At 45.4% G+C, this 71,460-nt stretch overlaps 1 protein-coding gene and 2 long non-coding RNA genes across 12 annotated transcripts; 2 read left to right on the forward strand and 1 right to left on the reverse strand.

Moving 5' to 3' along the window:
* Positions 1-7,300: 7,300 nt before the first annotated feature.
* Positions 7,301-18,531, reverse strand: LOC102556079 (uncharacterized). Of its 4 annotated transcripts, none has more exons than XR_005495619.2 (5): positions 16,343-18,531; positions 14,987-15,165; positions 13,238-13,358; positions 12,105-12,185; positions 7,301-9,852 (listed from the first exon to the last, which is right to left on the reverse strand). It is a non-coding gene; the product is annotated as an uncharacterized LOC102556079 (long non-coding RNA). The 4 variants fall into 4 exon arrangements; XR_005495621.2 differs by lacking the exon at positions 16,343-18,531 and adding an exon at positions 15,657-15,801 and having other exon boundaries at positions 9,061-9,852; positions 12,105-12,167; XR_361181.5 differs by lacking the exon at positions 16,343-18,531 and adding an exon at positions 15,657-15,800 and having other exon boundaries at positions 9,066-9,852.
* On the forward strand, positions 15,865-16,562 carry LOC134482617 (uncharacterized). Its single transcript, XR_010059003.1, has 2 exons — positions 15,865-16,017; positions 16,174-16,562. It is a non-coding gene; the product is annotated as an uncharacterized LOC134482617 (long non-coding RNA).
* An 8,993-nt stretch (positions 18,532-27,524) lies between the features above and the next one.
* Positions 27,525-53,167, forward strand: Msrb2 (methionine sulfoxide reductase B2). 7 transcript variants are annotated; one of them, NM_001031660.1, is made up of 5 exons: positions 27,527-27,638; positions 33,893-33,993; positions 39,214-39,290; positions 51,056-51,203; positions 52,465-53,167. In NM_001031660.1, the coding sequence occupies exons 1-5, from the start codon at positions 27,545-27,547 to the stop codon at positions 52,567-52,569; spliced, it is 525 nt and encodes a 174-aa protein (NP_001026830.1). In that variant the 5' UTR covers positions 27,527-27,544; the 3' UTR covers positions 52,570-53,167. The 7 variants fall into 7 exon arrangements, with proteins under 7 accessions (XP_063132732.1, XP_038951892.1, NP_001026830.1 ...); XM_063276662.1 differs by lacking the exons at positions 51,056-51,203; positions 52,465-53,167 and adding an exon at positions 46,568-50,041 and having other exon boundaries at positions 27,525-27,638; XM_039095964.2 differs by lacking the exons at positions 51,056-51,203; positions 52,465-53,167 and adding an exon at positions 43,643-44,547 and having other exon boundaries at positions 27,525-27,638.
* The last annotated feature ends 18,293 nt before the right edge of the window (positions 53,168-71,460 follow it).

Raw genomic sequence — 71,460 nt, forward strand, 5'->3', positions numbered from 1 at the left:
TATAGAACACACTCTGTGTTCTAGAAAAACTGAAAAGCCGGGGTGTTGAGACCCCTGTATAATCAACACAGGCTCTCTGGCAAGTTCCCAAAACTCTGAGAAAACTGCAGGTTCCCAGAATCCAGGGGTCTCAGAGAAACCCCCAAAGGGAGACAAAGAACACAGAGTCCAGGAGTCCCCCAGCTCCGCCCAGCAGGGAGTCAATGGACTTAAACCCGTTGGCCAGCGATTTCATCAGGAAGCTTCTCCTTCCCTTCCTGTCATGTCACCTCATTGAGAACCGTTCTCTGATCCCAAAAGCCCAGCAGGGAATGTCCTGTTCTCTCGTGATAGAAAACAATGGTTCCTGTTGAGCGGTAGGATTTCAAAATGGCTTAAATTATTGTCTTCTTTTTGTGCTCTTCTGTATGTTCTTACAGCAAAGAATGGCTATCTTTGGTGGAAAACTGAGTATTTTCTGAGTCCTTTTGTTACTTCTTTTGGAAATAAACTTTCATGAGAATATTTATATTGTTTACACATGTGATAAGTGTATTGTTATCACCTTGAATGAATGAGTAAATATCTGTGAGCTGCAGAACAGTCTACAGCACTTACCTAGAATGCAAAGGGCCCTGGGTTTGATTCCCAGCACTGCCAGTTTGTTGTTGTTGAGACAGTGTCTTTCACTAAACATTGCTGGCCATAGAGCTCCAGTTGTCTACCTGTCTCTGCCTGCCTAGGCCCTAGTCTGGGGTTAAGGACTGAAATGCATGGCTGCATTTCGATGTGTGGAGAAGCTGGGGATACGAAGGATCTGAACCCAGGTCCTTGCGCTTGCAAGGAAAGCAGTTTATTGACTGAGCCACTTCCCCAGGCCTGACGATCTTTTAATGTAAGGTTTCAATACTGGGACTTCCCTGCTTTAATTTCATAGTATAGGAAATAAACATTCATCAGGTGGTAGGTAAAAATCTTCACTTCATAGGCAAACGGCCGGAACCGGCATGAGGACCTCTGTTTGCATCCCTACAACTCCTGTAAAAGTTGGGTGTGACAGAGTATCTGCCTGAATACTAGGGCAGGGAGACAAAAGTCCCTGGAACTTTCTTGGTGAGCTGGGCAAGCAATCTATGTGCTCTACGTTCTGTGAGAGACCCTGTCTTAAAATACAAGGTGGAGAGTGATGGACAAAAATGCTGATGCAGATCTCAGCGCACACATCCCACCCACCCTCCCATCCACATGCATACGCACACACTTGTGAGACACACTTTGCTGTCACGTAGAAAACATAGCCCTTGTCTCAAAGAGTAGAGATAGTTCATTTTGGAGACAAATATGAGTAGCCATGGCCTGGGAGCATACATTTAGTTTACCTTAGATTCCATGTTGCAACGGCAAATTCATGAAGGTTTTTATAGTAGCACAACAAAGAAAGTCATAACTCAAGACATTTTTTATGAGTTAGGTGCTTACAGTTAAGTGGGGAGCTTCTGCTATAGGCTTCAAATGGTGTCCGCTGAGACTCATGGCTTCTGAGTGGGTGGAAGCCAGAGACCTGATCATATTTAAAAAATGATTTACCTAATAGTTACAGGATGTTTTCAGAACAGGCAAAAATCGACTGTTTAGGGCACCAAAGTAGTCCAAGATAATTTCCCTCAGGACCCACAATACTCCAATCACCGAAGCCCTTTCTAATCAGTTATGCATCTTTGTAGAAAAGTCAATGTGGGTGTGGCTTTTTTTCTGAGAAATTTGGTACACACACACACACACACACACACACACACACACACACACACACAGAATATACGGGGGTCCTAATGTCAAAACATTTAATCACTACATGTATGGATGACAAAGAGGTATTTGGAAACAGACTCAAACTCGGGCTCCCACTCTATCACTGAACAGACATGACTTTCAGTAAAGCTCTGTAGTTGCAAGACCTGGCCTTAGAAGGCAGCCTTGCTGCTTGCCAAGGGTCTTTGGGTGAGTCACTTCACCTCTGCGCATAGATAATTTCGGTTCCCCGTGCCACTTGAACGGTAGAGCTTACAGCTCTACCCAAAATACAGGAAGAGCCTGCAACCCAGTACCCATTTTTGGTTGGGCTGACATATTTTTAAACGGAAACACAAAAGCCAAAACCACCTTCAACTTACTTCCTTTTCTACTGTCTCAAAGATTTAAATCATAAAACTTAGCAGTAATAAAGTCTGATTCCGAAGCCACTGGACGCCATTTTTACCAGGCCCACCTTCCCTTGCCACACGGCCTGCTGACGTCCAAACGAGTCCTTGTTTGCCAAGAGGATGTTTATGGTCAAGGCAAGTTGTGACTTTAAAGCGACAACAAAGAAAGTGTACGTTTGCAGGCTGGTACACAGGCTGGGAAAGCCCTTGAGAGATTCAGACAGCTCATGCCATACTTCAGACTTCATAGACCTGGGAGACATCCAGCTTTCTCCCCCAGAGAAGGCAGGCGCAGCCTGGTCCCTTCCCCTGCCACACCATCTGGTCCACAGAAACACCAGACTTCCGTGTCTCTCGGCCCTATAAAAAGCAACATTCCTTTTCCTGTCTTCTCTCCACCAGTCCCTCCCACCCGCCCCTGCCTCTCCTCTCTCCTTGCCTTTGGTCTCTCTTATCCCTTCTCCCGTGCCAATCATTTCCTTTCTACTCCACACTCCTCCTCCACTTCTCCTCTGTGCACCTGCAGTGCTACTCTTTGTCCAGCCGTGAAAACATCCCTGAAGGGCTTCTAGAACATTCGTGTGTCTGGAGGAGTTAAGAGTCCTCCAGCACTGGGGTTGGCAATTCTGCCCCCTTAGCTTCCAGGACAGATGAGGGATTTATTCCGAGGCTTTGTGCTCCCTCTAGTGGCTTCTCGTCGTGCCAACTCCCGCAGACAATGGCCGCTTTGTCCAGGAGAGAAGCCGATTTAGATGACAACCTGGCTTAAACCACAGAAACCTTCCATTTCTCCTTCTTCAGTATTTAGTAGAAGGATGGCCGTGAGAAGGAAGTCCTTATGCACAGAGCCACCGCCGTTTCACGGCGAGGTTCACCTGGCCCATGAAGATTCCCGGACACAAAACCAGGGCAACAAAATCAGGATGCAACAGGATGGAGGGGCAGTGGCACAAAGGTTGGGGGTGGGGAGGCAAAGCACAGAAGAGGAGTAGTGAGGATTGACTGAGCTCAGGCCAGAACACTTGTGAGACGATTTCTCTACTCTGAGCCTGACAGTACTCCCTCTCGGGGGCGGGGATGGGGGTTGGGGAGGTGGGGGTGGCCAGACTGTTAAGCTGTCTCAGGAGGTCCCAGAGTGACTAGAGGCAGATGCTGGATCCTATGATTGCTGGACAGCTCTCCGTCTCCCCTCTCCTTCCTCTATCCCTTCCTCTCCTCTCCTTCCCCTCCTCGTTCTCTCCTTCTGAGCGTCTCTCCCTCTTTTGCTGATCTTCTTTGACAGGATCTCACTCTACAGTCCAGGCTGGCCTCAAACTCACAATCCTGCCACCACCTTTGATTAGGGAGATTGCAAGCCTGTGCCACAGAGCCCTGCCTGCCTCATTCTCTCCAAATGGCAGGTTGTTCCAGCAGAAACAGGGTGCAAACACGTGCTTTAACTCATGACTTCAAACATCAGGTTGCCATGACCTAGAACTCTGCAACATCATAACATCACAAACATCAGTGCTGGGGAAAGGCAGTATGTCCTGGTATCGGTAATGTATGCATCCCTGTAAGGGCAGGTTTTACAGATGTGAGCATATCCACGAGCTAGTAGAACATCCTCAGTAATATCTGTCTGCTTGTGAGAGACTGGGAAGATACCTCCTGGGCTTCAGGCTTGAGTTCAGGGTAAGGCAGGAATGGTATTTCCACAAATACAGGCTTGAGTTTCCTGATGAACGGTGCAAGTCAGAATAGCGGGTCATAACTATGTGACCGCTTTGTTTTTGACAGGTTCGTGCAGGCAGGAGGTATGCCTTGGTCTTCTTTGATCCATACTGATTCTTAAATTGCTCTAATCGATTTAACCCGAGGACCTTAGGTTTCCCAGAGACAGCAGAAACACTAAGGGGAACTTTGGCATGTCCCTAGAAAGGGTACTTTTTCCATGTTTGTCTAGAAAGAAATAGAGCCATTGTGAAATGTAGGATGATGTCATACAGGTGAAGGCAGGTACAAGATAGAAGGAGGCCTGTCATTGGATGAGAAGGAAGAATGGGCAGGAGAAAAGTTTGAGGAAAGAGGAGGAGACTGGAACAGGAGGAGAAAGAAGCCACCGGGAGAACATGGAGGTGGATGTTAAGATTCCTCTCTGCACAGTTACAGGTTGTTAAGAATATTCTTAAGGGATGGATGTGTACAGGGTTTTGTATGTCTAGATGAGCAAATTACATCTTATCAATTGGATCAGAGGTTATTGTGTTGTGTGTTCTTTCGTGTGGCGATTTAAGTTGAAGAGAGTTTGTGGGGGTGGAGACACTGGGCCACCGTGGAATTGGGATGTCTATTTCTGGCATGGTGGCCACCTGCCTTGGGAACTAGATGGGTGGAGAGATTGCTGCCAGGCTCAGAGAGAGAGACCATCAGTAGTGTGATATGAGATGGAGCTTTGCTGACTGAGATGAAGACATCTACCAGATATCTTGGGGCACTGCGGTGCCTGACCTAGCGGGAATAAAAGACAGCATTTTATTTTTTATAATTTTTCCAGCAACAGTGAAGAAGTCAGTGGAGACTGCTCCAGGCATGGGGTAGGGCCCAGGTCAAAAGGTGAGGGGCTGCAAATTTCCTCTTGGAAAATGTGTCACTTATTAACAGAAGAAAGTACAATAACGGAAAGAAGCCTTTCTCGTTGCAGGCTGGGTAAAGGAAAGGTAGTCATTGAGGCTAAAGCCCAGAAAGACCAATCAAGGGTGCTAACACCAACATTTAGCTTTTAATTGCTCATCTGGCTTCAAAACTCCTGTCATAATTTCATAGGGACCACGGTGAAACACAGACAGGAGCATGATTGAGAACAGGGGGCGGGCTGGGGGGTTGTCCAGAGTCTGTCAGAGCACATGGAGCAGGCCAAAGCTCTGAGCTCTGAGATGCTAGTGTCTGGAGCATCAGACCTGCAGTTAAGAAGCAAGGTAGCTTGCCCGCTTGCTTGTCTCTGATGTGCCCTCCTGTCATGGCGGCAATCTAGGAACTGAGGGGAGAACCCAGGCTGGGCGACTCTCTGGAAAATTGGCCACCAACTGCCCAATCTATTGGTACCATGATAAAATTGTAACTCATCAGATAATCGCTGAGACCACTCACTAAGGCCAACAGGGTGTGTTTTCCCTGGAACTGCAAGCCACCGAGAGAGGATAGGGATGCTCCCAAGGATGTACTTGTGTGTCAGAACACTGCTTAGTGAGTGCAAGGCCGCAGCCCATGCACCATACACATCCCAGAAACCACAGCCACGTGACTGGTCTCCAGCACTGCTAGCAAACAAAAAGTTAAAGGATCTTAAAACTTGTAAACATTTAAAATTTACCAATATGCTAGGTATTTGCCAAACACATATTGTATAGAAGATGGTATGTGTCACAGTAAATGCACTCCTTGTATGCAGACATTACATAATTCTTGTCTAACATGAATGAGAAAATTTGCTGCAAATTTCTCTTGCGTTTATTACTATGTTTTAGAGAGCTTTCTGTATCAGGACATATGTATCTGCCACCATTTTCAACTCTGCAGAAGATACCATGGTGCCATTTTTATTAATTTCTCTTTTTAAAGAGTTTTTAGCATATATTAACTATATATTGAATATTGAGTTTCATTGCAGCATTTTATGTGTGGTTACAATGTAAATTGATTACATTCACCCCCATTACACCTTCTTTTCCCAACTAGACCCCTTCTACTATCATGGTGTGTGTGTGTCTTTGAGAGAGAGAGAGAGAACTGAGTTTCAATAGGGTTGTTTACAGGAACATGGGGAAAGGGCTATTTATAGAAGTATGGGCTCCTTATGCCACAAAAGAAATGTTTCTTCTTTGTCTAGAAACCATCAGCTGCCTGCCAGACTGTCAGGGAAGGGTGGGGCCTTGTGAGCGTCTTCTCCCTCCATTGCAGGGTGGTGATGAGTCCAATCTTGTGCAGGTCTTATACACGGAAGAACAGCGGCTGCAAGCTGAGGGACAAAGTGGCCTCATCACGCCCAGAAGACAGTGCCCCAAGATACCCCATTCCTTCTTCAGGTCCGTACATTTTTATGCCCACCTCTTCCAGGCTGTTTCTCCAGCCCTGGACAGGGTCATGTGGGCATCCCGTTTGGGGCTGAGTGCTTACCAGTGGCTTGTTCTTAGAACCTTGACAAGCTATGACTGACCCTCCCCTTTCCCACCCATGCACATGTAACCTGTTGCCAAGACATTGATGCAAAAGCATAATTAGACATAATGTTAATTGCTATAAAATGTAAGTATATATAAAAATTATAAATATAAGGCCATTCCTATTTATAGATGTAGATATGTTTTTAACTAAATGCTATATGCTAATCCCTCAGAATAGAGCTGTTCTAATATTGTAGGTGCCCATTTTTTAAGGTGAGTACCAGCCATATCAAAGAACACTCAGCTACTTTTCCTTCTTACTCTATAAACTGAATGTAGTCAAAGTCAGCAGAATCTCTACACTGTCTGAGACGAAGCACATACCATGCATATTAATTATCCTAATCTAATTAGAGAAAAGCAGATTGTTTAATGACCATTTTCCAGGTTTCATGCAGCTGTTAGGTCTAATGTGTATTAGACATTTGATTTTTTTGTTTCAGTAAATCATTTATTTACTTCCTGTGTTCAATTTCCCTTGAATTGTTCTTCCTTTTCCTTTGATGTGAGATATTAAATGTATCTACACATACAGTTACTTGTTTACACACATGCATATATTAAGAGTGTGTGTGTGTGTGTGTGTGTATGTGGTCAACGTTTCACCCAGCAATTGTAAGCTTGCACTAACTTAACCTCAATATCCAATGCACGATGTTAAAATTTGTTCAGTTCTTTCCTAATACGACGACTATCTTCTAGACACCTCCCCGCAGAAGCAGTTGAGTTTCACTGGCCACGAGAACTATCTGGATTCTGGTGATAACTGGGTCATGTTCTCATCAAATAGGTGTGTGGTGAGACCCAAGATTCTGTACTGAACACAGTCCCTGGAGGCCCAGACTCTGCCCTGTGAGCCACTGACCTAGGATCTGTAAACGTCTTCCACTTAGACCAGGCTGGCTCTGTCTTCCCCAGTGTCTGTGTGCCCGGTGTTGCTGGGGCTGCTGAGTCCTGCAAAACTCTGTAGCCAGCCTTCTAGTAGAAGAACTGTGTGGGCTGAAAGTGTCTCTTAGTCTCTTCCTTGATAGCCAATACGATGTCCATTTTAGCCAATGTGGGGGAGAGATTATTAGCAGAAATGAGGTAAATACTAATGGTAAAATGGAGCACCTTCCCACAGCAGTTACTACCATACGATGGGTTCAGCCCCAGGAAAGGACATTCAGCTATCATTTCCTCCCACTCCGTAAACTGAATATATTCAAAGCCAGCAGATCTGTAAGATATTCCAGACAAAGCACCAGTAGCAGAGAGTTAAGATCTAAATGCAACAATTCAAAAGCCAGGAGAGAGACCAAGAAGCACATGATAGCTTTATTATTCTAAATTGCCCATTTTAGCACAGATTCTAAAATTGAAACAGAGCAAATTCTGCCTCTGCCTGTATCAAAATGGTCCTCGATGCCCTCCAGCCCTCCAGATCTACAGATTGAAGATTCAAATGAGCTAATGGGTCGTTCCAAGCATGTGCTCAGGTGAGCCTTTGTGTGTCCTTCCTTTCAGGGAAATGCCCTCTGCCCACGGCCTACAGTTAAAGGATTTTGTGGGTTGATTCTCTTCGGCATAGAGCTCAGTATTAATCCAGGCTAGCTGGGTCAGCGACTCTTTCCTACTGCCATCGTAAAAGATGTTAATGACAAGCGAGGAGTCATCCTGTGACTCTCCGTGATTTCTGCCTTCCTTTTTTATTTCTTGTAAGTGGCAGGATGAACATAGTCAAATTCTGGTGCCCGTTAAAAACTCCAACAAAATATTTTATAGTCAAATACTTCATGTTTTTTTTTAAAATTTACATTCATTTTAAACTTGTTTATTTATTTTTAATTTCTTCTGTATTAAATATTTTATCAGCTCTGTTGCCAAGAACCTGGCTCTAATTTGCTTCTTAAAACCCCAAATTTGGGGACGAAAGTCAGCCTCCTCAGATGACAATCTTTCTCAAATAAATTTGTCATCAGTGTACTAAGGATCTTCAATTCCTGGGGAGTTTAAGGACATTACTTGCTCTGTAACTGCAGCCTTGCAAGCACTGTGAGGCCAAAGGGATATTCCTCCTTTCCGAGGGATTTCTCAGTCCGAAGCCACCATTTCTGGTCACCTTCAGTCTTCTGCAAAATGCTTGGGGGAGGGGCATAGTTTCCAGGTGTGGGGTGGAGTGTGTTTTGATTTTTTTTTTTATTGTTTCTCTTCTCTTCTTTCTCATCCTAGCATACTGGATTTAGTTAGAAAGTTGAAGCAACAGACTGTGCCCCAACTTATGAGTAGGGGAAAGACAGAGAAACACACGCACACACACACAGGGCGGGGTAAGGGGGAGGATACCTAAGTGGTTGTATTAAGGAAGTATTTACTTAATACCAATGCTCTGACTTGGATATACTTTGTCCTCCAATGGTTGTAGACTGTATAGTGGTGGGGACCTTTAAGAAAGATGGAGTATTGGAGAGGTGACTAGGACATTGGGACGCTGTCCTCGGAAGGGATTAGGTAGTTACCATAAGGCCCTGACTAGGAAATCTTTAGGAAATGAACCTGAATGTTGTTTCATTTTTCCTGGAACACGTTTCATGTTTCAAAATTCTTAGAATATGGACCGAAATAAAACCTAGATGGCCATTTCCTTCTTAACGAAGCTTTCAGAAAGATCATTTCCCAGGAAGTTTACGGGAAGATGAAAAAGAGCCACCGCTCCCATTCTGTGTGCCATACCAGACGAGCCCTGGTTGTCCTGTGAGCTCTGTGATCCTCTCCCATTGTGTGGGAGCCACAGTATCTCTCAGCTTTACAAAGGAAAGCGCCACGGACACTCACTCCGTGTTACAATACAGGAAGCTAGCACCTCCTCGACCACGGAGAAGCTTCATCTGTCTTGACTTGTCAGGGCTTTGTGTGCTGGGATTGATGGAGAATTCCTCAGGGGCGAGCTAATGAATATGCATGTATAATGGAGGCACTTCATTAATGGCTTATGTAGGGGTGAATTGCTCTGCTAATTTAGTTTGCTCAATGACACAGGTCTAGTAGGGAAAGGAAACCACAGAATTCCCCCCTGCAAGAGGTGACCTAACCAAGTCTGGTCAGTGTTGCATAATGCCATTGTATCAACTACCAAATAGAAGTACACCGTGCCCAACATGGCGGTACATGGCGGTACATGCCTGTAATCCCAGCTACTTGGAAGACCGAGGCAGATGGAGCAGCCTGGGCAACACGGTGAAGCTCCGTCTTAAAACATCAAAATAAAATACACTGGAAAAATCAAAGCCTTATTAATCACAAGCTCCTTTCTTTGTAGCCACTGAGAAACGAGCCAATTAACGTTGCTGATATCGTCGATCCACCTTCACGTTCTTCAGATGCAGACTTCTTATTCTTGAACATAAAGGGCACTGAAAGGGGCCAGGGAGATGGCTTACCTGGTAAAAACGCCATCTCTCAAGCGCGACAGCTAAGTTCAATCCCAGGACCTACATGGTGGGAGGAGAGAACCAACCCTCGACAGTGGTTCTTGAAGTCCACACACAAACTGTCTCATTCATGTAAGCATCCTCACATACACACATGTGCACATAAATAAAACCTTCAGTTCCATGAGTCCATACCATAATTTTAGCTAACCCAAGTGCTAGCCTTTTAGATTGATCAAACACCAGTTCCCGTGGCAAGTGTGTGTGTGTGTGTGTGTGACTATTTTGGGAAATAATTATCAGATATCCATCTGAATGACCAACATTTTTGTCATTATTTAATGTGACATCTGCATAAAATAGATTAGAATGTAGGTCTGAGCATGTTTCATGCCTTTCTGTCTTGGTTTGGTTTGTTGTGCTCTTGAGGAGAGAAGCCAGGGCCCCAAGGTCAGTAGACAAATGCTCTTTTTTTTTCTTTTTGGAGCTGGGGACCGAACCCAGGGCCTTGCGCTTGCTAGGCAAGCGCTCTACCACTGAGCTAAATCCCCAACCCCTGACAAATGCTCTTTTGCTGACCTATGACCCAACCTTTTTCCTTTGCTCTTTAGTGAGAGCCTTGCTATGCAGCCCGGGGACATCTTGAACTCATTTTCTCCTTGCTCGACTCTCTGAACACAGCATTAAGTGGCAAGTCACCGTGCATGGCTTCTTGCTTTATTCTTTACCATAGCAGATCCAAATAGAATGGTTGTGTTCTATCAAGGCCACACTGAACTTGCAGGTTAGAAAGTTCTGGTCCACAGAAGCAGCTCCCAGCACATTTCCACACAGATATGAGTTTCTCCAATAAACTGAACATTTTTAATCATGCCTCTTTAACCTAATTTCCAATATAAACAGTTTTCATATTGTGAGGACTCATTTTGGCTGTCATCTTGGTTAGATCTGAAATCAACCAAGGGACTTGTCCAGGTAGATCTATCTACTTGGTGTTTTCTGGAAAGATTAACTGAAGAAGGAAGGTTTTTCCCAGAGTTGGCAGCGTCTTCCAATGGCAGTTTAGAAATAAAGAAGTGTGTGGGAAAAGCTGCTTTTGCCTATACACCTTTGCTCACTGCTCTGGAGCGCACCCAGCAGACGTTACTGTGCACCCAGGCTGACAGTGGAACTCAGCTTCCAACGTGCACTGAAAGACCAGCTCTAACAAATCAAATCCCCTTTTAACATGTACTCATTCTATAGGTTCTGTTCCTCCATGGAACCCTGACTAATATCCACACCTCTGGGATTTTGTGAGGTTTTCCTTACTGTCTGTAATACTCTCCCACACCTTCAACTTAACTTTTTTCAGGACCTTTCTTGAGTCTCACTTCCCTTTCAAACCACAGTTAAAATACAGGATTAGATGCTATATTAATCAAAGTTATAATAGGAGTTATATTCATAACCAAATGGGAACCTCAGCATGACATCGACAGGTTTCAACCCCTGCTGCGTTCAGAGCCTCAGTAAGATCTGAGATGTACAGGCGTCAGGAGAGGGCCCAGAATTCCAGGGGCATCGGATGGCTGTTCTTATTCATTGCTTTCTCTATGGCTGCCATGGCTGCGTGCACTTCACTGCTCGCTTTGCTACTCTGGCTTTCCATGCTTTCTCACAGCTACACAGTGGATCGAGACCTGTGTCTCCCACTCCCTCATCTGGATGGAGCCATTCGATTTATCCAACTTAGAGTTTTCTTCATGCAGAGCTACGTTTTGACTGCCTAAGTTTGTTAGACACATCATGGAGACAGAAGTCACTTTTGTTTTATGACCTGTCACGATTAATATTAATATTTATTAAGACCTTGGAGACTTGAAAGTTATAGTGCTGGGGTTTACAGAGCCACATTAATCCATATTTTCTTTTCTTTTTAAAATTTGTGATGATGATGATTGTGATGGTGGAGAGAGAGAGAGAGAGAGAGAGAGAGAGAGAGAGAGAGAGAATATGGTATTGGGGGAAGGGGGATTGTGCCATGGTGCACGAGTAGAGATCAGAGGATAACCCTGTGAAACCTTTTTTTTCTGCCCTTGCATGAAGCTCCAGGGATTGAACTCAGGTCATCAGGTTTCTGTGAAAAGCCCTTTATATGCTGAGCCACCTCACTGGCCCTAACAGAAAGCATAAAGTTCTGTAAAGTTATAAATAATAAATAAATAGCAAACATTTGTATGTAGGTGAAGATTACTTATTAACAATTGCAAAAAAAAAAACAAAAAACAAAAAACCAGGGAATATGCCACATTGATAACTGCGGGACTCACAGGAACTCAGCTGGCAGAGAAATGGTGCGTGAGATTCTTCTTTTCGGTTTGCAAGTCAGGAATCTGTAAGCGGAGGCAGATCTAGGTAAGGAAAAGAAGCTAAACTGTAACCAAGGCAGCCTGCCTCAGCCGGCTTGACCAGCTGTTGAGAACGACAACAGCGAAATAGATTCTTTTAAACAAAATACATGCATCCATTATAATGTAAAATATTTTTAATTAAAACAGGCTTTAAAGCAATACCCTGCACACTAACAAGAGGAATGTATAGATGTAATTGAGACAAAATATCTAAGCTCCGTTCTAGATAATCTCTAGTTCTCTCCTGCCCTCCCACAGTCCTCTGTCACTCAGCGAGCTTATTACACAGGCCATCTCTTCAGAAGCAAGGAAAGTAGACGTGGGTCTTTTCCTTCAATTATTACTTATTTATTTAGTGCATGTGACTTATTTATAACTATAGACTTTATATGTTCAATTAGGGCCAGTGAGTGAGATAGCTCAGGACCCCTCTCTCTCTCTCTCTTCTCTCTCTCTCTCTCTCTCTCTCTCTCACACACACACACACACACACACACACACACACACACACCTGCATCCCTTGCACCCCCACACATGTGCACACATGTGCACACATGTGGCACAGCATGGAGCTCATGGGGAGGAGGTCAGCAGATGATTTTCAGGGGTCTGCCCTCTCCTGTTATTTTACTGTAGGCGTCCTGGGATTGCAGATTCACGTTGCTCTATCTGGGGTTTCCATGAGTTCCTAAGGTTGAATTGGGATTATCAGGCTTGCACAGTTAAGTGTCTTGAGCCAATGAGTCATCTCTACAGCCTGAGGCAGGATTCTCTTCTGCTTATCGAGTAAAGCCTTATGAACGGGCACTCTGGGATGAGGGCATAGCTCTTTGTGTAGTAACAAGGTTGTGAGGCAATAAAAGGGCTGTGTTGGCCTTTATAACCTTCCTTTGACTAACAAGGAGGGTTGGATTTGATGGCTGGTGGAGTCCTTTCTTCTTGCCATTCACAGTGCTTGCACAGACTTGGGGTGAGGGGAAGTCCTGTCACTATCTGATCCATTCTTGACTGGGGAAGTCACTGAGTTCTTAAAAGGCTGTCCTTCCACTTACCTGAGGAAAGACGGGCTGGCTGCTGCCCGTCTTGGTGGTGGTGTGGAGAGTAGACTTTCATCATACTCAAAGTTCATGGACTGCAGCCATCCCGCTGTGTGTTTGAGGTAAGGGTCTTCTCCTGAATTAGAAAAGGAAGCCAAAGCTTTGAGAAAGTTAGAGAGCTTGAGTCAGACTTCCTTGGCCTCATCTGGGAAAGAGACAGGCTTCGGAGAACCTTTGGAATAATTAGAAACAAAGCACTCTGGGACAAAAGCTCAGAGATGAAGACAGGCAAACATGTGCACAAACTATTTTTAGTTTGGTTTTACAACCTACATGGTTACATGCCTCATAGACATAAATCCTTTGCTTTCCTCACGAGTAAAACTTAGCTCTCTACAGACCTACCTCTATATAAAAACCTTTCTGTGTTGCATGTAATATAAAACAAACCACACTATCATCGGCTAGGCCTGGCCCAGCACATAGCCGGAGACTGCATATTTCCCTTTTGCCAAAAACCTGTCCCACCAAAGCTGGCTCTGCCTCTCCAGAGCTCCAAAATCGCTCTCTTCTTCTTGTGCCTGGCTGATGCCAAGCCCTCTCAGCGCTCCCAAATTTCTGCAGCTAGTTGCGGGCGCACGCTGGACAATCCAATGCTCCTCAGCGGTTAGCTTTCCCTGGAGCTCAGTTGAGTTGCCACAAAATGGGAAACACCAGACAATCTTAGTTTAGAATCAACAGATAAGACAGTCGCTAGGCTCAGAATCTAGCATCCTAAACTCACCAACTATTCTATGTTAGAAATCTTCCAGTGGCGGATCTTGGTGGATTCCACCACCTGAACTAACTTCTACCTGCGCCCCCCCCCCCCGCGACCCCCAACCCCTGCTGTCTATCTACATCGTGTCTGCTTTGATCCCACCCCTCTGCCTCTTTGTCCAAGAAGAAGCTTCCTTTCCCCTGCGTTCCCTCTTCCTCCCAGGACCCGGAAGCCCCGCCTCCTCCTCGCCCTGTGATTGGTTTCTTGTCATCTTTATTATTTAATCAATTAGGGGAAAATCTGCATACAAACAAGCACAGCGTCATCCTATTAAGTACGATTACACAAATGAGCTTGCTATCCAAGAGGCAGAAGAGGGACTAAACAAAGATGGGAAACTTTCAATGCCACTTGGAGATGCCAAGGAGCAAAAAAAAAAAAAAAAAAAAAAAAAAAAACAAAACAAAACAAAAAAAACAAAAACAAAAACAAAAAAAAAAATCTGGAATCACAGAAAAGGAGGAGTAGGGAGAAAAAAAAAAAAGGACTGAAAATTCCAAACTTGTAGAAACATTTCAACCCATAGACTCAGAAATCGCAGCAAATAAAATAAGCAGAACGTCTGCCCTGTCAAGACACGCTGTGCTTAAAATACTGACAACCAAATAATACTGACAACCAAATATTAGTGTGAAGATAACTGTTGACTTCCCATAAGACACAAGGCGAGCCAGAAATCAATGGAAGGACGCCGGGGCAAGGGGGAAAGGAAGTTGACCTAGAACTCTATAATTAGTAGAAATATCTGTCCACAATAAATGGTACAATAACGAACTCTCAGCAGATGAAGGGATAAACAAGACATGGTGGAAATATACAACGGCGTTTTCTCTAGTCATGAAGAAACACAGAATGTTTTCAGGAGAATGGGTAGAACTGGAGCGCATCACGTTAACGCAACAAGCCAGATGCGGCAGGTTTTCTCATTCATGTAGAATCCCTACCTGAGCGGATGCACATTTGTTGTTGATGATCAAACTTCTTTGTAGGTCATTTGACAGCTGGAGACACACATTAAGCCATGCGTCTCCTCTCGAGGTTGCCGTCTATGCTGAGGTAAGATGTCTAACAACGGTGGCACCAAGGCAGGATTCTGCTCAGCAGAGGGTCCCGGCTCAGGGTTCTGTGGGGAGAGGCTGAGATTAATTGTAGGATGGTGCCATGACCAGAGCAACCATTAGAAATGAAAATTGAGGCATAATTTTAACAGCCAATGAAGGAAGAAAATGGAATATGAAAGCCACCAAAACTTAATCCAAGGAAATAATTGATAGAATGAGAAACAAAAACCAGACCGGACAAATGGAAGTGAAACAGAAAATAAGCCCCTGCGCCAAGCATAGTGGTTCCTGGGCGGACTGGCTTCCTGCAGAAAAGTCCTAAGAGATACGATTAAATCCGCTAAATCATAGCAGCTCAGCGGCGCAGCAGCACGGCAGCGCACAGACTCGATAGCCACATATATGATAATGTATACAGCCTAAATTAGACTGAATGGGTTATTAATAATTTCTACTTACCGTCTTGTACACAAGAGAACATTTTAGAATTATTTTTACCCAGCAGTTTCAACAAAAGGCTTAGAAGTTCTGCCTTGCCACAGGTAAAACACACCTTAAGCCCAGGAGTTCCTTCTCTAACCATACAGGTGATTCCGATTCTGCGGGTGAAGTCTTATTTTGACAGCTTGAGATGGGAAACTCTGGGTTCGCCACTTATTGCTAAGCTCTTGCCCACAGCTTTTGAGCATGGGTGTGCCCTTGTCTCCTGATTGGCGGTGGGAGGGCTTAGACACTGGGACCAGACGGAACTGCAGAGCATTTACATGAACTCCTAGGTCATCTGAAAATCACAACTAAAAGTTCCACAGTGGGTGTGGGAGAGCAACCTGAAGGTCGATGGACGGAAAGACTGGGAAACTGGTCATGGGTACGGCAGGCGCGAGAAACCTCATCCTCAAAGCAGAGTTCTGTCTGTGAGCAGGGGAAATCCTGGGGGACGCAGTAGGAAAGGTTATACCGAAGGGAGCTTTGGGAGCTTCCTGGGCACCTAGACGCCAAGTTACAGACGAGGGGAGGAGAGATTGGTCCTGATCATTTGGAATTTGCTTTCGCACTCATATATCCTTTAGGAATTATCTAAGTGGAACACAGTGCATGGTGATGTTGTTGACAACAGAGCAAGATACTGGTTACCAGTTGCTCCAGAGAGAATGACGACATCCGGTGGGGAAGATTGGAACACGCATGCGGAAATGGTCTTCGGTTCTGGGATATCATCGTCATTTCTAGGGCTCTTACCTGCAGGCTCGTGAGCTCCTGACCTTGGAGTCTACTTGTATGGTAGAGATGGAGACTTTCTTTAGAAATAGCCTTCTTGGGTGTGCTTCTGTTGTTGCTGTTGTGAACACGGGCAGCTTAGTCTCCATGTGGTTGTCTTTCTCCATCTATAAACTGTGGAACGTGATATTTACAATATGCCCAGCTGATGGGGAGTCTCATAAAATAAAGTAATTACAAAGACTTTTATGTTATGTGTGTGATAAAATAAAATTGACTCCATTTCTCCCGCCTTTAAAACAACGCACAGTGAAGTCAATGTGCCATTTTATAATGAGGACCGAAATCTAATTTAAATACCAACTTTAGTCACTTGTAAAATTGAAAAGAAAAAAAAATTACCAAGGACTCTCTTTGACTTGACTGAAAAATACACCCTGTTTTCTTGTCTTCTAATGACCTCTTGATAGTCACAAAAGATAAGGTTACATCTATGTCATCAAAAATGTGAGTATATCACGGTTCCTAGCGGTGCTTTTAAAATCTATTATGGTGATAATATTTCTGAAGAGACATTAAATTCAAGGTACAGACTCTCATCCATCCATCTGTTTGCAATACCAGTTTTCTTACTTCCAGTGAAATTCTGACCATAACCATCAGATGACAGAAAAAAAAAGCAAAAAACAAAAAACAAAAAACAAACAAACAAACAAAAAAACCTTCTGGATTCTGATTTTACCCCGCTGAGGTACGACAGTTTTATGACTTGCTGAAGACAGTGCCTGAGAGGTTGTGCCTCCGGACATCTTCTGTGCTCTCGCTTCCTGGTGCTCAGACCGGAAGCTCATCAAGCAGGCGGTGGTGAAGTCAGTCGTGTGATTATTTCCTAAGCCTAGCGTTTGAGAGCGATATCTTACTTTTAAATGTGGCCAGCTCCCAGGGCCTCTGAGCAACGCCAGACAAACACACCGATCCCAGGGCCTGCAGACGACGCAGAGCAATCAGACCGTGGCTGTTTATGTGGCAGGGGCCCCCAAAGAAAGAGTTGCGCACAAAGCGTGTGAGGTCAAGAAACCCAAGGCGGTGGGACAAGCTGTGTAATAATTTGCTCTTAGGTTTCCTGCCGTGGTTCTGATTTCCTAAGATAGGGGATTTCCCCGTTCCCTCCAGCTCATTAATCACAGTAGCTTCTCATTATGAACAGTACAGTCCCAAAGACAGTACTCCAGGACTTGGCAGGGAGATCCTGTGTCTGTCCTTTGAATGTGCCAGAACCCTCTGAACCCTGGCACCTCTGATTGCACTTAGCCTTAATTGAAGAAGCTAAGGAACATAAGCCTTCCTGAGCTGAGCCACCTGGAGCCGATTAAAACCCTGGTCCTGCTGTTGGAGTGGCCCAGGGATTGTGCACGCGGGGTTGTTTTAATCTTTTCCAAGTCAGGCTGTTTAGAAATATCCATACATCAAATGTTCATGGGTCTCATACGCTTTCCTTCCTCGGGGGAGAATTCAATCACCGGTAACACAGAGTGGGATTACCTCGTCGTGGCAAGCCATCTGGAGAGAGAGGACCCACTACCCCTGTAAATATGCTCAGAGATTTGCCACTATGCTTGTGTAGTTTCCGAGGGCACTCCAAGCTGCCACGTCTAAAAGACGTTTCCGTTAGCGTGTTGAGAATAAGATGCTATTGGAGCGGATCTTAGGCCTCCCTGTGTGCTGAAGTTCTCTGGGGCCGCAGGATGGCCTCAGATATCACGTGGAAAGTTCTTCTGAGGACGACCACTGAGAGGGGCCTTGAGCCAAATGTTAACGGAAAGGTTGGTGAAGCTGCAAAGAGGCAGAAACTAACTCGGACACTGCTGAGCTGGAATTCTGTTTGGTAGATCTATTCTGGAGTACTGGCTTCCTTGGCAAATAAAGAAAAAAAAATAATCAAAGCACTTTAGAGGCAAAGGTAGGCAGATCCAAGTTCAAGGCCTGCCTGAGCTCTAATATTCTACATAAGAGGGAGAGAAAAGGGAAATTTAGATTAATTCCAGAAAGCAGAACACTCAGAAAGGCAAGCGTTGAATGAATGGCTTGACGATGGCTTCAATTTTCCTCAATGAGAGAAAACCAGGGTTTAGGACATAGATATGACATAACCCAGACAGGAGCCCAGGAGATCAACAGTCAGAACCAGCCAAACCTTGGAAGAAGCTCTTATCCTCTAAAAAATATAGCCAGCCTTCAGAGCAATCAAGATGGCAGTCTCCTGAATGCAAAGCTAGCCCATGCCAAATTGGGAATGCACTGTGATGGAGGGGAAGGACTTGCTGGGAAGGTGGAGGACAGACAGACTGATTAGAAACTTACAGTTTGTTTAGAATTAGTTTTGCTAAGTCTTGAATGTCCTTACAATTGAAAGCACCAATAACCTCTACAAAAAGTATCTTCTTGAATTTGCAATCCTTCAAACAAAACTTAGATCATTAAATTATGATACACAGCCACATTGATTTTGAGCAATATGGGTAAAGCTTTTAGGAACATTTGATGAGGCTAACACCAAGTTGATATGAAAACCAGGAATAGAATTATGAGAAAGAAAGATTTCCAACTCAGCTCAGTTTTGAGCATAAGTGCAAAGATAAAAAATAAAGCTATTAGCACACTAAACCTACAGATGTGTAAAACCAATCCACACATAATGGCCCAAGAGGGTTAGTCTCAAGATTAAATGGTAATCTAACACTAACAGAAAAGTCTAGACTTGGTAGAAGCTAGTGTTGTGTGAAAGGAGGGAAATCAATTGAGAAAATCCCTCCACAAGATCCAGCTGTGGAGCAGTTTCTGAATTAGTGAAGTGATGGGGAGGTGGTGCCCACTGTGGGAGGTGCCATCCCTAGGCTGGTGGTCCTGAGTTCTATAAGAAACCAGGCTGAGCAAGCCATGATGAGCAAGCCAGTAAAGCAGCACCCCTCCATGGCCTCTGCCTCAGCCTCTGCCTCTAGGTTCCTGCCCTCACTGTTTTTGATGAACTGTTATATACAACTATGAGTGAAATAAAACCTTTCCTTCCCAAGTTGCTTTTGGTCATGGTGCTTCATCAAAGCAATAGTAATGCCAACAAAGGCAATATTCAATCCTGACCCCCCCTCCCCAATTCTACTGTGTCGGTGTTTACAGTCAACCTGGTATAACCTATTTACCTGGGAAGAGGGGACCTCAGCTGAAACATTGCCTGGATCAGATTGGTCCATAGGCCTATCTGTGGGGAATTAGCTTGATTATTGATGGGGACTGTTCCTCAGGCAGCTGGTCTTGGGTTAGCTAGAAATGCGGGGAAGCAAGCCAGTAAATAGCATTCCTCTGTGGCCTCTTGTGTGCAAGACACCGGTTTCTCTAGATGGTAGATGTAATCTATAAGTCCAACAAACCCCTTCTTCCCTAAGTGGCTTGTGGTCATGGCGTTGATCATAGCAAGCGAAAGCAAACTAGGACATCTACCATCAAAACCTTAGAGCAGGGCCTGGAGGACGGCTCAGCTGGCGAAGTGCTTGTCATGAAAGCATGAGCATCTGACCCCAGAACCTATCCAAAAAGCCTGCTGGAGTGGGAAGGTAGAGATGGGAGGAGTCCAGGATAGTCAGCCTAGTGTAATTTGCAAGCTCCTGGTCAGTGGGAGGTCCTATCTCAAAAACAATGTGGATGATACCTAAGGAATTATATCGCTTGAAGTTGATCCCTGGCCATGCTGGCAAGTACTTCTATTGTTATCATATGGGATAGGAAGGTCTCATGTTCAAGGCTGGCTTAGAGTATGTAGCAAGATCCTATAGTGGTACGTGCCTTTAATCTCAGCACTTGGGAAGCAGATACAGGCAGATCTGTGAGTTCGAAGCCAGCATGGTCTATAGAGTGAGTTCCAGGACAGTCGGAGCTACACTGAGAAACCCTGTCTTGAAAAACCAAAGTAAAAAACAAAACAATCTTAAAGGCCATGGTTGTAGCTCAGCCCTTGCCTAGTGTGGGCTTTATCTTTGGTACTAAGACAAGAAAAAGAAAAAGAAAAAAGAAAAAAGAAAAAAGAAAAAAGAAAACCTATAACAAATACACATGCTGGGTGTGGTTGAAAGTATTCACCTCCTGTCAGGTTGAAAGGCGAGGGTAGCCTGCTATCACTATTTCTAGTCAACTTTGATCACACACCCAAGCCAGTAACATGCTTAAGTTACTTATAACAGCAGGCAATGAATTAACATACACAGCAGACACGGTTCCTACCAATAAACCTAACCAGAGAGTTCTGGATCCCTTCTGAGTAAGAGCTGCAATACAAATAGCATGTAAGTGAATAGGAAATACAGTATTTTATTCTGCATTGGTTTGTTATTTTGATGATAAAAATATTCAAAACAAGTCATCTATCCCTTAATATCAAAAATCAATGCAATTTCAGTCAACATCTCAATAGTTAGACTACTAAATTTTACATAAAAATGGCTCTGTACTTAATTTGATGAATCAAGAACTAATAAAAAGTGAGAATCATGTTTATCAAATACTAAGCCTTAAAGTAAAGTTATAGGTCTGAAACAGTGTGGCATCAAGACGGTGATAGACAGTGGGCAATAAAATTGGACAGGCATTTTAATTAATGGTTGATAAAAATGAATGTGTAGTAAATGGTTCTAAAAACATGGCCTCCAGAAACAGACAAAATAATTCCCTTCTCACACTACACCTGGGAATCAATTTTATGTGGGCTAAACGTTTTAACTTCGGAATACAACATAAGAGAAAACTATTATTATATTAGGACTTGTTTAAGTAGATCTGAAAATCCATGACTGTAAAATTTTAAATAAAATGTAGGGTTAGAAAAGAAAGTTGGGGGCTGGAGAGGTAGCTCGGTAGATAAAATGCTCACTGGACCAGAATTTGAACTCTAGTACCTGTGTTAAAACCCAGGCACTGTGGCTCAAACCCCTAAACCCAGCACCGAGGAGGTCTAGACAGGAGGACTCCTGAGGGCTTGCTGGCCAGCTACCCTAGCCTAATATGCAAGCCCTAGGTCCCAATGACAGCCTTTATCTCATAACACAAAGAAGACATGCTGTCCAAAGAGGACAGCATCAGAGGCTGACCCCTGGCCTCACACACCCACACCTGCACGCACACCCCTCCCTCCACACAAAGAAACCCACATTAAAACTAAAAGTATCATCACATACTTAAAATCATAGCACGTGGGAGGCAGGGAGACAAGGATGCTACAAGTTTGAGGTCAGCTTGGTCTACACAGTGAGTTCTAGGCAAGCCAAGGATACAAGTCAGAGACACTGTTTGAGCAATCAAAAGAGAAAGGGGTAGGCAGGCGGGGAGGGAAATTAAGTTGGAAAGTGATGGACGGTGCACACATTGGTGATTATGATAAAATGGCATGCAAATTCTAAAGATAACCATGGATAAAGCCCACTCCTCCCAAATGCAAACATCTATACAGACAATATAGTAAGCCTTCTTAATTCTGTTAATAGAGAAATGAATGCTGGAAATCAGTGAGATTTACATATTGTCAAAACCTCATAACATCAAATATTGGTGAATATTTGGTAAAAACGTGAACTCATGTAGATTGGTGTTTGTGAGAGGAAGTGGGGCTTGTGGAAAAGGCAAAGCTAAGAACTACTCCTAGAGCCAGTCTAACAGCCACGGACGGTCAGACTCTCCCTCTCTGTATATCCTGTTTTCTAAGACATTGGTTTCATCCTTGGAGATCTCTGGAGTAAAGGTTAGCATTTCTTCTAGGCTCCACCCAACAGTTACCTAGCAACAGCCAGGTGGGAGCCTGGCTGCTGTGAAAGGACAGGTTAGCCTCTCTCCCCCTCCCCTCCCCTCCCCTTCCCTCCACTCCCTCTCCTTACCTTCCCCTCTCCCTTTTCCCTATACCTCCCTCCCTCTCTAGCCTCCCCATGTACTCCCAGTGGCTTCTTCCCTTCTTTTCTTTCCTCTCTCTTTCTGTTCCTCTCTGTCCCATTTCTTTCCCACACTCTCTTTTTACCTCCTTTCTCATGCCCCTAAATAAACTTCATTTTATACTAGACCCATTGTATGGCTGGTACCTCCGGGTGGGGATGCCTCAGCATGGGCCTGACAACACCCCCCCCCCCGCCCCCGCCAAATAATGCTACCACATTACAAAGCTTATCACTAAGGACTTGGAAAGCCCAAAACCACACTAGGCACAAGATAAACTACAACGTAGTCCCCTCTCCTCCCATCTGCGCACATACTAGTGGATTGTTACCATTATTATTATTATTATTATTATTATTATTATTATTATTATTATTATTATTATTATATGTCTACAGTGCTGAGCTGGAGAAACCCAGCTAGTGATCCATTCCCCTCCACACTACAGGGCTAGGAATGGGACAAAAGGGGTTGGTTTAATGAAATCATGAAAGCATTCCCTACAGGGGTGAGAAAACGGCCCCATGGCTCAAACACTTCTGACACAAGTAAGAGGACTGAGTTTGGATCCCTAAAATGGTGTAAATGCCTCACAGGCTGCTTGAGCCCTGCACTTTACTTCCCGGTGTGGGAGGTGGAGGCAGCAGATCCTGGAGCAAACGGCCTGGTGAGCCCATTCCTGTAGGCGGACCTCTGACTGTGATTGGAAGAGTCTGGTTCAACTAATCAACGCAGTAAACAGCTGTGAAGGATGCTCTACATAAACCGTGGGTCTTGCACACATGCACACATATGCATTCAAACACACACACATACACACACACACAAACACACACACACCACATGAAAAGAAAAATAAATAAAACGTTATAGTGCATGTTAAACAGCCTCTTTTCAAAAAATCTTTATGCATGCTTCTGTTGTGTAATTTGTCTACAACGAATATCATCTAAAGCAGACCAGTCCTCTTTCATCAAACAGCACTAGCGTCTTGCATGTGTTTGTGCCCCTGTGCAGGGAACTGTCACCACACATGTTTTCTACGCTGACCTGGAACTATTTTCTGTCCTGTTTTCTTCCATCATTTCACACAACCCATAGACCCAAGCCATCCTCACGTTTGACATTTTTGTAGTTATATACTTTTTCACTAAATTATTTTGTCAAGATTTGCTTAGCTATTAATTGCCTGTTAATGAGTTTTAAAAATTCATTGGCCATTATGAAAAGCATAATTGTAAATCTCTCTGCAAAAATAATGTTCCCCTTCATAGGTACTTTTCCCCCTGGGGATTTGTGCCCTTAAACCAATGTTCCAAAATGAGGAATAAAGTGAGTCCTATAGTCTACGTATGTTTCTTTTCAGAAAAGAATATGCCACTCTTTTTACAGGAAATTCATGACTATACCTCAGCTCCCAAGTGTTGCTAGCAAGTGCTTCTTAAAAAATATCATTATTCGATACGTGTGAAGAAATATATGGAGATATTTTAATTAGAAGTTCTGGAACGATTATGGAAGTTAAGCATTTTTTCCAAGGCTTTGTTCACTATTTGTATTTTCTCTGGTGCAAACCATCTGCTCACATCTTTAAAGCCATCTGTCCAGTCTGGCCTGACTGTGGCCCACACAGATATTATCTTGTCTTATCTGCATAATACTCAATGTTTTCTGTTGTGTGTACTGCAGGGCTCTCTTATTAGCCTATTGATTTTTTTCTGGTTTGGGATGAATACTCTTTTGTGCTTCACTGGGCAGTATGTGTGGTTGATGTATGTATGTATAGACTGTCTTAGCATGACTCTAACTGTCATGTGTATGTATGTGTAGACTCTTAGCATGACTCTAACTGTCATGTGTATGTATGTGTAGACTGTCTTAGCATGACTCTAACTGTCAGTATTTCAGGTCTTTGTTCACCAGAAGGGCATATTTTTCCGTTTGTTACCAAAAGCTGTATAATAGACATAAAAGAACTTAAATAGTGTTTGAATGCTACTTCCTCTCCTCACTGGTTCATTATCAGATGACCGATCCAAGCCCAAAGGCTGATTTGTGCAAATACCTGTACCATACACTGCAAATAGCTGAAAATAGAAGCTAGCATCTATATCAGGTTACCCCTTTTCTACTAAGCCAGCTAGCATCTGTACCAGGCTATCCCTTTTCTACTAAGCCAGCTAGCACCTGTTCCAGGTTACCCCTTTTCTACTAAGCCAGCTAGCACCTGAACTAGGCTACCCCTTTTCTACTAAGCCAGCTAGCACCTGTACCAGGCTACCCCTTTTCTACTAAGCCAGCTAGCTCCTGTACCAGGCTACCCCTTTTCTACTAAGCCAGCTAGCACCTGTACCAGGCTACCCCTTTTCTACTAAGCCAGCTAGCACCTGTACCAGGCTACCGCTTTTCTACTAAGCCAGCTAGCATCTGTACCAGGCTACCCCTTTTCTACTAAGCCATCTAGCACCTGTACCAGGCTACCCCTTTTCAACTAAGCCATCTAGCACCTGTTCCAGGTTACTCCTTTTCTACTAAGCCAGTTGTTCAAATCCTTCACAGATACCGGAGCTGCCCCAGGAGGATAGTTTCCAGGAACTCTCTAGATTTCAGCAGGAGCAATCTGATCATCAGTGTTGCATTGGGAACAGATGAAAGCAGAGCATGCCCTTGAGGAAGAGACTGGCTCAGAGCTGACCCCGCCCATCATGTCTTTCCACATAGTTTTAAGTAGAGAAAAGCCTGTTGACTTCTGACCTGGTATCCACTTAAGTGGTCAGTCCATATTATTCCCCTGTAGATTTAATGGTCGTTTTGGTGGATCCTCCATCTTTTTCTTTTAGGGACTTATTAATTAGCACTACTTTCTCTCCCCTTGGGCATGCAGTTTGCAGAGAACTGTGTGAGACACACAGAGATCTGACACTGTGGAGCTTAGGCCTTCATTGAGGATTCTCACAACCAAACGCAGGAACAGCTGAGTGCTGTATCCTCCTCACAAGAACACACTCACAGACTGAACAAAGCATGGATTTGTTTGCAACGAGGGGTGGGGGCACAGCTCGGGGCTTGACCACTGCCTCCACCCCTGACACTCAGGCTCCACGCACCTCCTGTTCCGCATCTTATATTCATGCAGAAAACTGTCAGTGTTCCAGCCATTGCAACTAACTCCCAAGCAGAGAGAAAGGGGAAGACGGAAATAGCTGGTGCAGAGTCTGCTCCTCTCTTGCTGGCTTTTCCCCCTGGCAGCCTCCGGTGGTGTTTGCTTTTGTTATTTTCCAGAGCTACGCTGCGTGATCGCCACCAGCAAGAAAGGGAGCACATCGTGACTCTCGGCAAAACTGAAAGCCCTATTTGTAAATAAACCCGGAAAAGTGCAGTCGGTCAGGCATTTCAGAGACCGAACCCTCTAGTATGTAAAAATCAAGGGTAAACTAGTAAGTGGGTTTTGCCAGGTTAAAACCATATGACCGGGAATTCGAGATTAACCCTTGATCTTTCTTGATAGTAAATTGGTGGGTGGGGATGAGGGATTGGGGTTGGGGATTGGGGGGAGGGCGAGGTGGGGGTGGGGGTGCAAAAAGCCCTGTGCTAGGATGAGGTGAAAGTTCTCAAAGCAGTGGAGAGAGGAAACAGGGAGAGGAAAGGATGGAGGAAGGCCTTCCTCGTGCTTTCTGGGAGGGAGAGATCTGCAATTTACCTCCAGAGATGCAGAGGCTGCAGCACCGATGTAAACCCACTGCTGTGTAGATTAACTGGAGAGAACAGAGTCCAGAAACAGACCCCTATACTGATTAAAACAAACAAGCAAACAAACAAAACCCTGGGGCCTTGAATGCCAGCAATTGCTCTACTACAGAGCCGCATTCCCAAACCACGTGCTGATTTTGACAAGGATTCAAAGGAGAACAAAAAAATATTGCCTTATTTTAAATAAATAAATAAATAAATAAATAAATAAATAAATAAATATATTATCTCCGATGGGTAATAAACCTAAATGTAAAACCCAGAACTATTAAATTAGCAGAGTAAAACACATCAAATATTTTGTAATCTTGGACTAGCAACCATTTTTAAAATATGATACCCCTAAGCTACTACGAACTATAAAGAAAAAAAGAAAGATAAAACGAAGTTTAACAAAATCTAAAACGTCCGTTCCCAGGCACAATTAGGAAATAGAAAACGCAACCCACAGTCTGGGGAAGGGGAATTTGTAAGTAAAAGATTCGATAATGGATTTGTGCCCAGAGAATATATGAAGAACCTTGAAAAACGGCCACAACTAGTAAATCTAATAATAAATGGGCAAAAAAAAGTGTATAATTTACCAACCTCTAAATGTCAGACACTGAAAAGTAACACCACAAGAGAGAAGCCTATTACTGAGAGAAATTTATGTCTAACGTTGTAGTGACCCAGCCTATATGCTGAGTCCCGAGGCAAGAAGATCCCAAGTTTGAGGCCGCTCGGACAACACAGAGAGATCCGGTCTCAGAAATGTAGCAAAACAAACAAACAAACAAACAAACAAACAAATGAACGCCCAACCAACCAACAACCAAAGAAAAGGCCTGAGTAATCAAGTGTAGAAAGGGATGATGAACAGCACTTTCATACATTGCTAGTGAAGCAGCGGTTGCCCTGGAGACCTGTATTCCCTTTCTAGATATCCACACAAGAGAGAATCCCTCCATCCACCCAAAGGCGTGTGTAGGAATGCTCCTGGAAGCTTCGTTTTTGATGTGCAAAAATTAGAAACAGCCTAAACTAATAAGTAACTAGTTGGATACAGTTTAGTATAATGGAGTTTACTCAGAACAACAACATCAACAACAACAACAACAACAACAACAAAGATATCCGCACAATTGTAACGCGAAAGGTCAAGCAGCATTGTCCACACAATTATGTTGAGTAAAGGAAGCCATATATAACCAACTGTAATTGGTCTAACTCCGGAAAACGTAAACAAACCGAAACACAGCAGGTTTTAGGCTAGGAGTGATCCCAATCGGAGTGAGGTTACTCTGGGAGGAATCAGGGAAGGGTTGGGGTCCGGGGATATTACAGAAACTCAGCGAAGATCAAGGTCAAGTGGTGCGAGGAGCAAGAGGATAAGTTCAGGGGTGGGGGTGGTGCACTAGCGGAATTGAAGGGCCAGGAGGAGAAGAGACCTGGGCGGAGGGGGAGGGACTGGGCGGAGGGTGGGGGTTGGGTAGGCTGGGGAGGGAACCCGTTGGTGGCAGAGTCATGGCGCGTCTGCTGCGAGCGCTGCGGGGTCTGCCTTGGCTGGAGGCGCCTGGGCGAGCTCGGGGTTGCGCGGGATCGGGACGCGGGGACACAGGTAGGTCCTCAGTAGTCGTCGCATCGTGGCTTTTGATTTCACAGCCCTGGCTGACCCGGTGAGGCCCTGAGAGCCTAGTACCCGCGGCCCGCTGCCCTTTGCTGCCGCAACTGTCGAGCCGAGCACCGCGGTCGGTAAACTTGGTGTGCTGGGGGAGCACTGTTGCCGGAGAGGGTCGAATTCTCTCCCATGCTTGCACACAGTTCGTTTATATGTTACATTTTAGTACACAAAATCTTGAGTGTCAGGAGCCATGGTGGTGTCAGGGACCCAGTGGCGGTCAACAGCCGTACCTCGTGCGCCCTCTTCTGGGCGGAAGTTAGTCCTATGCCCTGTACACCTCTTTCCCGAGGACTGCAAGCTGCCTTCTGCCCTGTGGGAGCAGCTCCTGTCTAATGTGACTTGCCCACTGCAGCCTCGTGGGTGCTGCTGCAACACTATCTTGGTTTTGTGTGAATCTAGGGCCTGAGACGTGAGGGAGAATTATTCTTGTGTTCCAACAGGTCGTTGTTAGCGAGTGGCTAAGAGACAGAATGGAGTGGGATGGTAAGTGCTTTGAACCGTCATTTGTGAATCAGGATACTTCTTTGAGGAGTCTCAGGTGTAATGCTGTGTGATTTTGTGCCTGCCCCTGTGGTTTGGCACTGAGCAGCTGCTCTCCTGACCAACCCGGGTTTTTGTTTTTGTTTTTGTTTTATCTTATGCTGCTGACAGGTTCCAATTCTTTTGGAAGTCTTTTTTAGGCCCTTGTTAGTTTAAAATTTTATTGTTCAATAAACAAATGTCCTGAGAATATGGAGGGTTAACTGATCCAATACCATTTCCGGTTAGGGATGTCTCCTCCTTTGGTGTCTCCGCCAGACCCTGCTGCAAGCCTGCTGGGCTGGAACTGTGCTGATCCTTGCAACTTACTGATTTTAGTGGAAACTTCATGGAACTTGGTGCTTTCAGAAGCGGCCTGATGAATAACGCCGGGAGCTGAGAGTCCTCAGCCAAATTAAATCCGGCCAGACACCAGTACATAGCCAGAGCTGTGTAACTTGCCAGACAGCCCCTCCTGGGAGTTTATTCTACGGAAATAATTCAAAAGAAGAACAAAGCTTAGTCGCAAGGTCCTTCTTAACAGCATTAATCTCAGGATGGGAAACTGGCCACAACCCAATCAGTTAAGGAATGCTTAAATAAAGCGTGAAGGTCCAGGTCAACAAGCAGCATCCATTAAGAAGGAGAAGCAGGGGCCGAGAAACGGCACAGTGGTTAGGAGCACTGGATGTTCCTCTAGAGGACTCTGGTTCAATTCCCAGCATGGCAGCTCATAGCTCACTCTAGTTCCAGGGGATCCGTGGCACCAGACATGCATATGGAGCCCAGATATATGATGCAGGTAAAATACTCATACGAGTAAAGCTAATACATCTTTAGAGGAAAAAGGAGAATGAGAAGCAGGTGATGGTTCTGTGGTGAAGTTCTTGGTTGCCAGTAGGCATGAGTCCCAAACCCAGCTCCCGAACAGTCCCTTACTGGCTTTGATGTGTGAGCACAGGGCATCCGTAACAAATACTAAGCAGGGGGCACAAACGACATGTCTTTCTCACCGTGTGAGAGACTGGGACATCAAAGATCAAGGAGTTAGCATTGGTTTCTAATAGCGACCCGCCATCTGGGTCCCCTGTCCTGTGTGTGTCCATATGGGCTTTCTACAGTACGAGTGCACTGGGGACAGAAATCACAGGGGCTGCTCTATTCCTCTCCTTTCTCCTGACCCCGCCTTTGTCTCTCTTGACCCCGCCTTTCTCTCTCCTGACCCCGCCCCTCTCTCCTGACCCCGCCTCTCCTTCATGACCCCGCCCCTCTCTCTCCTGACCCCGCCTCTGGTATTGGAGATAAAGCTTAGAACCCAGCATACACTGGGCAATCACGCTACTACAGAGTTCTGGTTTTTCAGTATCTTGACTAAGAAGCTAATTAAGGGAGCTGACATGATGGCTCAGCAGTTAAGGGCAAGTTCTGTTCTTGCAGAGGACCCGAGTTCAGGTCTAGTCACCCACATCAGGGGGCTCACATCCATTTGTAACTCCAGTTTCAGGGAAGCTAATGCCTCTTCTGGCCTTCCCCGTTAGCGACACACAGAGCATATATTCCCAAGGGCACGCGCACATCACCATCCATAACAAACAAACAAAAGTAAATGCATTGAAAAGAAGCTAGTCTGATAGTAAGAACCCTACTCTAGTGACCTAACCTACTTTGAAGACGAGGACACATGTAATGTAAAGTAACAGGGTGGAGAATGAGAAGCCACGTTGGTGTTAATTTAAAAAGAGGACAGACAAACAGCCACATGCTGATGTGTGCTTGTAATCCCAGCCAGGGTCTCAAGGCCAACTCGAGCTATGCAGTGAGTTCCAGGCCCACCTCGACTGCACAGGGAGGCTTCCAAAAACAAGACACAAACAAGCAGAATCAGCTACTCTAATTTAAGATAAAGCAGATGTCAGAGTGGAGTTGTCAGTGATAAAAAGAGAATTGTAGTACTTCATAGAGATAAAGAGGCCCGTTCTTCAAGAAGCTATGACAGCCTTTAATGTGCATGCACTTAACAGCAGAGTGTCAAACTGTGATGTGAGAGGAGTGCAGGGAGAAAGTCTCCATGATGGTGGAGACTTAACATCCTCTGTCAGAAGTGGAGAGATCGACAGGCAGACAGGCAGCAACGGCTAGGAATTGAATTCAACAGCACCACCAACCCACCAGGTATAACTGGCATTTATGGATGGTTCCACTGAGGGAGAAGGGGAATGAGAATGGACAAGAAAAGGCAGAGGGACATGCCAATGTTAGGACAGGGCAAACAGGGACATGTTTGTGAGGAGCTCCAAGGTTGTGGTTCAGAGCTACTGGGACATCATAGAATGTACCAGTTGAAAGTGGTGACTGTGACCGAGGCATGGATGGTTTTTGGAAGTCACGTTTTGGAAGTCAAATTAGAAGTGGTTCAATAAGAGAAAGGCACATGAGGAGTCCTGTGCTGCACACAAGCCCAGATCTGGGCTGGGATGAGGGGGATGTGTGCAGTCCTCTGGGTAGAGTTCACATGGACATGAATGCAGGCTTCCAGACTGTGATTGTAAACGGAGGTGAACAGCCCACCTATCTATAATGGAGGGCAACCAAGGTTTGGGAGCCTGCACCAGGGGCTGGGATTTGGAGAGATTAAGGTGATAAAATCTCCAAGACTTCGATTTGAAGACAAAAGGAATCCTAGGACAGACTTGCCTTCCCCCCCCTCCCCCCAGGCCTGTTTAGTAATCATTTGAGTCTGTCTTCTCTTATTTGTAAGTTGAAGAGCTGACCGATTATAGACTCCTTTCACTGTTAGACAATAAAACACTTATTATCTGAACTAGGCTTTTGTTCCGGTTGGGTTTTATTTGTTTGTTTTGCTATTACCATTGTTAACTTGACACAAGCTGGAGTTATTTGAGAAGAGGAACCTTAATTGAAAAACCACCACTTGCCCCCAGCAGGCAAATCCAGGAGATCATTTTTTTTTTCTTGATTGACAATTGTTGGGAAAGGGGCCAGCCCTGCTGTAGGTCATGGGATCCCTGGGCAGGTGGTCCTGGGGTGTGTAAGAAAGCACATGGAGTGAGCAGGCTGTGAGGGGCCAGCCTGGGAGCAGCCCTTCCCTACCATGTCTGCTCCCGGTTCTGCACTGAATTCCTGTCCTGACCTCCCTCAGTCACGGACTGTGAGCTGTGTGAGCCGTGAACCCCTTCACTCTCAAGCTATCAGTCACGGTGTTTTATTACTGCAATAGAAACCCTAAGTAAGGCAGCTTTCTGCCCACCTTCCCTAAGTAGAACCTTCTCCCGGATGATTTGGACACATGCGTCTGTATAAATATAAGACAGGCCAGATGGGAGTAGCACACGCCTTTAATCCCAGCACTCTGGAGGCAGAGCAAGAGGATTTCTGTGAGCTCAAGGCCAGCCTGGTCTACAGAGCAAGTTCCAGGACAGCCAGGACTGTGTAAAGAAACCCTGTTTCAAATAATAATAATAATAATAATAATAATAATAATAATAATAGTAATATAGAAGTCACAAGGAGCAGGAGGAAGGGGAACAAAATATGTTTTGTTATAAGAAATTGTGAAGCACAGTAATATTGGATTCAGGACTGGCAGGAGGTCGAGCCTGCCTAGGCCGATTAGTGGGTATGAGGCAGCCTGAACTTAAGACCTTATCTCAGAGCAAACAGATGAGCAGACAAATAATGGATATGGTAGATCGCAGATTCACTTTGGGGTTGTATACAATATGGGTCTATCTCTGTGCAAGAGAATTTTTAATAGAGAGCGTCTTCCTCAAAGACCATCTCTATCCAGTCCACTCACTGCTCCCGGCTGGTCCTGATGGAAACTAGTTTCGGAACTGGCCTGTGGCCCATCTGTACCACCCCTAGTTACACACCTAAGGGATCGAAAGTCCGACCTCAGAGATATTTGCACATTCACGTTTATTGCTGCACTATTCAAACAGCTAAAAGCGGAGTGGACGAGACACACAGCAGGTGGATGAGTAAGGAAACCGCAGCACTGCTGTGGAGTTCGAGACCGCCGGAAAAAGACTTCGTGCAGATAATAATTAACTGACTCTGTGAAAACTGCGAGCAGGGCCACAGTCTCTAACCCACATCAGAGCCGCACAGCCCAAAGGTGGGGGAAAGGAACCTTTGGCTTTTAAAGGCCAAAAACCACAAGAAGTCCTGTAATATCTGCAAAAGCAAGTTAGAAAAGCTAAAGCCAGGAGTCAGTCATGTCCTAACAAGCAGACGGTCACAGTGGCACAGTTTTCAGGGGTAGGGGGTCAAGGAATTGGGGTTGTCAGGAATTTATCTTTTTAGGAACACAGAAACAGAGGGCTGTTGGGTACTAAGATGGATGCCTATCATAAAATGGAGTTTCTTAGCCAACACACACACACACACACACACACACACACACACACCACACATACAAACACACAAACACACCACACACACACTCACATACACTCACACACACACCACACATACAAACACACACACATCACACACACACACACTCACATACACTCACACACACACCACACATGCACACTCACACACACAAACACACACACACACCACACATACAAACACACATACACTCACACACACACAGACACACACGCAGAAGCACACACACACACATACACAGAGGATGGATTTTATTCAACACTAAGAAAATGAAATCATGTTATTTGCAGACAATCAATGGGACATGGAATCATTATTATAACCAGAAAGACAGATGCCTCACATTTTCTCTAGTATGCAGAGCCTCTATTTTAAATTATATTTTTTAATATATTTGTGTGTGGGGGTTGGGATACAGGTCATAAATGTAGAAGAACGATGTAGAGCTGAGGGCAGGTCTCAGAGGAAAGGCGGGGGAGGGATAACAGGATATGTGCGCCAGCAGAGGTGGGAAGTGGAGAGAAGGGCAGGGGATTGTGGGAAGGAAAAGAGAGCAGAGGAGTAACAGAAACACGTGTGTGGAAATACCTAATGAAACCTTTACACGCTGTTTCTTAAGGTGACTTTTTTAAATTGCAGAAGAGAAACTGAGGCACAACAGCTTTTTTGAAGTCACGTGACTAAGCAGATCCCAGAAGGGATCTAAAGCTAAGGCCCATGTGCAAAGGGATATGCTATATGACGAAAGTTAAACCAGTAAGGACTTGACATTTTTTTAAAGCAGAAAGGGGGGGGTCCATTTTCAGCTGGGCAGTGGTAATGCACACCTTTATCCCAGTACTACGGAGGTCCAGGCAGGATCTCTGAGTTTGAGGCCAGCCTGGTCTACAGAGAGAGTTGAGAAACCCTGTCTGGAAACAAAACAAAACAAACCGAACAACAGTAAGAATCCATTTTCATTGGGAGGTGGCTGGGGAGAGTTTGTTTGGTAGTATTATTTGAGCCACTTCTGGGGATTTGCGCCCCACGAGGACCAGAGAGAGCACCCCGGCTCTCTACTTATTACCGATTTCTTGCTAAGGAAATGGGAAAGGCATGCCGCGACTGGGCTTCCTGCTCCCTATGAGGAACGCAGGCATGGGGGGAGGGAAGGGTCTGGGGTTATTCCTCCGGATGATAAAATGGGGCAAAACAAAATGGGGGAGGAACAACTCTTTCTCTTAATAAAAAAAGTCCCCCATTTAACGACGCAGGGTCTCTTATCAAGTCCAAGCTCTCTCTAAGCAAGGCAGACTGGCAGAAGAAACTGACCCCTGAGCAATTCTACGTCACCAGAGAGAAAGGAACTGAAGCGGTAAGCGGACCAGTTTCTCAGAAGATGCTCCGGGGAAGGGGAGGTCGGAGTTCAGGTGCCTACAAACCGTAACATGTGCACCGTGAGAGTCTGGTGGCCCACCAGCAGTCTCTGTACGGGGCCATCAGTTTCCATCCACCTGTAGAAACCAGCATCCTGCTCCGTCCTTCAGAACCGCACATGTTCTCCAAGCTCCACCCCTACCTCTGCTGACAAGGCCAACACTTTCTCTGCCTCTATCTACTCCTCAGTTGCCCTGCTTTCTCTCCCTTCCCAAAGGAGTCTTTTGAGACAGTGGACCAGGCTATTCCTCAGAACAAACTCACTCAGAAGTTTACTGGAGCTCTTAAAGAAAATGCACAGTGTTTGACTATTAACCGGGTCCTCCCAGCAGTGCTCCCTACCTTCACTCCATCCTCAGGTACAGCCATGTTTCCTCTGGTTCCCTGCAGATGGCCATACTGTCCTCTCACAAGCAATGGCTTCGTTTCCTTCCCTTTAGGACCCTGTATCTTGGGTTTCTTTCCCTCAGCCATTTGGCCTAATAATTAATTCAGACCATTCTTTCAGCTTTTAAGATTTACTAATATGTATGTATGTATGTATGTATGTATGTATGTATGTATGTATGTGTGTTAATGTGTATATATGTAAATATGTGTGTGTTGCATGTATGTGTGTGTTCTCAGAGTCCTGAAACGGCATGGAATCCCCTGGAGTTGGAGTTATAGACAATCGTAAACCATCACCAGTATGGGTTCTGGGAACCAAACTTGAGTCCTCTAGAAGAAAAAGCGGGGGGCTGGAGAGATGGCTCAGCGGTTAAGAGCACTGGCTGCTCTTCCAGAGGTCCCGAGTTCAATTCCCAGCAACCACATGGTGGCTCACAACATCTGTAATGGGATCCGATGCCCTCTTCTGGTGTCTGAGGAGAGTGACAATGAACTGTCATATAAAAAATAAAAAATCTTTAAAAAAAGAAGAGCGAATGCTCTTAACAGCTGTGCTGCATTTCCAGCCCCAATCCCACCCCCCATCATATTTTTAACTCAACCCAAATTACTTTCCCCAGGAGTACTTCTCTTAACCCTAGCCTGGGTTGTGTCTTCCTGTGTTTTTCCCCATAGCAGTGCTCTCCCCCCACCCCTGAGTGTTGTTCACTGGGACTTCCTGTAGTTCCTGACTGTGGTAGGCATTCAAAACAGAGGTGTTGCTGGATGTTGCATGCCAGAACCAGAAACACGCAACCGCCCTGGACAGTCAGAGCTTCTGCTCACTCCCCTGGGCGACAGCATTATGCTGGACCCCAGGCATGAACGCAGTCACTGCAGTTTTCCTGTTGGGCTGTTCCTGTGAGCCGCTTTCTCCTTTGAAGTAGATCCTGTGAACAGGCCCCAGTGTAATGGTTCTTCAGTCTTGTGTGACCAATGTATTTGCCTATTGGCACCCATGCACAGTACACCATGGTCACAGGCTTGGTTTCTCTGATGCCACAACCACCAGACAGGTTGGCAGTTCCCCCACAGATCCCCGTGAAGGTTTTTTGAAGTTATGGGTTTGTCCAACTTCCTGTGGGCAAGTGGGGAGTGGTGGTGAGACTTCCTCATTGCTGTCGACAGCACACGGGGACCACATAGGAAGCCCTGAGCAGTTGGGTGTATGTGACCTCAGACTATTCTGAGGCGAGCCTAACTTTCAGGTAACCAGCCAGTTCGGGTTTGGTGTGTACAGGGAGCCTGGAGACGGTGTCCCAGATGTTTAGGAGAAAGAATCTGAGGGCTCCTGAAGCAGATGGCAGCGCCGAATCCTTTGCGCCTGGCCCTTCTTACAAAATGATCATCCGTTGTTTTAACTGATGTTGTCAATCCCTTCTAGCTGCTCCATTTCACATTTAACTTTTTAGAACTATGCAGAGCTGTAAGAGGCAGTCCGCTTCATTAGTCTGAGGGGAGAGACACTTCAAAAGTCTCCTGATTGGTCACTCCTAATTAAAACTCAGTTACACGTGAGGTTTCTTGGTTGCATTCTAAATCAGGCAGGAGTGGCATGTTGGCTGTGCTTGCAGCCAGCGAAAGAATTTTCACTCTGGCTGAGTAAGAATCAAGAGTCAGGTGTCAACAGAAGGGGACTTTCTTGGCTCCTTCTCTGAATCTGGTCCTCTGGCTTTGAGTTCCAGGAGGAGGGCCAGCTTTCTTGCCCTGTGGCTTCTCATTGAGGCTACAGTAGACACCAAGAGCCCAGAAAGCAGGATAGAGAAATCCAGTCAGGACTAGCATCCCCTGCATGAGACAGCCACATGTGCCTGCCTTCCTGGCAGCTACAGCCTTACCAAACTCTAGTGATCTTCTCTTCCCTTTTCCCAGAGGCCTCATTGTGTCCTCCCGGCCAGCCACAGCGCAGTGGCTTCTCTCCTTTCGTTGGTTTCCATCTGCCCTGACCCTTCCTCTTGAAATAGTCTTGTGTGAGATTTCCCGCTGCCATCCTCTTCCGAGCTTGTTCTCTGCCTCCGGTGTGTGATAACAAACAGGATCAAAGAAGAGGGAACTGCTGCTGGTCCAGACAGACCTGAAGTCTCAGGGTGATCTTGAAGTTCATTCCGCCTCTGACCCTGCTCCCTGCTCCCCTGTGCAGGCAGTCACTTCAATTACGCCTTCTGAGTCATCTTTCAACCCCTCCCTCCCTCCCTCCTCCCTCCTTCTTCCCTCCCTCCTTCCTCCCTCCTCCTTCTCTTCTTTTTTACTTTCCAACTGGAGCAGTCGCATCACCTAGGCCGGAATGAATGACTGACTTCTCCATAACCTCCCCTTCTCTCTTGACAATGACATTTCTTTGCCCTTCCAGTCATTTTTTCATTTCTTATTGTGTATGGTTTTGTTTCCCCTTCCTCCCCCTCTCTTCCCTCTTTCTCCACTCCCCCCCACCCCCTGTGCTGGGAGTAAGCACAACCACTCCAAGCATGAGCACAGTGAGTGGACAAGTCTGCAGTGTCCTCCTCCAGCCCCTCGTTCAGCAGACCACACACACATTCTTTACCCTGGGCCACTCACTGCCGAGCATGAGCTGGCCTCTCCCGCCTCCCCAGTGTCATTATTGGAATGTCCTCCCTGTCTGAAACACACCGTTTCTCCGTCTGCTCAGTTCTCACCCATTCTTCCCAGCTCAGCTCAGTAGTGACTGGCATTTTTCTACAATCAGCATCTATGAGCTATGCACGTTAGTAAGGAAAGGGTAGAAATAATGGTGCCTCCCTTCTTAGGCACTGTCTGCACAGTCTTCATGGCTGCTGCTTCCCAGGGACGGTCCTGTGTTCATCTCTCACGTCTGTCATCACCAAGTATGATGTCTTCTCAGTTTCTTGTCACCAGGGCAGATCAACAACTTTGGCTTTAATTTGGGGCAGGTGCCTAACTTTTGAGTCAGTTTTTGCCTCCCGTAACATGAGTACCCAAGCCCAGCACTGATTTCTATGTTATCAGTAAATCCGAGGATGCACAGATGAACGAGGGCAGCTCAGGTTGTTCCTAATCTGCTCAGTTCTTACCCATTCCTCCCAGCTCAGCTCAGTAGTGATTGGCCACATCAGAGAATGGATGAGGAGACATTAGATGTCAGGCTGGTGGCAGCAGAAAACCATTGTGATAGGACATAGGTTAAGGAATTGTCCTGTTCATTCGGATTATGTGTTTTACTTCTTGGTATAGCAACTCCCCAAGTCTTACAGGAATGAAGTTATACTTTGCATCTGTAGGCCGCCTGGTTTCTGTGGACAGGGATTTCTAATCAGCCTTCACGACGGGGACACCACATTGTTCCTGTCAGGAGTCGCCGTGAAGGAACAGCTCACCAGACACATTCAGACGTTTGTGGCTAAATGTGCTATCAGCTTATTTATGTATTCACTTGTTTTTTAAACAGTCTGGATATGTATGTCAGCTGGTTTTGAACTCATGATCCTACTGTGTCAGCCTTATCAGTGCTATGATTACAGCCACGTGCCAGACTGTAAGTTTAGGGCTTTTGAAGAGAGAAAGCATTCAAGTGTGCCCATCTAGTAGACTTAGCAAGTGGATTTAAATATGTTCCCTCTAGGAAGCTTTTTTTAAAATGCAGTTATTACTATGAAGAGTTTTGTTTGAGTTGGGTAAATCTGGAGAGACAGAAAAGCTTATTCCCTGATAACTCAGGCAGCAATTTCTGCCTTGAGTGCTCTGGCCTGCGTGGTTGGGTAATGCTTGCCTCTCTAACGTGGCTTTTAGAATTAGCTCATTTTTAATTTTGTTAACGAAAGTTTTAAAAGATTATTTGTGTGTGTATGTGCATGTGTGTGCCTGCATGGGTTTATGTGTGTCATGGGTGCAGGTTCCTAAGAAAGCCAGAAGAGGGCGTCAGAGACAGCCTGCACCCTTTCACCATTTTAATTCTCCTCCTACCCCTCTCGGCAGTTGGAAACGCACAGTCTTTAAGCTCCTGTGGGAGGTGATTTCATCTACTAGTGACCTACCACTGGGGCCCCGGCTCATCATTCAACGCTGATTGACTCTACATGGTGTTGGCATGGCACAACCCCAAAGCCATCGAATGATGCGTTTGATGTGTCTGTGTTTTTTCTCCTCTTCTCTTTCTTTCCCTCACCCTCTCCGACCCCTACCCCGACCCCTATCGGATCAATCTCAGGGTCTAGGCATACAAGGGAAGAACCCTACCACTGAGCTGCATTGCCAGCCTTTTACACTCCACTGTTAATTAGAGTTCAAAGTGTCTTAGACATGCGTTTAGACTCCTGTTGTTTTAGCTCTTTTGAAATGAGAGGGTGAAGTCTTCCAGGACAACAGAGGATGGGACCGGAGCTCACGCTTTCTCACCGACTTTGATGTTCTTGGATGAAGGGTGGTACATAAATACAAAGCATTATTAGTGTCACAATTTGAATATTTGGTGTGATAAAGGCCAGGCTGCTTCCTTACCTGACCAGTTTTTCTCCATTGACAACTTGCACTTTGTCAAATTAGTATAATTCCTTCATTGGGGCTTCATTGTTTGTTTTCAGATGCTTATTTATTTCTGTGTCCTGGTGGGGATTGAACCTAAGGCCTCACACATGCTAGGTGAACTCTTTAGCACTGAGCCAGCCACACCTCAGCCTCACAGTTGGGTTTAGACTTACTCTATCAACCCCCCTCGCCCCCAGGGTGATGATGCTTCTTCCTTGTTTACTTTCAGCCTTTCAGTGGAATGTATTTGAAAAACAAGGAGACAGGGATGTACCATTGCGTGTGCTGTGATAGCCCACTCTTCAGGTAAGGTGAAGAATACAAAGAGATCTTAGATAAATACTGTTGAACTTTTCTTATTCTCGGTGCTGAAGATTGAACTCAAGGACCTCCTGTCTGCTACCTCGAAGGTCCCCTAGCCCTCGGGGGACCATTAATTGCTTTTGTCCTCTGTTATTACTGCTGGAAGGAGAACTGTTCTGGGAGGATATTTATCTGTCTTGCTTTTTCTCTGACATTGAATGCAGCTGACAAGGCTTCTCAGCTTATGTTTTTGCTTTATGTATCTCTGAGAGAGAGCAAACAAATTCTGATGGGAACTTCATGATAAAGCCATTAGAATTTTTTAGAGGAAAAAGTATTTAAAGAAATCAAAACCCTAATAGTATTTGCTTGGCCATATGATTAAAACTATACCTCTCCCAGGGAAAATGGGTTTATAATTTAATTTAGCAAAGCAGACTTTTATGAGGCTGGATGCCCCACAGTGCTTGACAGAAGTGAATACCGTGCCCTCTTCTATGTAGCTAAAAGTAAATTTAATTGTCCCTTGATTTCAAAGCCTCTTTTAAGTCAATCAGCATCTAAAATCTTTCAACAAAGGCTTTTTTTGTTTAGATATGCAGGAAATAGTCTTTAAAAAGTAGATTCAAGGAAGAAGAAAGGAAAACATCTTTGAAGTCTTGTTTTTCAGAACTTCAAAGATGTTTTCCTTTCTTTTGCATCAACCTTAAATTGGTTTAGAATAAAATATAAATCAAGCCAGCTCTGCGAATCTTCCATTAGGCAGAGCCTCCTGTGTCCTTTGGGCTTTCAGCAGCCTGGCTTTTTGGCCAGCCGGCTGCTAATGTGGGCTGTGTTAGGAGGACAGGCATGAGAAGGATCAATTTCCCTTCATGCTCAGGAGGCCAGGCTGTGGCCCAGGCACATCCAAGATGGCAAGAAACTCTCTGGAAGAGCCCACTGCCAGCCACTGCCAGCCCAGGAGTGCCAAGGAAGACCAGAATGAAGTTAGTGAATGAAGTCAGTTCTTATATAGTAGTGTTGGAAGAACATCTGATTTCCCCTGCTACATCACAGCTGTGGATACAGACTTCTGTAATCTTCAGTGTGTGTGTGTGTGTGTGTGTGTGTGTGTGCGCGCACTTGACATGCATATGTGTGCATTTGTGAGTCTGTGTGTGTACAGGAGCACATAGAAACCAGAGATGCCCATGCAGCTGAAGTTACAGGCTATTGTGAGCTGTCTGATAAGGGGTGCATGCCCTCTACAAGAGCATTATGTGCCCATAACCACTGAGCCATCCCTGCACCTCTGAAATCAAGAGCTGTGAGGCCTTTTGTCCACCTGACAGCAGTCATTTCTCCAGCAGATGCAGGCTGGAGGTCTCCGCCATTTTGGTCCAGTACTGATCTTGTCTACTTGGTGACAGAGGCAGATCCCCCAGGCGGACAGCTCAGTCCCCATGTCCTATACTCGACTTCTGATGCTAAGCATGCTCTCCTGGTTGTGACCTGTGCTTCTGACCAATCAGCTCTTTAATTGGGCTTCCTACATTCTCCTCTATTCCCCGTTTCTCTCTGAGTAGTACACGGTGCTCAGGGAAGCACTTATATTTGCCAGTGTTATGGAAGGTATTACTATTACTGAACGATACAGTTGAAGAGAAAAAGGGAACCGGTTCCAAGGAAGAATATAGGGTTCCATGGCATCTCTGGGAAAATTCTCTAGAAACTCCAGGAGTTCAGTTACCCAGAAACTCAACAGACCCTGCCCTTTGGGGTCTTATGGAGGCTTCATTCCAAAATCATGACCGTGAGCTTTCAGCTTCCTTCCCTGAATGTTGAGGTGGGGCTGAAAGTCCTAACATTCTAATCCCACTTTGGTTACGAGGCCCCATCCTGCATCTAACGAGAGGGCTGCCATCCTTCAGTTAAGGTATTGTACTGGAAAGCGATCCTGTCCTGTTAAAGATCATAAGAATTTTAGGAGTTCTGTGATGGCAGAAAGAACAAAACACAGGGTTGACAGAATGGCAGCAGTAAAATGTGAGACTTGGGTTTCAGTCAGTTGTTTCTTCACCGTCATTTCTGTCATGACATTAGGATAAGGAGCTTGCTTTCGACTGGAAGACGCTGGAATAGTGAAAGACTACATCCTTACTATTTAGCCCCTGGCAGGGGTCCTGTTCCTCCATGTGGAATATGAGAAATTATCCTTGTAAGAACGCATTCCTATTGTCTATTCTTCAAGGTTCTGTTGACTCAGGGTTGGTGTCCTGGTTCCTGTGCATTTCCAGAAGAGGTCTTCCTGCTGCCCAATGGTTCCTCTCACCTCACCACACAGGCCTAGTCATAGTATCAAAAATTACGGAAGCAGAGAGAGCAGAGTGAAGGGGTCTGGGCAGCGCGGGCTTGCTGTGGTGAAGGACACACTCTTCCTCTATAGAAGAGCTCCATAGAATCTTCAGGTTACGGGCAGCTGTTGGGCATCCAGAGTACAGTCAGTGTGGCTGAGAGGCTGGACTTGTTATGATTACAGTTTTAGTTTAAGCCAAGGGTCCACACGCAGCCAGTGGCTTCTTCACTAAAACAATGCTAGTTCAAATTAAGAAATTTATGTGACTGTTTGGTTTCTGAGTCACAGTGAAATAGCCCAGATCCATAGGCAATCCAGTCAATAGTCTGAAATCCTGTTAACCAAGTGGTTAGCTCACTGAACTGGCAGTTAGTTCAGGAGCCTTCATTACTGTCTTGCCGGCCATTTTAGTTTTCAGTGTAAGGTTTCCCCTTCCTGTCTTCCTTTCTTTTTTCTTTCTCTTCCTTTTTAAAGAACTTTTTGCATTTTTGTTCCATTTCCTTGCTGATGAAGAAATTAAAGATACATCCATCTAACTTGCTTGTACTATAATAAGAATAAACCCATCTAGCTTCCTGTTACTATACTGAGCCCAGGAGCTAGTTAATTATTTTGGCTCACAGCCTTGGATGTCTCACTTTTTATCATGGTAGTGAGTGGTAAAGCAGAACTCCAACCACGTGGCTGGGGGCAAAACAAAAAAAGAGGAAGAGGAAAAAGCCAGACTCCCTCAGTCCCCTGTAGGCCCACTGGCTTGAACACTGTGCACTGAGATCCATCTTTTACTAGTTCCTTTCTTGACAGCAGCACCAAGCCTTTAACACATGGGCGTTAGAGGGGGCATTTAAGACCAAATCAAACAAATCACTATAGTCATTTCCATGCTAGAACGCACTCTTCTTTTTTTTTTTTTTTTTCTTTTTTTCCGGAGCTGGGGACCGAACCCAGGGCCTTGCACTTGCTAGGCAAGCGCTCTACCACTGAGCTAAATCCCCAACCCCCTAGAACGCACTCTTCTTAAAGAACGTTCATTTCTAAGAGTGCGGTGAAGGCCGTCTGGGTGTCTGTATGTGTTCCATTGTTGGGTAACTTTGGGTAAGTTTCTTAACGTCTCTCTGCCTCGATTTTCCCATTCACCTGTAAAATGAGGATACAATGCACCCAGTTTACAGGACTGATGCGAGGATGAACTGAGTTATGACTCAGTAAATATTAACACAACAGAACGAGGCATAACGCCTACTAAATACTTAGGGCTTACTAACAATGGTGCATTCTTAGAGCTAACCCCTTACCATTTAAGAGGCTAGGGCTAGGAGTATATTCTTGTTTTCTCACTCATATTACCTCTTCATTTCTAGTCTCAAGCTTCTTTTGTAGGAAGTAGGGGTGCACAAATGCCATCCCTGCAAACGTTTGCCTAGAGTCAGAACAAAGTGTAAAGTGTGCCAACAAAAACCAACCCTTAGAGAAATTTCAGGAACCCTGGCTTCTCCAGGGGCCCACTGTGGTCTGGTGGTCATGTGGTGCACGCTTTGGGAAGTGCTCACCCCTACTGTGTGCTGACTTAGGTTCCTTAGGGCCAGGATTTCTCCATGAAGCCTTCCTGAGAACATGGACTGCGTTTAGCTTTGTTTCCCCTTCTAAGTCACTGTGTCAGCACATAGTTCAGCACGTGGGTGCTTCCTACTGGCCCAAACATTTTATTCAGTGAAGGAGATAAAGCTGATAGGCTGAGCACCTGGCCAGTTAATTTTATCTCTGTTTAACCTGTTTGCTTGGTTAGTTCTTTTACTGTTGGTTTGACACAACCAAGAGCCACCCGGGAAGGAGTTTTAATCGCCTAGATCCGATTGGCCTGAGGACACATCGTGGAAACTGTCTCGGCTGATGATTGATGTGGGAGGGCCCAGCCCACTCTGGTCCTGGGTCGAGTGAGAATGGAGGGTGAGCACAGGCAGAGAGACGTTGCCATGAGCGACATCTCTTACTCTGTGGTCCTGGTTCTGACTTCCTTCAGGGATGGATCGTGACCTGGGAGTTATAAGATGAAACAAACCCTTTTACTCCCTCTGGTGCTTTTGGTCAGAGACTTATCCCAACAACGGAAAAGCCAGGTGGAGCACTGTGTCCCTCAGGAAGACAAGTTGAAGCCTTCACGTGCAGGAGCTGTGACCTGAGGTGGAAAGGGGGTCACCGCAGAAGGAATTTCTTACAGTCGGGTCACATGGAAAGTGGGTGCTCCTTTAATCCAGTACAACTGGTGTTCTAATAAGAGGAAGGCAAAGAGGACCGAAGAGGAGACTGCCACATGAGATGGACATGAAGACTGGAACAATGCCGAGGGTTGCCAGCCACTTCCAGAAGCTGGGCAGAGGAACAGAACACTCCCTAGGGTCTTCTAGGGGACACGCCATGCTGAGATCTTGATTTTGGACTTTCAGCCTTCAGAACCGAAAAAAAGCATCCCACCACTTTGTTGTCATATGCTAGCACCACCCTAGGCAGCTAAAGATGTGCTCAAAACATGCTCTTTGACCCGTTAATCCGGGGCATCTTCTCTGCCCTGACCAGATCCAGCAATGTCAATGGCCCCTGAACACTTCAGTGAGGAAACCCCATGGCTATGTATAGAAGTCGGGGTTCTTCAAACTTGTCTTTTCTAGAAAATATTTTTTTAATTTTATATTTTAAAATTTCTTATATATGTATTTGCATGAGCACCTGAGAACAGTACTCAGAGAGACCAGGAGAGTGTGCCGAACCTCCTAGAGTTCCAGCAAGTTTTGAGCCTTTCGGTGCAGGTGCTCTGAGAGACACGTATGTTGTGTATTGAAACGTGTCCTGTGCGCCGGGTTCAGTCTGACACAAGCAGTCACCTGTGATGGGGAGCTGTGTGTGTCCATGTAATAAATGTAGAAACTGATGTTAGAGTCCGTAAGAAAGTGGCTCAACATCCTCATGTCAATTCTCTTTGTGTTGCTGAGTCCAGAATGCCAGATAACAGTTTTTTATTGAGAAGTTTATTTTGGGCCAGGCCTCAGGGGGCTGAGAAGTCTGAGGAGATGGAGCCACCCAAGCCCTTTTGGGTTCGAGTGAGGGCTTGGTCAGTGAGAAGGCCAAAGGGTGAGCGAACACAGTGGAAATAAAACACAACAGTAGCCTTTCGTTTTACCAACCAGCTCTTGCGTTAGCTGACGTTCTCTAGCCCTGTGAGAAAGAACGTTAGTGTTCCTTCTTAGGCCCCAGCCACCTCTCGGCACTGTCATGTAACCATGAACTTTCCACTTGAACTGAAACTGTGTTCGGACACCAGGAGTCACCCTTTTAGTAAGTGCTAGCACTGAGCTCCAGTGCCACGGGAACCAGAAGTGCAGCAGGGAAGGGCTTCAGGGCTAAGGCACTGCCTGCCAGACTGTTGGCTGTGTGCGCCCTCACTTCCACAGACCTTTCCATGTCTCTCTGTAGTGAGGTCCTGAGGCCTTGCAAGGTTAGATGGTTTACCCAGGATCCCACTGCTATCAGCCTTACACGAGGCTACGCTTTATTACCCAGGTGTCCGTAAGCCACACAGACCTTGCTTTTCAGTGTCTTTACCATCTGGTGTCAGCTTCCCAAATCCCAGCCATAGGGCCCTGGGCAGACAGGGTCAGACTCTAGAAGGTACACCTGTCCAGGTTCCTCCACAAGCCCCCTTTGAGAGCCTGGTCCCCAGCCATGTCTGACAGAGCTCCCCTTGTCCCTCTCCTGCGTCTGCTCTGCTGCAGTGAGTGGTGTCTCTTTATGGAGTGCTCCCCCACTAGTCTGAGTGAGGGTCAGCAAGCCAACACTTTCCAGCTTGAGGAGCTCCCCTACAGATCCAGCTCCAGGATCGTCTTGTTAACCCGAGACTCTGGTGATCCTGGATTGCCCCCTGCCTTCTCCACCTTTCTTCTTTCCTCCCTCAAGCTGTTTCTGGAAGGGTTTATCAAATCGTGTCGATGCCGGGCAGGTGACCAGGAAGCTGAGGCAGGAGGATCTAGAGTTAAGAGTTGCCAGACTGGGTTACACAGTGAGACCTTACCTAAAGAAAAGGCATTCCAAGATTATGTATTTTATGGCCGTGTCTTCTTAAAATAGTAGCATTTGGGAGCCTGATGCTTATTTGTTTTTTTCTACATTGTGCCCTGATGTCCTGCATGTCCTAAGTAACAAGGTAATGTTATTTAAAAGCCCGTGTATCCTTGTTCAGAAATGAATGTGAGTGCTTCTACAGTTCCATTTAGAATTGTCATTGATTACCGCTGCTTCTGCTGTTGTTTGTGGGGACCGTGGGGTATCCAGAAACGAGGGGGAAATAAACATGGAAGAACAAACCCAGAAACAAGTGGGAAAAAGGAAGGAACAAGGCTCAGAGCGTATGGTCCAGAATGGCTTCAGCTTGGGAGGAGTGAGCCATTCGATCTGCTAATCAATTAAATATGTATCGAGTTCGCCTTCAATGTACACGGTCGGTCTTAGATGATGTATCCCGGGCTTATATTACTCGGTAAAAATCTCTAAGTTTCTGCCAATTCCATCAGTAAAGGTTTATAGCTTCCCATAAAGCCCTTAATGACTTTTTATTAGCCTTAGATTCATTTGACAGTTTGGAAAAAGAGGCTTCATTGCATTCATAATTCTCTATCAAAATTCCTTTAATGGCTAGTAGTTCATATAATGTTGGGGATCGGAGGAGGATAAGAGGTGCTTGGAATACGGAAGTAGTCAGGTGAATCGTCCTCCCACCCCACCCCCAGTGCACACCAGTCAGGCGTCCCCGAGCTAAGCTACAACAGCAAACCTCAGGTGAAACCAATACAAACATGCTTCCAGCTGGGCGCAGGGTTGTTCGAATTCCACACACACCTCTTATTGGCAATAATAACAAAAATCAAAAAGACTGACAGCATGTACCGTGTCTCAGGCACCGTTCTAAACATACCACGTACGAAAACACCTCCGGGATTCTGCCTAGCGACCTTGTGAGCCCACCACACCATGAACTGATGGCGTCAGAGGATCCGTAACACCGTAAGGACACAGATGTAATGGGGCATAGCTTCCACCAAAACCTTTTGGAGGTCAAGCTACCACTGCAGAGATTTCTCACCCTCACAAAGCAGCCCTGAGGCTTCCTGGGGTATTTCTAGAGGAGGGAGCAGACGCCAAAGCTTGAAGCGTCCTGCTTGCTAAGCAGACAGATCCTCTGCCACTTCTCTTCACCCCACTCCAACCCCCTCTTCATTCCACAGTTTAGTTAGAGCAGTCTGGAGGCAGAGTGAAGGGGAGAGACGCAGATCAGGGCTTGCTTTGATGTTTTTGAAACAGACAATAAATACATTTGGAAAATTATGAAATAAAGCAATTCTTCTCACAAAACCAGGTTCAATTCAATATAACAAAGATGTCTGTTAATATATAAAAAAAGTATTACCTTTTGTTGTTGTGTTCTTTCTTTCTCTCTCTCTCTCTTTCTTTCTTTCTTTCTTTCTTTCTTTCTTTCTTTCTTTCTTTCTTTCTTTCTTTCTTTCTTTCTGTCTTTTCTTTTTTTTCTTAGGCAGAGTTTCTCTGTGTATCCTTGGCTATCCTGGAACTTACTTCGTAGGCCAGGGTAGCCTGGAACTCATAAAGTCCTGCCTCTCTCTGCTTCCCGAGTGCTGGGTTAAGGGTGTGTAAATCTCTACCCAGAAAGAATTTATTACTTTTAAAAGTCCATATAAAGCAAGCGTGGTGGTGTGAGCTTGTAGTCCCGGCACTTGAAAAGCTGAGGCAGGGGGATTATGAGCTCAAGGCCATCTTGGGCTATGCAATGAAACTGTCTCAAAAAAAGAGTACTATGATACTTACCTATTCTAAAATTCCAAGTGTTTCTAAACTTGCTAAATATTAGTATTTATAACCCACACTGAGGAGTCTGGGGACCCTTGATAGTTTGGGGCACAGAAGAGTCCTGAGACCAAAATGTTTGAAATCCCGTCCTGTGGCCCTTGTTCTGAGAAGCTGTGTGCTTAGCCGGGCTAGGAATTTGATTCTTTACCACTCATTCCCTGTCTGCTTGGTTTAAGGCAGGGCTTAATTTCAAACCATTTCTTTCTTAGGTAGAGAGGACCATCTCTACACTGTCTGAAATGCTATTTTCCCAACGTCATTCACAGACCCTTTTCTGTGGAGTTCTAAGATTACTGAGTCTTTCTTTTGGGATGATGCTGGGAATCAAACCCAGGACCTTGCATGTGCCAGCCTCTGCCACTGAGCTGCAACCTGCTCCTGAGGGTGAGGAGCTCTGGGAGCCGGTGTCCTCTCCTCACCGCCTTGGCCCATTCCGTCAATTAGCATCCTTCGTCCCCGGGGAGACCATCCCGAGCATCAGGCTTTATCCAGTGATAGTGAGAGTACCAGGCTTATTAACTAATGACAATAATCATGAGTGCTTGCGAGCACCTCCCTCGTGCTGTGCCGAGCTAAGCTTCCCATCAGACTCCACGGAGGAGTCTCCTTGACTCCTCAAAGTCTCCCCGCAAGGCAGGCGCTACTGTCCCCAGTGAGGAAGCCACATCCTCAGGAGGCTCAGTGGCTTCTCTACCGTCGTAACTCTCCCCCCCCCCCCCCCCCCCCGGAGCTGGGGACCGAACCCAGGGCCTTGAGCTCTCTAGGCAAGTGCTCTACCGCTGAGCTAAATCCCCAACCCCCCGGTCGTAACTCTTTTTTTTTTTTTTTTTGTTTTTTTTTTTGTTTTTTTTTTTTTATTAACTTGAGTATTTCTTATATACATTTCGAGTGTTATTCCCTTTCCCGGTTTCCGGGCAAACATCCCCCTCCCCCCTCCCCTTCCTTATGGGTGTTCCCCTCCCAACCCTCCCACCATTGCCGCCCTCCCCCCATAGTCTAGTTCACGGGGGGTTCAGTCTTAGCAGGACCCAGGGCTTCCCCTTCCACTGGTGCTCTTACTAGGATATTCATTGCTACCTATGGAGTCAGAGTCCAGGGTCAGTCCATGTATAGTCTTTAGGTAGTGGCTTAGTCCCTGGAAGCTCTGGTTGCTTGGCATTGTTGTACTTTTGGGGTCTCGAGCCCCTTCAAGCTCTTCCAGTTCTTTCTCTGATTCCTTCAATAGGGGACCTATTCTCAGTTCAGTGGTTTGCTGCTGGCATTCGCCTCTGTATTTGCTGTATTCTGGCTGTGTCTCTCAGGAGCGATCTACATCCGGCTCCTGTCGGTCTGCACTTCTTTGCTTCATCCATCTAGTCCAATTGGGTGGCTGTATATGTATGGGCCAAATGTGGGACAGGCTCTGAATGGGTGTTCCTTCAGTCTCTGTTTTAATCTTTGCCTCTCCCTTCCCTGCCAAGGGTATTCTTTTTCCTCATTTAAAGAAGGAGTGAAGCATTCACATTTTGATCATCCGTCTTGAGTTTCGTTTGTTCTAGGGATCTAGGGTAATTCAAGCATTTGGGCTAATAGCCACTTATCAATGAGTGCATACCATGTATGTCTTTCTGTGATTGGGTTAGTTCACTCAGGATGATATTTTCCAGTTCCAACCATTTGCCTACGAATTTCATAAACTCGTTGTATTTGATAGCTGAGTAGTATTCCATTGTGTAGATGTACCACATTTTCTGTATCCATTCCTCTGTTGAAGGGCATCTGGGTTCTTTCCATTTTCTGGCTATTATAAATAAGGCTGCGATGAACATAGTGGAGCACGTGTCTCTTTTATATGTTGAGGCATCTTTTGGGTATATGGATTGGCAGGATTAATATAGTAAAAATGGCCATTTTACCAAAAGCAATCTACAGATTCAATGCAATCCCCATCAAAATACCAATCCAATTCTTCAAAGAGTTAGACAGAACAATTTGCAAATTCATCTGGAATAACAAAAAACCCAGGATAGCTAAAGCTATCCTCAACAATAAAAGGACTTCAGGGGGAATCACTATCCCTGAACTCAAGCAGTATTACAGAGCAATAGTGATAAAAACTGCATGGTATTGGTACAGAGACAGACAGATAGACCAATGGAATAGAATTGAAGACCCAGAAATGAACCCACACACCTATGGTCACTTGATTTTTGACAAAGGAGCCAAAACCATCCAATGGAAAAAAGATAGCATTTTCAGCAAATGGTGCTGGTTCAACTGGAGGGCAACATGTAGAAGAATGCAGATCGATCCATGCTTATCACCCTGTACAAAGCTTAAGTCGAAGTGGATCAAGGACCTCCACATCAAACCAGACACACTCAAACTAATAGAAAAAAAACTAGGGATGCATCTGGAACACATGGGCACTGGAAAAAATTTCCTGAACAAAACACCAATGGCTTATGCTCTAAGATCAAGAATTGACAAATGGGATCTCATAAAACTGCAAAGCTTCTGTAAGGCAAAGGACACTGTGGTTAGGACAAAACGGCAACCAACAGATTGGGAAAAGATCTTTACCAACCCTACAACAGATAGAGGCCTTATATCCAAAATATACAAAGAACTCAAGAAGTTAGACCGCAGGGAAACAAATAACCCTATTAAAAAATGGGGTTCAGAGCTAAACAAAGAATTCACAGCTGAGGAATGCCGAATGGCTGAGAAACACCTAAAGAAATGTTCAACATCTTTAGTCATAAGGGAAATGCAAATCAAAACAACCCTGAGATTTCACCTCACACCAGTGCGATTGGCTAAGATCAAAAACTCAGGTGACAGCAGATGCTGGCGAGGATGTGGAGAAAGAGGAACACTCCTCCATTGTTGGTGGGATTGCAGACTGGTAAAACCATTCTGGAAATCAGTCTGGAGGTTCCTCAGAAAATTGGACATTGAACTGCCTGAGGATCCAGCTATACCTCTCTTGGGCATATACCCGGTCGTAACTCTTAAGTGGCATGTGGAACGCTCATTCTCCAGGACAGACAGCTGTGTTCCGATGATGGAAATCTCCATCGCTACAAACTGTTCCTCCGTCAGATCTTATGCCTACGTGCCTCCATCACGTAGACCCCGCGCCAAACGCTCACTCTTCTTCCTTCTCGATCTCTTCCTTTCTGCCTCTGGAGTGTGTGGATTGTATCTGTGGTTCCTCACATGCAAATGAGTTCACATAGCCTCAGTCTTTCTGGTTCTTTTAGGTCAGATATATAGAGAGAAGCCATTAGCATTCAAAGAACAATACTTCATTTCACTATGGCCAGACAATGTCCTGAGCAGCGAAGGGGCAGCAGGAATAATTCTCTGGAACCGACTATTCACGAAGCCCAGCTTGGGATCTGTCATAAGGAGTGGGAGTTGGGTCTTGCTCGAAAAAAGAGGGATGGGATCTAAGAAACTGCTGTTATGCCCACACCGTGTGTTGTGGCTTTGGGTCTGCTGTGTTTCTAACACTGTGGGTCTGCACTGACTCCTGCAGTTCTGAGAAGAAGTACTGTTCTGGCACCGGTTGGCCTTCGTTTTCTGAGGCTCACGGCACCAAAGGCTCAGATGAAAGTCACACAGGGATCCTGAGGCGCCTGGACACTTCCTTAGGATGTCCTCGCATGGAGGTGGTCTGCAAACAGGTGATGTGTTTTGTTTGTCTTCGTTTTCTCTGAAAGGAAAGGAGCTGTCCTTTCCTCAGTGCCTCTCTTGCATGGTATACCTCATCATCAAAATGCACCGGACTCGAGCCCACACCGGTAGTGATCTCTCTCTCCCTTCCCACCTGGCACTGGAGATCAAGGTGTGGCCTCTCTTCAGCCCCGCCCTGCTTGGCAGCATGCCACCAACAAGCAGAGAAGTCAGCATCTTTCTCCTTCTGGGAGCCTGGGGAGGGGAGTTTAGATCCAGACAGGACTTGGCTTTGTGTTTTATTATTGTTGTCGTTACTATTACTAACACTATTACTACTGCTATTACTATTACTACTGCTATTACTATTACTACTGCTATTACTATTACTAATACTAGTACTAATACTGGTACTATTACTATTACTAATACTATTGCTATTGTTATTACTAATACTAGTACTATTACTATTACTAATACTAATATTATTACTAATACTATTACTAATATTACTACTAATGCTATTGCTATTATTACTATTACTATTACTAATACTATTATTACTATTACTAATACTATTACTAATACTATTACTATTACTAATACTATTACTATTAATTACTATTACTATTACTAATATTACTATTAATTACTATTACTATTATTTGTGTGTGTGCACATGCATGAGTGTGCTTGCACACACAGACACCACTGTACCTATGAGGAGGTCAGAGGACAGCTCTCGGGAAGTCAGTTTTCTCCTTCCACCATGGCTTCTGGAGATTAACTTGGATTGCCAGGCTTGTGGCCTGGCTGCTTTTCATCTATTTGACCATCTTACCAGCCCTCAGAAACTCGGTCTCTTACCATGGTGCTCACATTTCCTGATGCATGGGGTTTATCAGATGGCAGAGGCCAGCAAACAAAAAGGGCTGTTTTGTCTGCAGGAAAGGAAAGTGATTGTTGGGTGCTCACCCCGATGGTATTAATCCTTACCCTCCTTGGGTTCATTTGTCTTCGTGATGGCTCCTTATTCTTGTCCCCATTTGACAGATGAGCAAGTCAAAGCCTCAGTTTAATCATTTGCCCTCATGCTCCCTGGGGCAGTAGGACTGTGCACTATCACAGCTCTCTGTGTATATCCATTTGTCCATTTTGAACCAAATTCTAATGCAAAAGACCGTGCTTTCCAGTTGCCAGGCTCTGGGGTGTGGCGGACCCTGTGGGGCTGTTTTCCTGGAGAGTGACAAAGGTGTTGTCTCTGCCCTGCAGTGTGAAGCTCACCTTGGCCATGTGTTTCCTGATGGACCCGATCCCACTGGACAAAGGTTTTGCATCAACAGCGTGGCCCTGAAGTTCAAACCAAGCAAGCCCTGACTGTCTGCAGGGGGCCTGTGCTTTGCCCCTGCTTGTGGAGCCACGGTTCTGTAATTCTGTTGAATCCCTTGCTTTAGTTGCTGAAAGTTTAGGTGAAGGTTGTTCCTGGCCAACAGGGGAGTCAGAGCTTCTTAGTCACCTGACTTCCACTTGGGCTGTGGGATTTCAACTGGCTGCCCAGACTCTGGGTGAGACCACAGGGTGGGACCCAGGCAGGATTTCCACGGGTTCATGGGCTGATGAGGGTTCCCAAAGCTCCTGAAGGGAACCTGAGTTGGCCATCTCGGTTCATTCCTTCATGGGCGTATACAGATGAGGGCCCAAGGGGGAGAGAAAGGAACAGATGGGCTGGACCAGATGAGAGATCCCAGTGTTGGAGAGGAGGATGGGAGTGGCCGAGCATGGGAACACATTCAGGGATGGATGAGTCTGTGGTTTCTTATCCAAAACTCCACTGACTCAACCTTAAAACTCACAAGTGGGATCCATGCGGACTGAGTCAATCTGAGTGACTGTGAATAATGAATGCTCTCCCTCAACTCTTTGTCACAACACTAAACTTCAAAATACTCAAATAAAATATTGAGGTCAATGTTTACTTTTTGCCTCAGTCTGTTAATTTGCTCTTTAGGAACATGACACTAAATGACAAGGGGAAAAAAATACAATTGGACACACTGGGTCAATAACCTTATCAATGATTTGCAAATTGGGAATCTTGAATTATTTGTTAGTAAAAAATACTTAAATAGGTTTTTTTGGTGTGTGTGTGTGTGTGTGTGTGTGTGTGTGGTTGGAAACTTAGTTACCTCATTTTCTTCTTGCAGATACATTATCTTCTTGTTATACATTATTTAACATTTTACGTACTATCTAACCTAATGCAAATTATGGCTACTTTTGGCTTCTAAAAGATTGGAGAAATGGCTCAACAGTTAAGAGCACTGATTGTTCTTCTAGAGGTCCTGAGTTCAATTCCCAGCAACTACAAGGTGACTCACAACTATCTGTAATGAGTTCTGTTGCCCTCTTCTGGTGTGTCTGAAGACAGCTACAGTGTAGTCATGTACATTTAAACAACAACAACAAAAGCGAAAACCAAAGCAAAACAAAAGAATGCTAGTTTAGACTGCAGATTCTAAAAGAATGACAACCCAGAACACTAACAGCGGGGAGCATGGCGGCGGGGAGCATGGCCGCCCACAGACAGAAATGGTGCTGGAGAGGGAGGTCTACTTCTAGATCTGAAGGCAGCAGGAAGAGAGGAAGGGAGAGCCATTGGGCCTGGCTAGAGCATTTGTAACCCCAAAGCCCATTCTACTTTAGTTCTGTCTTTTGTCCAGTGTTAAAACTCCCAGTGTTTCTTCAGACATTTCTCCTCTCTGTGGTGCGGTAGACGCACATGCCTTAGCCACTGCTGTCCGGGCACTTACCAGTCTCCCCGCACCCTGCTCTGTGCTGCTCTTCTCAGCCTTCTCCACCAAACTCTGTTCTTTACCTTGGGGAATTTTTGTTAATTTACCCTCAGTTCTCTTGTTCTGTCTCCCAATGTGGCTATTTGATTTGGGAGAATACTAAGCACCCTTTATTTTAGATCCTGCTGCTTTTTTTTGTTTGTTTGTTTGTTTCTGTTTTCCGCATTGTTTTTATCTTTGTTGAGCCCCCCCGCCCCCGCAGATAGTTTTGTCTTGTGCTGTTCTGCAAAAAAACAAAAACAAAACAAAACAAAACAAAAAAAACTGAAACAAAAGACCCAGTCATCTAGAAGGGCCTCAAGTGCTAACCTCAGAAGCAGAAATGTTGGACTTTCATTTTGCAGCATGGCGTTCCTTCACTTGCTACAGGTTCTGTGACTCAACCCTTCATACATTGCAAATGCACTTAAAAGACCTAACTGAATAGCTTGGCGTGGTGGCGCACGCCTCTAATCACAGCACTTCGAGGCAGAGGCAGGTGGAGTTTAAGGCCAGCCTGGTCTACACCTCGAGTTCCAAAGCAGCCAGGGAACCCCTCTATTGAAACATCACGTGTGTTTAGATATTTACAGATTATGGCAGACACTATGAATTAGAGAAACAGTATAATACTAACATCAAAGTCTGTGGTCTCAGAAAAATCAGTAAGACCACATAACAGTTTTAATAAAAAAGATTTATATAATTTAGTATAAGAATAGATGCGTGTTTGGGTTTTGCCTTATGACAAAATATTTGACATAAGTGAATTAAGAGCAGGAAGGAAATATCTTGGCTCATGGTTTCAGAGGATTCAATCCATGGTGACAGCAGAAATGTGATGTAGGGGCCTTGGCTTCCCAATGCACAGGGCGTAGGTGGAGAAATAGAGGAAGGAGACAGCAAATACAGACTCAGGGACACACTGAGTCACCTCAGTGTCACCTCAGTGTGGCACCCACTCCAACCACGTTCCATCTCCAAAGTAGAGGTTACCGACCTAGCCTTCAGAACATGATTCTGTGGGAAACACTTTGTATTGACATTATAGGGAAATTAAATTAGCACATACCCCATAGAGCGCATTGGAAACGGTTGGAATACACGATTTTTGCAGAAAGTATTGAAGTCCCTATAAGAAGTGTTGGGATAGAACTGAGCGCTAGCGAGGACGCTGAGCAAACCATGTGTGAAGCTTGGACCCAACCCCCAGCAGCACTGTAATAACAGCTGCACAGATGAGAAACCCTTCACGGTCGCCTCCGCCAACTGAGTCCATGCTGGGGAAAGTTTAGAAATGGGCTGTTTCAAGTTTTATAGCCTCTGGGTGTCCTCTGTCTCTGCCTGCCTGTCTGTCTGTGATTGTCTCTCTTTCTCTGTGTATGTAATATATTAGTGTGTGTATGTGTGTGTGTGCATAAGTATGAATGTGTGTATGAGACAGAGAGAGAGAGAGAGAGAGAGAGAGAGAGAGAGATGTTGCTGAGGTGGAGCAACACCTTTTGTTTCTTTTTCTTCTTTTCTGTTTTGTTTGCTTGTTTGAGACAGGATCTCACTATGCAGCACAGGCTGGCCTTAAATGTTTGATGCTCCTGCTTCAGCCTTCTGGCCTAGGAGTGGGTGTAGACTATACAAAAGTAAAGGGGTCACGTCCGAGTCTCTCTGCTAGAGGAGCCGCTGAAGAAGTCTGTGGGCCACAGACTCACCCACAGGCTTATCTAGTCTAGATAACGCTTAGGTCCAGGTTTTACTCTCAGCTGACTCTAGGCTATATCATGATAGGTAAAGCTAACACCGGCGTGTTGTTCCTCACTGGGAAGGCGTCACACAGATTCTCTGGTTCGTGGAGTTAAGGACTCTTGTGATAGAAAGGTTAACTAGGAATTTCTTAAGCTGTGCTTTAGGCAAGAAAATGAATCAGAAGCACCGTAGGAACCGTTTCAGGGAGAATGGCAGAGAAGAGTTAAGTCTGGGGATTATTTATACCTTAAGGAATTAGAACAGTGAGGCTCGGGATATACAACTGCTTTCCTTGTTGTTCAGTCACCTAAGCTTGAAGAGTGAGCTCAATGTGAGCCCCAAGAAGCACTCCCACGGTAAGGATGGTGGAGCCTCAGTCTGCAGGCTGGACCATGGCTCCCTGCAGGCTTCTTCCGGTACGTCCTGGGAATGTTGGAAGCTACCATCCGCTCAGTCAATCTTAGGTAAGTCTATCTTTAAGAAGATCTCAATGGCTTTACAGGTGGCTGTGACCTGACTCCTTTGGTGTAGGCCTTAGACAGTGTTAACATCCCCAGTGATGACCAGAAACCTCAAGATCCTTAGTCTGTTTGACGGTGACATCCCAAAGTGTCCCGTGTGACACCACAGAGGCATCGGGCCTCTAGGGAATGGCATTTTTAGTAGCTTATGTTATTTGTTCTAACAGGTCGCATGTTGATGTGTTCATACATGCATATAACATACCTTGGTCATGTGTGTCCCCTCTTTTACCCTCTCTTCTCTCCTTTCTCTTCCAGTCCCTTCCTGTGTCCCCAATAATCCTCCCAGAGACCGTGCTTTAAGAGTCCCAAAGTGAAGAACTCTATAAAGGATGAGGAGCACCCCACCTCCTCCTGGGGCTGTGGAGTGATGGGTCTGTGTCTGTGACGTTATCCCAGACATGGTCCTGGTGTCTCAGAGTGCTGGATGCCCTTCATCCTTTTCCCTCTGAGACACGAACAAAAGAATAATTTATGTTGCATTTCGATGCTGATTATGGGATGTAGGGGCTGGAAAGAGAGAAGAGGAGAGGAGAGGAGGTATTTCCAGTAATGGGAGTATTTGGCTGATTGGTAACTGTTTACAGACGTGTGTCTTTCGACGGCATACCCCTTGAAATCATTTTCTTTGTAAATGTTAAAAGCCACCAGAAAAAACCAACAACGCTGATCAGTCCTCTTTGTACTTCAATCAGCAGCGTGTCAGCGGCTGAATGGACTGTAATTCCCTCATTCTGCCTGTCACGGAGAACATTTAGGCCACGTTTTTTAAAAATATCTTGGTAGGGGTCTCGAGAACAATTAGTAATTAAAATAATCTATTTTCTACATTTTGCAATATAAACAAGACCGCGTGATTGATTTCACAGTCACGGGTGCTGCTCTGCCCAGAGCATCTTGCTCGCTTTCCCCAGCTCTCGGACACGGCGACAGTGGCGGTGGCGCCCTAAGTACAGCAAGGCAGCTCTCAGCTGTTAGAGCATTGTTAGATTTGGAACACAACTCGATGCCTTCTCCAGAGGATGTGCTTCTGAGCACAGCCAGTGCACTCTCCACAGCCTCATTGCTCAGGACTGGAGTCTCAGTACGAAGCTGCCTGGCCGGCGACCATGGCAGTGGAAAAGCTGTGACAGGTAACTGAGACCAGCAACTGAAAAGGTGGAAAGGTTTGCTCAGGCCCATAGCTTCACAGGCTATCGTCCATGGCAGGCAGTTTCATGGTGTCTGAGCCTATGTTGAGCAGATCCTGGAATAAGGGCATGGTGGGCAGAGATGCTCACCTCATAGCTGGTGAAACTAACAGGAAGCGGGATTAGCTGGAATAGATTTCAAAAGCACAGCCCCAGTGTCCCCCTTCCTCCAAGCAGGCCTTCCCTCCCTCCCTATAGCACATTTGGGTTAAGCTACGCAGTAGAATAGCCCACCGATGATGCTAATACCTGTGTTATCTATCTTAATACAGGCACATGTCAGACACCAGTCATGACACTGGGCTCTCTCAGATCCCCAATGACAGCATATAATGTGCTTTGCCTAAGGATGCTATTATCACGTTTGGGCTATAAGACCAAACTCAAGAAACCACAGTGGGATACAGATAGCAGAGAAGGAAGAGTCAGCATGCTCAAATTCTAAACGTCAAAGATAAGGCATCTGAATCCTAGAGAGCACAGCCAAACCATAGTCCTCACCTGAGCCTCTGCTCGCACTCTTTTACGGTTAGAAATCATGGTTAGGCAGTTTCTATCTGGGGAGAGCAAGAGGTTACGTTTGCAAAATCACTTCAGAAGTGCGTCTGATTTAACAGAAGAATGGACTTGGAGGGGAGAAGGGTCTTCTCAAGGCCACGGTCAGATCTACGATGCTCTGAGAGCTTCAAACACCAAGATGATGCTCTGCGGGCTACTCTCCTACTTCTTTTGACTCAACATCTACCTCTTTGGAGGTCAAAGACTGGGTAACAGGGTTGGGACCTTGTAGCAGGGTCAGGGCTCAGATGAGGTAGAAAGGCATCTTCCCCTACAAGATCCTTCCAGTTGGTACCCCAGGCAGCTCACTGTCCCCTGCCTTTCTCAGCAGAGCATCCAACGGACACAAGGGCAGGGAAATGAAAGCAGTGAGGCTGAGGTGGTGTCGGCCTGAGAGAGTCATCAAGACAAAGCCAGGAGGAGAAGAAACCATCCCTGGCTGGAACTCAGCCAACGTAGCCATTTCCATGTGGACCTAAGGCATTTGCCAGACCTGGGTCTCATGTTAATCCTGGACAGAGACAGAGGGCAGAATCTCTCCCTGCTCTCTCTGCCTTTGGAGTAAGGGGACCTCAGGAAATTCTAGCAATGGAAAACAACCCAAAAGTCTCTGTCATAAGATAAATTGAAGTTATGAAAAGTGGGCTGGAAAGATCCAGAATGAAACGAAGCTTAGGAAGCAGAAGACCCTCAGTCACGTGACACGGCTGCCATGGATCCAGAGCTTCCAGGAAAAGTAGTTTGGCCTTAACAAGTGGTTCTGGGCTGAGGAGATGAGGAAGCTTTTGTTACACCGATGTGAATGCCGAGTTTGGATCGGCGGCACTCATCGAAATCTCAGAGCTCCGTCTGTGAGTTGGGACACTGAGACAGGAAACTCCTTGAGCAGAAAACAGAGGCAAACATCAAACAGACCCTACCCAGGCAAGGCTGAAGGCAAGGACTTACACCCAAGGTTGTCATCTGACCTCCGAGCATGTGCTCCCCCAGGATAAATTAAAAAAAGACAAGAAAAGGCAGCTTTGATTTACTTTAAGAATAAACCAGTAGGGCTGGAGAGATGGCTCAGTGGTTAAGAGCTCCGACTGCTCTTCCAGAGGTCCTGAGTTCAATTCCCAGCAACCACATGGTGGCTCACAACCATCTGTAATGGGATCTGAAACCTTCTTCTGGTGTGTCTGAAGCTAGCTACAGTGTACTCACATATGTAAAATAAATAAAAATCTTAAAAAAAAAGAATAAACCAGTAGATGGCCCAAGACATAAGATAACCGAATGTTGAAAAGACTATAAAAAGTAGTCTAAAGTCTCCAGAGACTTGTGTGCATGTGTCTTTGAGTAATACTTTTGATCCACCGTGAGGGTTTTTTTTTTCCCAAATATTGGAGAAATAGTCAAATTTATATGTTTTAGGACTATTTTCTAGACTTGTATTTTTTAGAACTTTTCTGAGCACATCTTTTCAAAATTAGTTAAAATCATTCTGCTTTTCTTGTTTAACAGCCTTTTCCATGAATTTAATTTTTCCATATGGTACCCGAATAAATTTCTGGTTGAAAATTCATCAAAATGAATCTTTCAGGAGACTGGAAGAGATAGCTTGGCTGGGTAAGATGTCTTTGCCACATGAAATGGAAACCCCGTTTCCACTTTCCAGCACCCTGATAAAAGACAGTTCTGATCGCTCCTATAGCATCTCACCACTGTGGGATGGGGACCAGAGGCTTCCCCGGCCCTGATGGCCAGTCGGTCTAGATGAATAGGTGTTTGAATAAGTCCCAATGAGAGATCGTGTCTCAAAAAATAAGGTAGCTCAGAGGAATTGAGGAAGACACCTTACATGCACGTGCAGGTCTGTGTATTACTAAACAACGGGACAGCCGTGTAGAGCACTTGTGGCTAATGCTGTGCTTGCTTTTAAGGCAGCTGAGAACTTCTAAAGTGAGTCCATGTGTTTCTGTATCTGTCTGCTTCAAAGATACCTGTGGGGACCAGTTCTGCACAGTACAAGGGATGGCCTCCATTCTTCTGCTGTCCTCTGGGATGGGACGTGAACCATCCAAAGAAGAAACTCTTCCTATGAAATCTCCGTAAGACACAAGCCGGAAAATGGGAGCAGACAGAATGAACTCTTCTGCAGACACTTCAGGGAGATAGGCACATCTTGGAAGGAGAGGGTAGGCGATAGGACGGCCTTGTCGTGCATAGTAGCAAAGATGGTGGCTGGGATGCCCAGAATTGATGTCCTCACAGAAGTCTCTGTCAGTGTGGAGGTGAGCCCCATGGACGTACATCAGTGTTCAAGATCCTGAACCGTGGGGAGCTGAATGGAGTGGAAGAAAACATGGGTCTTGCCTCTGTGCTGACTGTAGCTAGGGCCTGTCTCTGAGGTCTTCTTTGGAGCCGGCCCCCCAACAACACACACATGCTGACCTTTGATACATATGGACAGATAATGCCCTTCTTGGATTGACTTTGCTATAATTTGAGCATTAAAAGTGAGTCATACCCTGTTTGTGGATCTCTTCCCCTGACTCCAGTGCCAATGAGAACATTAGTTAGAGAAAACTTTCCTTACCACTTTATTGTAGTCTCTGTGGTAAGAGAATTATTTACAGGTTAGAACTTGGTAGGGGTATTAATTCTCTTCACCGAAGCTTGCGAATGAGTAAGGTAGCAGAGAAACCACGCATGTATTACCAGGCCTAAGACCATGTAGTGCAATCTCAGTGCAGAGGGCTTCACTTCCAGGAACCGGAATCGCAGACACAGAGGCCAAAAGAGAGTTGAAGGATATTGACTGCTTTCTTGACTGTAAAAAGCCCAGAGGCCACCCACACAGTCTCGAGCAGGTGACCCACACTGCACAGCAGAGCATGATTATGAAAAGAAGCCTAGGTCTGTGGACCGTTGTGGGGTGACTCCTGAGATCTGCTAAAGGGAAGAGCAGGGGAGATGGACGAACGCATGTGGAAGAAACTGCTCTCATCAAAGAAGGGATCCTCCATCAACAAACCTCACAGACTCGTCTCTAACCATGACGTTGCTTTATGTAATTACACAAGATTAACTTTAAAAAAAGCCACCCTCAAGCCACTAAGAGCAAAATGAGACAAGTTCTCCTCAGTGTTAGTGGAGAAGCCACACTAAAGAGACTATTTATAAATAGTGCTCAATCATACTGTTTTCCAGTGGACACATGGACTCGGAAAATCTCGGAAGACCTCCCCCTAGATACAGAGCCACAAACAACTAATGGCTGCTTAGAGAGATGTAAAATAGCTTTTATTCGCCTAATTCAATTGTCATCTACGAGGCTTACAGCCTCTGTCTGCTAACCTAGGCCTACTGCTGGAAGCTTCTAGCCACCATACAATTTTATCCAGTTCCAGAACATTTTCAGCCTCTGAGACTTACTGCTTAATAAGCTCATCTTCTCCTTGTTCTTTCTGAACTCTGGCTGGCTGATTCAACTCAGCTGTTCTGGTTCAAACTCCTCTCCGAGCTGACTGATTCCATTCGGCTTCTCTCTTGGCCTCTCCTGAATTGCTCTGCTTGGCCTCATACGGCCTTTGGCAACCTGTTCTGACCTCCTGGCTCCTTCTCATTCTCTATCTCATTCTGTTTCCACCTGTGTCTAGCTTGCTCTCTCTACAGCCCAACTCTGTACAACTGTCCCAGTAAAACTGCCCCCCTTTTTCCCGGTTCTGCCTCTTAAGTATCTCCTCTCCTTTCCTCTCCTTGTGAGACTTGGGCACATCCTATTCTGTCAACTCTTTCTCTGATTCATCACTTTGTCTGCCACACAATTTGACATCACCTTCAAACATGGTGCTTCCTTCTACAAACTAACTTTACCTTCATTGTTTGGGATTGAAGGTGGGTTTTAAGGGCAGGTCCGTATTTTAGCCAGAGGGATTAGAGGTACGTCCTAAAGACTGAGACATACCACAACTAGAAACAAGTTTGTTTGTTTTTTTTCAGTAAAAACACAATCACAGGGTTCACAGTGTGATCAAATAGCCTGCACCAAGAGAGAGAATCTGTCTTCTTCAGGAATGAACTCCCTAATAGGTATTTAATTCAGCTCTAAACACATATATATGAAACTAAATGGACTGTGTGTGTGTGTGTGTGTGTGTGTGTAAAACAATATAGAAAAAGGCCATGAACTTGAGAATGGAGTGGCAAGAGGTGAGAGTAGTTGAGAGAGGGAGGAGTAGAAATTATGTAACACACATACAATAACAAAGAAAACATTTAGAAACAACTAAAAAGCCAAATAAAGAAAGAACAGTAACACCGTGAGAGTTTTCCATACAGTGAACTGGGGATAATCTGTGATGATATAGAATTCTATGTGTACTTTACAGAATTCTATTTGCACTTTGTATTTTAATAAATCCTACCACTGACTGTTCAAGAGATGAGTGATTGGTGTTAGTGAGCGGCTGAGGTCCCTAAATGTGTCCTACTTGAAAGGATCCAGGGCTCCTTGAAGAGCCTGGTGGCTTTGGATCTGGGACAGGAGTGGGTACAGGATGTGCCTAGGGCATCTTGTGATCTCCAGAATGAAAGGATTCTGTCAAAGGCCTACCTAGGATCAGCCCTAAAGCACTTGGAATCCCCAAGGAATGGCTGGAGTGGCCAAAATGGATGATGTTACAATAATATGAACAATTTCCACAGCAGTGTGAAATAGGGCCAATGTGTGTAAGCCCATGATTTTTGAATGATGGAATAAAATGTGTGTTGGCTTTCTTTTAAGAATATCAGGCAGCCAAATAGCTATTTTGACAAATAACAAGGGACGAAATAACCCTAACACATTGCCCTGCATTTTCCTAAAAAGACTGTTCTCTGGGATAGTCAGATCGTAGAATCCAGAGAAGTTTCCTTCAATAGAAGCAGTCTAGACTGTGGATGAAATTATGTACTTTCTGTGTTACCAGCTTGCAACTCTAAAGGAGTCCTGGGTATAGATATTAAAAGTGACAACAGGGAGAAGATATTTGAAGTCCTTTTCCTAAGAAAGTCTGACATGAGTCTCACCAAGTTCTCAATAGTTTGTAGTAGGAAATACGAGCTGAACTACGCTCGTGGGCAGAATGCTTGCTGTGTGTAACACACACCATGCACAAGGGAAGAAGAGGGTAAGGGGCCGGGGGTGTGGAGACAAAACAGGATGCAGAGAAATAAGGCAAATTGTACAACATGGATGTAATTAGAAAAACTGTGTGTGTGTGTGTGTGTGTGTGTGTGTGTGTGTGTGTGTGTGTAAAAAGCACAGATTTTTTTTTTAAAGTCATAAGAGACATAGTATAAACCTTACTTGCATTTGGATCTGAACAAACTAATTCACAGAAGGACTGAACACATTCATTTTATGTCTTCATATTATGTACGTATTGTGGTATTAAGGTATTGTGCTCAATATGGTGTGTAGAACGGTCATGTTTGTACAGCTTTGGCGAGGATTTCTGTTGCTTATAGGTGTATTACTGACATGTTTGTGGCTGGGATGACATAGCTGGGATGACATAGCTAGAATTTGCTTTAAGCCATCTGTATAATGAGACCACCACATACAAATCTAGGTAAGCGAAGCTGGTCCTTTAGTGGCCACTTTAAAGCCAAAGGAGGAGTTATGAGAGCTCATTACCCTGGCAGGGAGAGACAGCAAGTGCACCAATGAGAGGACAATCACCTAGCCCAAAGCCTGTGGCATAGACAGCCAGAGCCCAAGCAGAGATGGGATGCTTTGAGCGGAGGAAGCAGAGACCGTCGCTGACAACTTGAGCAATCTGATGGTCAGAATCGGCTGAGGGTAAGAGAGAAGAAGAAGCGGGTCTGGATCTGATTGTCTCCACGTGTGAAAACATGTCTCCCTGGCCTCAGATGTTACCTTCTCTATCTCCCACTGCCTTTCTCTTTGTCATACCAGTGATCCTATTTCCTACCAACACCAAAATCATCCCTCATATGTAATAAAAAAAATTAGTATGTTTTCCACTGGCAAAGTGTCACCAGGGCTGGAGGCAGGGAGCACTGATGTATACAGACATCACTGTCCCTTCTACCGCCAACAGTACTGTCTTAGTCTGGGTGACTCTTACACACTACCAAGTCCAGCCATAGCACAAGGTACAACCTTGGCTATCTTTGGAGCACAGCCTCTTTGTGCTCTCAGAAAACACTTCCCAGAAGATTTCACCTCAATGATGCTGATCTCCTCTTAATCACCACTAATTTCTTAGCTCCAGCTGACCAGCATCAATAGTCCCAGTAACTCAAAGGTTTGCCTCAGTAGTTCTGGTATCTTGTTAATCACAGCTGATTCTTCAGCCCCAGCTAACCAAAACCACAGAATCTTCACAATCAAAACATGACCCTGATAAGAGTCTTTAATCTTCCCTCTGAAATTTCACAAGCCAGGCCTCCATCTTCAGCACTGTTCTCAACATTATCTTCAAAGCTCCTACAGAAAATTTTAACATCCCAATAGCTCTTCTAGCTCAAAGTTCCAAAGTCCTCCCATAGTCCTCCCCAAAATATGATCAGGTTGTAAAAGGAACACCCCACTTCTGGTAGCAATTTGTCCTTGTCAGGGTTTCTATTCCTGCACAAACATCATGACCAAGAAGCAAGTTGGGGAGGAAAGGGTTTATTCAGCTGACTTCCACGTTGCTGTTTCATCACCAAAGGAAGTCAGGACTGGAACTCAAGCAGGTCAGGAAGCAGGAGCTGATGCAGAGGCCATAGAGGAATGTTTCTTACTGGCTTGCTTCCCCTGGTTTGCTCAGCTCGCTTTCTTATAGAACCCAAGACCAACAGCCCAGGGACAGCACCACCCACAATGCGCTGGGTCCTCCCACCTTGACCACTAGTTGAGAAAATGCCTTACAGCTGGTCTCATGAAGGGATTTCCACAACTGAGGCTCCTTTTCTGTGATAACTCCAGCTTGTGTCAAGTTGACACACAAAACTAGCCAGTATAAGTACCAACTTGAATGGGCCTGATCTTCTGTGCTCTCAGAAACTAAGCAGGGCCCAGCCTGGATAGTACTTGCATAGGAGAAGTTACTCTCCTGTTGGGAGAAAGTGGTTTCTCCAGTACTGGGGTGGGGATGGCAGCTAATAGAGGATGTCCACGTGGTACCCTGCTGAGATGCTGGGAAGGCCTTGCATTAGAATAATGACAACTCCTGTCAAAATTTAAAATCAAGCCTCCAACAATCTTCCTTCTGAACACAGAAATAAATGATGTTTTAATAAAAGTGGGGACAAGGGAGGTCAGTACAATAGATCAATGTTCCCTAATTCCTTAATTTTGCTGAAGGCAGAGAGAGAGAGAGAGAGAGAGAGAGAGAGAGAGAGAGAGAGAGAGAGAGATTAAGAGGAGCCACAGGAAGGCCTAGATAGCATGGAGTCTGCCTCCACTGAGCCAATGGAAGAGCAACATTTCATATGACATCCATATTTTCTTCCACTTTCCCACCCCTGAGGTTTGATGTGGTTTACAATACTTTGTCTTAATGTCACATAAAGCAACGAAGGATCTTGCAGTTGACAGTTTTCAGACACCCAGGCGTCAATATCAGGTGACTGGGGGCGGGGGTGGTGGTGATGGCCACTTGAGAGGACAAGGAGCAGAGACAGGGGAAGTCGGTGTCGTCTTCTCTGGAGACACTCTCGAGAAGGTGTCTGGATGGCATGTAGAAACCAGGGCTAGAAACTCAGGGTGGATATAAGGTACAAAATGGAAAGTGATATCAGAAATGTAAGAGCCTTCAGCGCGTAACCCCACGGGAGAGCGAGAAGGACCGTTCACAGAAGGTGGAAGACAGAAGGGTGTGACGTCGTGAGAGCCAGGGGGTAAGAGTAACCACAGACGCCGTAAGTGGCTAATCCATGGGAATGCCACAGGGATGGGAAGAAAGGTCTCAGTAACTTCTGCTTTTATCTTGTAACATTGGAAGGAGGGATGGGGTCTAGCTCAGCGGTAGTGAGTTTGCCTAGCTTGCTCAACGCTGTGGGTTCAATCGTCAACACTGAGATGACGATGATGGTGATGGTGGTGATGATGGTGATGGTGGTGATGATGAGGATAAAATAAAAGTAAAGATAAATAAGCAAGCGGGGGAAATAATGAATACGTGAGATCTCATAATGAAGTCATGAAAAGACAGAAATTCAACAGGCAAATGAGAAACATTTACATGTTGGGCATTAACAAGTGCACGCTACATGTGTGCACAGACGATACCTGTGTGTAGGTACACTACATGTGCACGTATGCTACGTGAGTATAAGTAGAACTTTGTCTCTTGTTTCCTGCAGAAAGAAATGTTGGAGGTCGAGAAAACTTGCAAGTGAGTGTGTAAACTCACTGGCCAGGGCGGGCTGGTGATAGACCACTTTCTGTGGAGAAGTTAGAATGAATGAATGAATGAATGAATGAATCTTTATTTATAACTCAGAGCATCAGACTAACTCAGACTAGACTGTATACAAACGTATTCAAGCTAGGTTCACGCTGGGATGGGTGGACCGCACCTGCTTTCTGTCATCTTAGTGCTCGACCGCCTGAGGCAGGAGGATCTTGAATTCAGGGCAACCCTGGGCTACAAGGAGACTGTCTCTAAAAGCCAAAAGGAAAAAGAAAAACACGACACAAAACATTCGCTCAAAAAATATAAATGCTTGGGAACAATTTTCCTCATTAAATAACAACCTGTTTAGTTCAAAGGAGAGCTGGCATTACAAGGAACTTCCACTCAGACGGCCAAAGAAACTGTCATCTAAAGTAAAACGTTCTAAAGAAAAAAGGGTAGCCAATGAAGGTCAGAGTTTCTGAGTCGAAGGGCGGAAGACATCCTAACTGTGACCACAGGGAGCCTCAGTGGTCAGTAAACTGATACCTACTGACCACTTACCCTAGGCCAGGCGTTTGCATATCTGGGAGGGCAGAGGTGACCATCACTGAGCTCTGAGGATCAGCTCTGGGTTCACAGACCCTGAGACATTAATCTCTTCTCCTTTATCCTATGTGATTTTCCAAAAGAAAAATCCTTACCTGTTCATGCCAAATATTTTTCACTTTGAGCCTCTTACCCAGCATTGAAGATTTTCCTGAAGGTTTTTTATAAAGCAGTCTCCATTTATATTTTGCTCCCAGGGCAGGGATACAGCTGGTGAATTTGCCACTGGACTGATGACAAAGGACAATCCTTTAACCCGGGAAACAGCAGAATGATTCTGCTGGGTCCCCTCCGGCTGTGTCCCTTCTGCTGGGTCCTCTAGGCTGGCAGCTGTATTCAGTCACTGATCCCGTAGTACATTTTTATGGGCTTGTAGTTTTGATTATCTCCGACTCCCTCTTGCTGTTTCTGGATCAGGCCTGGAAATCCCGTAAGGTGGGAATGGTGATGTGGGCAGATCAGGCTGAGGGCAGCAGATGGATGAGGCCCAGCTTGTGAAACGGATCAGCAGTACAGAGGCATAACCAGAACCGAGGAAAACAAGCCTTAGCCAGGCACGAAGGTAGAGACCTGCTATACCGGCACACAGCACACTGAGGCATGATTTGTGGCATGCATACATACACACATGTAACACACAACAAACATATGCACACATGGAGCATGCATACACGCGTGTAACATATACATCACACATACACACATGTATAACAAAAAAAGCATTAAGAAAGCAAAGCTAATGGCTTAAACAAGTTTGGCACAGAGGTGTGTAGCCTAAACTAGCCGGTACCAGTTCCCAATTGATTTAGTAAAGAAGGTACTACTACACAATACCTGTGTGTGTGTAGATTAAATACTGCCCCTTTAGTCCTCTCCGATGTTCTACTCCTTTCCTGCCCTCTCCCCCCTCCCCCACAGGCAGCGAGCACACAATTGTGTGTATATTATTTACATGAACAGTACTCACTGTGCACATTGGTGTGGAAGTTCCTACACCCACCCTGCACTCTTCAGATCCCTATACGCTGACATATATGGTGTTGGCCTGGAGAGATGTCTCAGTGGTTAAGAGCACTGGCTGCTCTTCCAGAGGTCCTGAGTTCAATCTCCAGCAACCACACGGTGTCTCACAACCATCTGTAACTGTTTCAGAGCCTCTGGGGGCACTGCACTCCTCTGATGCACAGGACAGCATGCAGCATGTAGCATGCAGTAAGCCAATGTTTTGATGGTGTCTGTGGCCTTGACAGATTTGTTTGACTGGCTGTGTGTTGTCTTTTAGGTCACTGTGTCACGCTGTATTTATTCCTCCACTGTCAACACGTAGGTCGTCTCCATTGTTTTATTGTTTAATGTGGCACAGAGGTTCCTCTGCTGAGTGTCTCTGTATGTGTCTTTCTGATCCTGGGGAATAAACCCAGGGCCCCTGCACACCAAGTGCCTGCTCCACCACAGAGGCATTGCTTTTTTATCAGGGCTGTTTAAGATGTGTATTTACAAGTGTGTGTATCGGGCTGAGGGACACACGCATTTCAAAGCTGCCTCCTTCATTTCCTCTGTGCTCTCCCTCCAGTAGATGCAGCCTAGCATACTGCCATCAGCGTCCGTACTATTGGACTACACCCTGGTTGGTCAGTCTGTCTCACTCTTCTGCCTCATCATCTTTCTCCACAGAGAGGGAAGACTGTGGACATGTTCACTACTTTTAAAGGCTTTCCAAATTCCAAAGGACACCTTCCACACGATTATTCTACCTTGTGCCCCTCAGGGACACCAACCACTCTGGACGGTTGTGCCCTGTCCTGCTAACCAATATTTCTCTGTTGGGCACGCCCACTTTTGCTTCTGAGGGTGTGCCATTGTGAACTGCACACGAGGCTATCCCAGGACAGGGTAAGAAGACAGATGAGAGACAAGCCCTGGCTTTTGCCTAGAGCCCAGCTTCCCTGCCTGCTGTGCAGTCTAAGACAAGTCTCAGACAAAACACGGTTCTCATTACCACTCCAGGGTCTCATAGCTCCACAGTGTGGCTCAAAATCGAATCTCTGAAGCCTGCTACTGTGTGACTCCTGACTCCTCCATGAAATAGCTGTGTGGTCTCAGACAGTTTGTGAAAATGTTCCTGTGCCTCAGTCTCCTTGTATGTAAAACCAGGCATGATTACAAAACCAAAGACTTAGTTTAGGAGATTGCTGACTGACTGTACAATAAAACAGAGGACTCTCACACAGTGCCCAATACAGAAGGATAAATAGGATCGATTATCTACAAGCCACACACTATTCAAGGGTACTTGAAATAAAATTGAATTTGGGTACCAAACAGGATCTCAATAATTAATTCCAGCTTGTCCAGATGGGAAAAACAAAACCCAGAGGAGCTGGGGTTTGGCCCGTGCTTCCCACAGCTGGTTTCTGTCAATTTAAGGAGTGGAAATGAACCAGGGACAGCTGGATCAGAAGGACCAGTATGTGGGCCAGAAGGACCAAATAAATCCGCAAGAATGCATACCCGGAAGTGCCATCCATCCCTCGGGCCTCCCTTCGTACTCCCACTGTGTTCCCGGCGGTGCCTGGTAGCATCTGTCAGCCCACAGATACTAAGCCAGATGCCGATTTGCTCATAGCATGAGGAGGAGGCTACTCCCAAGTGCTCAGGCTCTGCAAGCAAGTCCGGGAGATCGCGCGGAGGTGCACGATGTTACCCTTCTGCTCCGGGTAGAAAACTGGGTCCTGCTGCCGGGCCAGCCTGTCTTCATTTCCCTCTAGGGGCGTGATCTCCGGCTGTAGCCACTAATAAATCAGCAGCTCTAATTGTCTGTCAGCGACTTCTTGGGGGCGAGTAGACAGCTGACACTACTCAGGCTTGCACGCCACTCAAAAGCAGGCAACTATTTATGACCCAGATACCCTATATCTGCTCCTGGGTATGCCTTCTCATCTAGAGCAAGTCCAGACATATGTAACCTATGACCTATGTAATCTCTCTCTCTCTCTCTCTCTCTCTCTCTCTCTCTCTCTCTCTCTTCTCTCTCTCTCTCTCTCTCTCTCTCTCTCTCTCTCTCTCTCTCTCTCCCCCCACTCTCCGCATCATGACCCCATAGGAGGCTTTCTCCCACCCCTTTGAAACACTGATCTATTTTGTACCAAATCCACAAGGTCTTTTCCAAAGCATAATGAATGTGTTTTGGGGGAGACAGATCCTGTTTCCAAAAAACCAGCCATGTTTAGTATATAGTTTTATGCCAATTTGACACAATCTAGCGACCTCTGAAAGGAGAGAACCTCAATTGAGAAAAATGCCTCTGGTGAGATCAGGTTGTACACAAGCCTACAGCACATTTTGGTGGGATATCTTGGGATAATTTTCCAAGTAGCAGTTATTACTCGACCATGTAACAGCCCTAGAATGTCCTAGGCCCCTTCACTGCCACAAAGAAGAAATGTTTTGCAAATGTCGCTTTTATTTCCTCAGAATAATGAGATGAGATGAGAGCACCACCCAAGCTATGCAAATACAGGGCTTGGTGGAGCCCAGAACGTTTCCTAAACTGTTCAAATGATCCCTAGGCCTAGGCCTGGAAGCTTCAAGCCTCCACACAATCTAATCTTCCGAACTGACTAATTCAGCCTGGCTTCTCATGGCTTCTGACTGAATTGCTCTGTCTAGCATCATATCACACCTTTCTGCCCCTGTCTCTCTCTGCTCTTAAGTAGCCTCTTTCCTGTCTGAGTCGGGTGTATCCTATGGCTGACTCATTCTGTCAAATCTTTCTTTGGTTTGTTACTTTGTCTCCCCCTCAATTAGATGTTGCTTTCAAATATGGCTGCTTTGTTCTACAAAGCACCCTTACTTTCCTTGTTAGGGATTAAAGGTATGTACTAAGGGTGTATCTGTATCCCAGACAGGTCATATTGTATCCATGGCATGTCTGCACTCTGACCAGATCATGCAAATTTAGAAGGTCTCTGGATAAGATCCCTTGCCTGAGCATCCTTGTTGCTGGATTAAAACTCTTCTCTCACAGCTCAAACTGTCTCTGTGTGCATCATATGACACTTTCAGATAAGGTCAGAGCAATTCTCTTCTACAACAAGCCCCATGAGAAACAACCTCAGAGGGCCAAGATGAAGACTCTCTACCTTCTAGACTGGGCTGGGTAGACTCAGAAAGGAACAGAGGAATGATGGGATATGTGCTCCCATGAGCCATTTATGATCCAATCAGGAGAGTGACTGACTAGATGGCTGTGCATGGATGAGGATGTCACATGCTGTCACACGCTGTCACAGACTAATGTCCACTGGAAAGAGAAGGCATCCACTGCCCACCTCCCTTCTCCCATTTCATTGGCAGGTGGGAGCCAGCCCAGCTCCCACCTCATTCACGCATATTTTTTAAACTATTATAGGCTGGCATCATGCCTGTTTGGATAAAAGAAAAGGGA

The sequence above is a fragment of the Rattus norvegicus genome, chromosome 17 (assembly GCF_036323735.1).
Source record: "Rattus norvegicus strain BN/NHsdMcwi chromosome 17, GRCr8, whole genome shotgun sequence".
NCBI classification, from domain to species: Eukaryota; Metazoa; Chordata; class Mammalia; order Rodentia; family Muridae; genus Rattus; species Rattus norvegicus.

Excerpts from the sequence above, each read along its gene's own strand:
- Msrb2 (XM_063276661.1), top strand. The coding sequence starts at position 49,364 with ATGTTGAGGCATCTTTTGGGTATATGGATTGGCAGGATTAATATAGTA.